We start from the raw sequence: 71,161 nt of genomic DNA, 5'->3' as shown, positions 1-71,161 counted from the left end.
GACATAATTTTTTTTGCCGAAGCAAGTGTAGAACAGGCCGAGGATATGCATTGTTGTTTGGAGCGATTTTGTCGAGCTTCGGGTCAAAAAGTAAGCCTTGCTAAATCGAGGGTTTATTTTTCAGCCAACGTTAATGAGGAATCACAAAATCAGATTAGTGCAGCGCTACAAATGCAAGCAACCCCGAACCTTGGTACATATCTTGGCATGCCTAATCTTACAAGCTGGGTCACCAAAGAAACCTTCAGCCACTTGGGTGAGAAAATTGATAGAAGGCTTTCTGGTTGGAAAACGAAATGCCTTTCGTTAGCAGGAAGGATAACTCTTTCCAAATCGATGCTCTCGACAATGGCCTTATATTCGCTGCAATTAGCAAAAATTCTTAGGTCAATTTTTGAAGAGATTGATAGGAGAACAAGAAGGTTTATATGGGGTGGTGATGAGGATAAGAGAAATGTTCACTTGTTGTCTTGGGAAGTCTTGCAACGACCAATAGAAAAAGGGGGAGTAGGAATTTTTTCTTCTAAACAAGCAAATGCGGCTTTCCTCTCTAAGCTAGGGTGGAGAATACTTTCGGAACCCAATGCTCTATGGTCAAGGGTTTTGAGAGAGAAGTATTGTAAGGGTCATTGCGATGTTGATATGTTTGAGCCAAAGGTAATGTGTGGAGTGGGATAACGGAAAACGCCAAAACTCTAAATGCGGGATTAAAGGTTGCGGTGGGCAATGGTGAAAAACGTTGTTTTAGGACCATAAGTGGGCAATAGACGAGACTCTCAGCAATTTGGTTATTCAGCCTCTTTCAATGGAAATTGCGGGTGTGACAGTAGGTGAAATGTGGGAAGAAGGAATTCGCTAGCGTTGGAACATCTTTGCACCTTTTTGGATCAAAGTGTTTTGAAGAAAATCCAGAGCTACGAGGTTAGACCCGACCCTTCGATTGGCGACCTTATGTATTCGAAGGATGGTGAGAAAGGAAGATTTACAATTAAATTTGTAGTGAGAATAATGAAGCATGAGACCGATGTTTTAGATGAAGATTGTTGGGATATTGTGTGGAATACCCCGGTGCAGTTGAGGATAAGGGCGTTCTTATGGTTAGCTTTCCATGATCGAGCCTTAGGTAATCTTAATCTCTTCAAAAGGCGCATGTCTGACGGTCCCAAGTGTTACATTTGTGGGGCTGCTGAAGAAAGCACACTTCATATTATTTGAGACAGCCCAGCAGTACGTATGGTATAGAGAAAGGTTGTAGATGACTCCATTGTGCACAAGTTTTTTGTGGGAATATCATGGAGTGGATTTCTGAAAATGCGAAGGAAGATGTGGTGGAGGGCAAAGAATCTTCGCCTACATTTTTTGGTGTAGCTGTTTGGTGGATATGGAGGTGGAGGAACTGCTTTGTCTATAATCGAAAAGATGAACTACCGATTGATTTTGTTGCGTTTCTATAGGTCAGATATGATGAAGCTAGAAGGGTTATTTGGGATGCTTTAGAGGATTCGAGTAATGAGAAAAGATACAAGATCCCAACAAACATCACTTGGCACGCACCTCCCTATGGATGGTACGCTTTAAATTGCGATGGGGCTGCCAAGGGGTGCCCTGGCACGGCTGGTGGAGGTGGAATTATTTGAGATTATGCAGGTAACATGGTGACTTCTTTTGCTGCTAGTTTCGGGTATAGCGCACAACTTTCAGGGCTGAAGTTCTTGCATTGGTCAGAGGATTGGAGTTAGCTCAAAATTTGCAAATTGATAAGATTGAATCCAACTTGATAATCTGGCTTGCGTGCAAGCATTACAAAAGTAAAAAGTGGCCTATGGTGAAAACATAAATGACATGGCAATGCCTGAAGCTAATCAATGATAAACATTGGCAAGTGAAAGTGGCGTATATCTTCCAAGAAAGCAATAGAGCGGCAGATTGGTTGGCCAACCACGGAGTTGTTTAGGACTCTCAATTAGTTTTCTATAATAATGCTCCGATGGAGCTTAGTCGTATCTTAGAGGAGGATATTAGGGGTGTTGCTTTGCCTCGCCTCATCCCTCCGTGAGTAGTGGTTTTAAGTTTGTAGTTTTTTGTGTGCTTGTTTGTCATTTTTAGTTCTTTTGTTTCTTTTTTCCTGGATGTACGCATCTTCATTTGAATCAAAAAAAAAAAAAAAAAAAAAAAAACATCATAGGGGACAACCATCAAGAAAATTTATCCTCTCTTCGACAACAAATTCTATTATTTTTTTCTTTATGATAAGTTAGGCTAAGATGGGCCTAATTTTAACATGAATGTGTGAAGCATATTCATATAAGAAAAGACATTTCCCTAAAAAAAAAAAAAAACAAAAAAAAAAGACATGTTTGATTTTACTCGTGCGATTTAAAAATTGAACAAACATAAAGGTGAGAAGCATATTCATGCAAGTCGTATCACTTATATGCATGACTTGAATGCTAACTAGCTAGTGCGTTTGTCAAAGTAAGGTACATGTGATGATCTAAGTTTACTGTTGTAGAATTATATAAATGCTCAATTTGGTGAATTTTTTTAAAATTCTAATACTTGTAAGGCTATGTATATAAATTAATACAAGTATAATTATTGTTAACTGAACCAAATTTTCAAAATGATCCTCACTAATTCAATAATTGATGAGAGTCAAATCAAAAGTAAATCATGGAATTAACTGTGAACCACCAAAACTAAAATCAATTATATCTAATATAAAGGGGCGGATCTCTTTTGCCGTGGGGTTTTATTGAATTTCCACTTCATTAGTCGTTGACGTGAATTGAAATAAGATGCTTAATCCTCTTTATTTCCTGTTTGATTAATTATGGGAGCCAGCTCTCTTACCTTTTTAAAGGTTTTTATAGTCATTATTTCACATTGCTTTTGCAGTGAACTACTATAGTATACGAGTTGCATTTCTTAAACCAGCATTATTAGAAAAACATTGTACACTTACTGGTCGCATAGTCTCAAATTCTCGTAATAGGTTATCGGTCGCATCGTCTCAAATCCTCGTAATACGAAAACTTCATATTTCTTCTGTTTCGTAATAATCGTAATAGTTTGATTTTTTACTATTCATATGTTTAATTTGACTATACTTATTTTATCAATATAAAATGCATATATATTTTCATGTAAAATAATTTTGAAAATTTTGTTAAGAATAATACCACCTTTCAACGATCTTCTAAAAAAGGAATGACTTTGGATTATTTCAAAATAATACGACATGTTGATACAAATCTACCGTAAATGGAACATGATATGTTGGTAACATAAGTTACTTGTGAAATGTGTCACATTTTCATTGGTCAATTATTTTTTACAATTTTTGTAAAAAAATATCTTTAAACTAAAAAAACCTTAAAAAAAAAAAAAAAAAAAAAAAAAAAAAAAAAAAAAACCTACCCATCCCCTCCTACATCGGACCACCTCTTCCCATCCACCCCAACCACCCCTTCTTCTGCATTGCCAGTCCCCTCTTCCTGCTGGCGCCGTCCCACCCCTTCCCGACCGGCGACCATACCCAACACCCCCTTGCCCCCTCAGACCCCCATCCTCCTCATTTCCTCACCCCTGACAGTTTTCGGCTTCCCTGTCTCCTTTTCACTACATCCCAGATTATTACTGCCCCGGTGCCCCCATCTTCCTCTTTTTCCCTTCTCCTTTTCGGTAGTTTAGGGTTTCGAGGGTGGGGCGGTGGTTTCGTGGTGGTAGAGAATGAGGGTGTTGGTTTTGAGGCGGTTTCGAGTGGTGGGTGCGAATATGTGTTTTGTTTCGAGTACGGGGGTCGGAGGGAGGGTGGTTTCAAGGGTGGTGTTAGGGAGGAGGGTTGTTTCCGGTGTGGTTGGGTTGGGGCGGGGTGGTTTTCGAGGAGTTGGTGGTGGAGGTGGAGGAGAGGGGTTCACGAGAAGAGGTTTTTTTTTTTTAAAAAAAAATTTCAGTTTTTTTAGAATTAAAATCATTATTATTAAAAAAAATGTTAAAATTAAAAAAAATTCTTAACAAATTACAACGCGACACATGTTAACTATAACCTGTAAAACAGATTAACGATTTTTTTGTTCCATTTATGAAAGATTTGTGTCAAATGTCATGTTATTTTGAGATAATCCAAAGGTTGTTCTATTTTTTAAAAGACCTCTGAAAGGTCGTATTATTCTTGACAAATTTTCCAATATTTTTGGATTAGTTTTTATATATGCTTTTATTATAATAACCTTTTATACTTCTTAGTAATATATAATTACAATTATTAATGGTCAGAGTTGTGCATTGACATGTGTGCTAGTTAAAGCGTTGCTATTATTATGAAACGGAGAGAGTATTAAGAGGCCGTTTGGTTGGGGTTAATAATCAAAAGGAAAGGGAACGAACAAACTTCATTCCCTTTGTTGTTGTTTGTTTGTCACTTTTTGTCATTCCTTTTACCTATTTATATTTTTGAGTTTACCTAAATCTATTCTACATTGATTCCCTACCCCCAGACTTTTCTGTTTCCTTTCTTTAGCCACCACTATACCATCACCCTCTTACCTACCCAGACTACCGGAAAACCCAGCCACCGCACCGCCGCTCTTTCCCAACCCTTCGCCGCATCTCCACTGCCCCTCACCACGCCTGTAAAGCTCTCCCTCCGCTATGGTTTCGAGGGTGGGGGAAGGTGCGGCCGGCGGTTTTACGAGGAGAGGGAGGATTTTTTAGAGTTTCTCGGGGCTGGGGAGAAGTTTTTCGGGGGAGGGGAAGCTTTGTGGGCGGCGGCGAAGGGCAAGGGAGGTGCGGCGAGTGGTGATTTGGTTGGGTGGTAACTGGAAAAGGTAGGAAGTGAAGGAAATAGGTGGTTGTGAGGCGGTGGTGGAATTGGTGGCTTGTTTCCCTTTGGTTTTTCAAAACAAACAACATAGCAAATTCAAGGGTTTTTCATTCCATTTTCTTGATTTTCCTTTATTCATTCCATTCCGTTTATCCCGTGCAAACCAAATGGCCCCTAATAATGATCCATTTAGGATTTTAGGTGGAGTAACGCATGAAACAGACCCTGGGTCAAGGCCCACGACATGGAGAGAGATGACTAATAATACATAAATTAGCGAGATTCTGTTCTAAATTAATTTTTCTAAATGTAATTATTCGTATTTATTTTGGAAAAAATAATAAATAAATAAATAAAATGGTTGCAATACTAGATTATAAAAGTATTTATTAGATTATGCAAGTATTAGCTAGTTCGTTGTCACCTTCATTAAGATTTTCACGTGCTCATGCAAATCATATAGACGTATATATAATGAAGTATTAGGAACAAATTAAAGTACATTGAAGTAATAGAACGTATTATTAAGAACAAAGTGCATTAAAGTAATAGAACTAATCATTGTATACACTATAAGAATATGATGTCCTTTTTTAGTTGAAATAGTGATCAATTGCCTCTGAACGAATTAATTAGCATCATACAGAAGATAAGGAATTGAAGAAAAGAGATTAGTAGTAAACGTAATTAATTAAAGATTAGACATGCCACTAGACACATTAACGACTAATTACCATCCAGCTAATATATCTTCCATTGATTTCAATTGTTGCAATGATTATTATACAATCAACCACTCAATTGAAGATATGAAACTGTACATTATATTGCTAGCTCAACTTACTTTGCCTATTTCCTCTTTTCTTTTCCTTTTTGTTGATCTGCCCTTTTATTTTGTGGGGGGCTTTTTTATACTTGACTTTTTGGATGAAATTCCTTCTTTATGTGTTAAAATTTTTAAAATCTATTTTTTTAATTGAAAAGAGAATCAGATGGACAACTCAAATTACATTTTAGGTGACATACAAATGCTTTGGGACATTGAAAATAATACAATAATAAAAGTCCTATTTTTTGGACTTATTTATCGGAATTTCAGTTGATTAATTCCGCTCAAATTAATTTAGTTAAGCTTCATTATATAAAGATAGTAATATATACATTATATATAAGTGTTGTTGGATTTACTTCAATTTTTTAAAAAAATATTTTAAAAAAATTATATATACTTATTAGTGACGTTTGGTAATATATAATACCGACAACGAAACACTTTTTAAAATATTCTAAAAATGGTACAACTATTGGAATATGGTTGTCAGTAAAATTCTTTTTTACTTTGCCTATTTTTTAAATAAAATAAAATTTTACCAATCACCAATTCTAATATTTAAAAAATATATATATATACCAATCACCAATTCTAATTTTTTTATAAAAAAAAAAAAAAAGTTTAATCGATCGTAAATAACCCCTAACCTTTATTCTCCTCAACTCAATAGCCATAAGCCCATAACCCTTCGCACCTCTTTCTCTCTCTCTCTCTCTCTCTTACATCTTCTATCTTCGTTCCATGTCTCTCTCTCTTTGTTTCTAACAATCACAAAGGGTGGAAAAGAAGGGTTTCCTACAAAGTACAAACCTTACAAAAAAAAGATTGAACAAAATATTATGTTTTGATTTTTAAACTTTTTACAAATAATAGTAGGACAACAAATTAACATAAATTAATCTTAGATATTGATTAAACAATTATACATTTTTTTCAATTTTTGTTTGATTGAAATAGAAATTATTGCTATTTTAAAGTAGGGATCTTATGTTGTTTAATTGATTAAATTATTTTATACATTTTTTTTTCAATTTTTGTTTGATTGAAATAGAAATTATTACTATTTGAAAGTACTATTAAAAAAAGGAATCTTATGTTCTTTGATAACAAAGTAATAAGATACTTATTGAAAGTTATAATTAAAAAAAAATATTATTGAAATATCTATTTTGAATTTCATTTATATAGTATCATGTGTATCATAATAAAATATTTAGTTGTTGATTTGTTGTAATATGAAGTGCTACACTCAGCAAAAATTTAAAATGTCAAATGTCACTGTCTCGTGACCTGGTTAATTGTTAAACATTATATATTAGTTTTATGATATGATATAGTACTATATATAAAGGTATTGATGTTACATTCTTAATTTGGAAATCATGTTATGAATAAACTACTCACTCTAATTTATTTCTTTTTATTCTTTACCTATGGTAATACGAAGTATATGTTAGGTGATTTGAGGAATAATTGGTGTAGGAATATATAGTTTTTATCTTTAATTTTAAAATGAGAAATTCTATTTCTATGGATGGTTTAATTAAATGGCAGCCTTGGATACAACAATAATATAAAATGAATAATGAATATTAAAAACTTAATTTTGATGAATATTAATTAAATTAATGACGAGCGCAATTCTTATTTTTATTTTAAAGTAGAGATAAATTGAAGTATTATGTATTTTATAAGAAACAACGTAAAGAATAAGGGGATCACAAATTAAAAAAAAAAAACGTAAGTAATAGAAAAGAAATTAAATGGAGGGATTTCCTTTAACAAGGTAGCGGAAGCAAGAGAGAAATGAACCACTAATATAATAATGGACTAATTAATGACCATTATTATCTAAAAAAAACTAGCATGTTTAATTTTATGTTTTTATATATCAAATGATAATTTTTGAAGCTTATTATAGGATCTACATATATCCAATCGAGTGATCAGATGATTTTGTTAAATGAACTAAAATCTCGACGTATGTTTATATTTGAAAAGTATAACAAACTAGTATATGTTAGTTTCTTTGACTAGTTGCTAGTTATTTGCTCCTTGTATTAATTGATTGACTATCTATTTATAATTAGTTGTTTAGTTGTCAAAGTGTATGTTTAATAAGTAGTTGTTACTTATTAGTTGTTTTAGCATATAAAACAATCTAAAATCTTAATCTCTTTCAAAAACCTATTACAAACAACACGTTACTACAGTAATAAACATCCCTGATAGCTTTTTAAAATGATAAAACAACTTATTTTTTAAAAAAGCCCCTAACCTTTTTAAAAGTGAATTCTAATGCTCTTAAATATCATAAATCAAACCTACAACAACACTTTGCAACGCTTTAACATGTTCAATTTCTAAGCTTTTACTTAAGAACTACTAACTAATAAAAAATCGAGAACTATAATATCATTACAAGGAAGATTTAGGAGAAAATTAACAGGAAAGTCGAATTCGAGAGAAGAGTAGAGTTGGGAATACCAAAACAGCTTTCAGTGCTGCTGTCGACAAGGAACAACAATTTCAATGGGGATTATTCATCGCTCTAGACATTGTCGGGTTACTCATTGATGGAGTCAGCGGATTTAATGGCGTTAGAGGTTTGATGGTCGTAACTTTTCAATTTTTTTCTCTTTCCTCTCTCCTTCTCAAATTGAAGTAGTTTAGTCTACAAATTGCAAATATTACACAAATGCCCTCGTGTACCTTGTATGAGCTAAACTAAATGAGGCACATTAATGTTTAGTTGTTCGTGGAGGTTTTAGTTTTAATCTTACATAGTGGCATGGTGCAACACTTGGTGAAACGTTCTCGTGAGGTGTGACCCGGTTAATCCAAATTACTTGAAGATTTGTCGATCTAGTCTAGGGTATAAATGTAACACCGAACGCTCCACCAAAACTCTTCTTCTGCTGCTACCACTTCTGGGCTTTAGCCTTAGCGTTGCTTGTTTTGGAGACAGCATTACAAGAAGAACTCTCTAGAACATCGTCTCGCACAACAGAGAGAGGTTAAACCGATGTCGTACAACGAACGATACGAGGGTATCGGCGAAGAAAACGGCTCGCCGGCGCGGCAACATAGCGGTGGTCATGGAGGTGCCGCCGATAACCACCACGACTCCAAATCACTGGTACCTTCTTTTCATTTACATAATTGTATTCTCTCTTATTCGAATTAGGGTTTTTTAAATTGATCTTCAGAAATTCTTAGGGTTTAGTGGTTTTTGTTCTCAGTTTGTTTGATGATTAAATTAAGGTGAATTATAAGCGTTACTGAATGAATTAAAACCTTCAATTTGTATTGCCGACTTTTCCAGATTCTGGTAATTGTTTTTTATTAGGGTTTAGAGTTTTTACATTAATTCGAAATGTTAGTGAAATTTATGAGAAGGAATTATGTTTTAGTGGAGACTGGAATTAGAATTAAGGATTCATGGACATTGAATGGAGCAAAAGAGGATGCTTTCTTTGTAATCTCGGGGTTTTACGCGTCGATTGAGAATAGAATGAGTTGTTCAGCCTTAGCAGAGTGTGGATTGCTGAAAAGGTAATTTGGCAGTTGAGTTTGAAGCTATTTGGTAAAACAAATTGCTCCCATTTTTGGAATATATAATGTCATCATGCATACTAAATTATTTTGGAATATTTGGAAAAAAACTATCATATTTCCTATATGAATGGGCTATGTGGTTAGACTATCAAACATAACCTTAGTTAAATAGATGGAGAGGGGATGGCTATGAGACCATTATTATAGCTTTATTATAGGTATCTTAGTGGAATTAGGGATAATCCCTTATGGGGTTGGAATGGTGTGACAATTCTAGATGGAGGGAGTATCAGTTTGAATTTTCGATTAAACTGCCTCAAGGATATTCTGCAAATTACCAACATGATGTCATCTGATTAGTTCTTATAGTATGATTTTCTCAGCAAAGATGGGTTGGAATTCCATATGCCTTTTGTATGTAAGGAGGAATTTTAGATTCTTTGCATTTCAATACTAAGATGAATTTTGCAAGATATTTTGGTTAGTAGATGCTTCACTAGTAATAGTGTATTGAGCTAGAGTATTCTTTTGATTTTGGTATTTCTCATGGTATACTGAAATCCACCTATTTTTATCTGAAATGGATGGCTTTCATGGTCTAATATTGTAGAATTTTTAAGGGCTGTTTGTTGCTTTGAATTTTTGTAGACATTCTTGTACTTTATGTATGTAATTTTCTAACAATAACATTTTTGTAGCATGACTCACAAAGTCACGAGGAGTCTACAAGAAGCAGAGAAATGGAAAGGGATAAAGATAGAGACAAAGAAAGAAAGAGGGACAGGGACAGAGACAGAGATAGAGATAGAGACAGAGATAGAGACAAAGATAGAGACCGAGGAAAGAGTAGGGATAGAGACAAAGATAAAGATAAAGACCGAGAAAAGAGTAGGGACAGAGATAGGGACAGAGGAGAGCGTGATCGCCATAGGGATCAACACAGAGAAAGGAGCGAGAGAAGGGGGCGGAGCAGGGATGTGGTAGATGAAGATTATCGCCACAGTAGTCGAGATCGTGATAGGTAAAAGCTTTATACTGTTAAGCCTAAGTGTGTGAATCTGAATATCAAGTTACCGGTTTCCTTCAAATTTCATTAGTAATGTTTTTTCCCTGTTAATTTATCTCATATAATCTGGATGCAATCATATTTGTAGACGAAGAGATTATGACGATGACCGAGAGGATAGGCATGGAAGAAGTTCTCGATCTCGTTCTAGGGCCAGATCTCATCATAAATCAAGGTCACGCTCTCGTTCAAGGTCAAGATCACGTTCATGTTCTAAGAGGTAATATTTAGAGTTGTGGCGTTTATTGTGTTCTGTACTGTTGTGGGTTTCAAGCTGATGTGTGCTGATATTTGTTAGCCTGCATTTTGATTAGCTATTACCGGTAGCTAGGTGCCTAAGGTGTCAATATTATTATTATTTGTGTGTGCGTGCTCGCTTGTGTGTGTGTTGGTTGGAAGGGTAGCTGTATCAGGTTACCTCAATGTGAAGCCAATCATCTCTTTTTATACTATTGGATGATGTTTTGTGCATGTCCTCGTGTATCTTTTTGGCTTTTTCATTATTAAAGTCAGTTAAGAGTTTGCATCTCTTATGTTAAGTAATTGGTTACACTAACCATTGACAATATGAGTTTGTAGGGCAGGCACATATTCAAAGCTTTTCACTTTGATCCCTTTTGCTTTAAGGAAGATGCTATTGTTTGGTTTGTGAATTTGTTTTCTGACTATATATGATTATTCTCCGTACTTTGAAGTTTTGCAGTCAAGTTTACAATTCTCATATGATCATTAGATTCTCATTTTTTATATGGAAAGAACTAGAATTCTATACTCTTGAGAATGATTGCAATTCATGAATAGTACTCTGCTGGTGACAGTATGAGTAAGCTTTATATCTGAGATATACATATGGATTCTAATTGGCTTTTGATGGTTGTAAGGAGTAGTCATAGTCTTGTTTTAGGATATGTATGATGTCATAATATGGTTTTGCTTTTGTGACCTCTGATGTCTTGACGAAGTTCTTAATTCTAATGCTCTTTATTGTCTTCTGCTATTTCTTCTACATTGATATGGTTAGAAGCTCTGCTTTTATGTATACAAATGGTCCCTTTTTTTATTTTTATTTATTTTATAAATTTTATTTTATGCACTTATGGATTTAAGTGTGTATATGATCTTGTTTTTAGGTTTTAGTATGTTGTAAAAATCCTTGTGAGCGTATTTATTTTGGCTGGTTAACTTAGTATCTCTAGTAGCATGATATCCATTACTGCCTTGTTACTGATGGACATGATGGTACATATATTGTTTTTCCTGATGGTATATCGTGTCTTCCTATTGACTGTTACTGTGTGCTAGCAGTAAAAGGATCAGCGGATTTGACATGGCACCACCAGCTGCGTTGATGACTGCTCCTGCTGTTGGAGGTCTGACTATCTACCTTTACTTTGAACATAGATTTGTGTTTATAACTGTTGCTTCTTTTTTGTTTGCTTTAGTGTGGAAAAATCGTATCAAATTACATGCTTTCATTGGGTAAGCTTATTCATCCACTTTTTATTTGCTATATTGAGCCTGGTGGTATGTTTGCAGATGGGCAGTAGTGAGTTTTTCATTCTTCACTTTTTATATATTTAGTTAAATAACTCTGGAACTGAAAGATGTTTTTTGTTTGTTCTTGTCTTTTGGTATTTGTTTCTTGTTTGTGTCTTTTGTTTTGTTGTAAGAAGGTAATGTTGGGCTACTTGCCCCACTGTGCTGACATTGGGTGTGAGCCGACTTCTGTAGCTTTAATGTACAAGGAAGAACCAATGCTCAGGTTGGGTTTTGTTAATCTTTAACTGGCGCCTTATGCGTGTTTCTGTAGTCTTTATTATTAATTCCTGCAAATAGATCTGCCTTCTGCAATTTCTACTTTTGTCAAATTTCTATAGAAAAGATAGCGAACATGTAACTAGGGAAGTTTTATATTTGAAAGAATGTCAATATCAACTTATGACAAATCAAATCGAATGTGTTTTTCTTTTTCTTTTTCTTTTTAATTTTTATCTTAACAAGTTGAAAAGGATATGGGTCTTTTATTTTGACTACCAATGTATCTTATTTATGGTGCCTCTATAGAAATATGACAGTTTTGTACCCAATACAGGCCCAGTCACGACAGCTTCTGTTCCTGGGGTATTTCCCAACATGTTTCCTTTAACATCAGGGCCGGTATGTGTTTTATGTGACAAGTTATATTAATGTGTAGTTTATCTACCCTTTTCCCCTCATTTTTTCTCTTGTTTTGTAGATGCAGCTTGGAACTCTCCCTATCATGCCTGTACAAGCAATGACTCAGCAGGTGCGTTGTGAATCTTGTGATGTTTTTGATTTCTTTTCATTAGCTCATGCATCATCGTTCGATACATCTTAAATTTGATGATTGGATTGAAATACGCAGGCTACTAGGCATGCTCGGCGAGTTTATGTTGGAGGGTTACCTCCAGAAGCTAATGAACAGGTTTTCTATCTTCATTATTGTCATCTTGTTCATCCTTTATCCCCATGCTACTATAGTTTGATTATAATCTTGTCTTATTTTTGTTCTGCTGCAGTCTGTGGCTATCTTTTTCAGCCATGTTATGGCCTCAATTGGAGGAAATACTGCAGGCCCAGGTAGGAAATCAATGAACAATGAAAGTTACTAGTATTCTGTCTCGATAGTTAGATTTTTAATTTTGAATGATACTAATCATATTATAACTTGTGCATATTCAGGCGATGCTGTGGTTAATGTCTATATTAATCATGAAAAGAAGTTTGCTTTTGTGGAGATGAGATCTGTGGAGGAAGCTAGTAACGCTATGGCGCTAGATGGTATTATATTCGAGGTAATTTATCTGCCTTTCTTGATTTACTATTATTGTACTGGTTCTGGTATCCATGTGGGACTCATTGTGTCTCTTTTATCACAAGAAGTGGGGCTCTTTATGAATGTCAGTTTGTGTGAGTGTTGGGTAGGGGAGAGGTGTTGTATATTGATTGTACTACTCGCTCTTGAGTACATTTTATGTTCTTGCTATTGCAGGGTACTCCGGTTAAGGTCAGGAGACCCAGTGACTACAACCCATCACTTGCTGCAGCACTCGGTCCAAGTCAGCCTAATCCAAACCTAAACCTGGCTGCTGTTGGTTTGACTCCAGGTTCTGCAGGGGGTCTTGAGGGTCCTGACAGGATCTTTGTGGGTGGACTTCCCTATTATTTTACTGAGGCTCAAGTGCGAGAGTTGTTGGAATCCTTTGGAGCACTCCGAGGATTTGATCTTGTCAAGGATAGAGAAACTGGAAATTCAAAAGGCTATGCATTTTGTGTGTACCAAGATCTGTCTGTTACAGATATTGTTTGTCAAGCACTTAATGGAATCAAAATGGGGGATAAAACCCTCACTGTCAGGCGTGCAAACCAGGGTACTCAACAGCCAAAGCCAGAGCAAGAGAGTGTATACATGCACGCGCAGCAGCAGATTGCACTGCAGGTTATTTTTATGGTCCATGTTTTATTTATCCTATTAATTCTCTAGTAGCTGTATTTGCGGCTGGGTTTAATCCGCCTGGATCTTGTAAAGTGAATTTTCTTTTGATATGAATAAATTACTGCTAGTTTCACCCTTATGTTGGCAAACGGACAACAGTGTCATTTGAAAGGCCATCTTATCCCGTGGCAATACTTCCATGTTGGTTGGTGCCACAATCTTTTGTCTGCTCGAGTTTGAACAGCAGTCTATAGCAGGATTATTTTATCTGACTAGTCTCTTTTACCTTTTCAGAAAATGATACTGCAACCTGGTGGTCTTCCCACCAAGGTTGTGTGCTTAACAAACTGTGTGAATCTGGATGAGCTTAGAGATGATGAGGAGTTTGAAGATATCTTTGAAGACATGAGACAAGAGGGAGAAAGATTTGGTACTAGTCTCAAACTGCTTGGATTCTTTTTTATTTTCTTTTTCTCGTCATCCACATAGTGTTAAATTTGTCTATGGTGTACGGAGTATATTGCCATATTCTACTATGAAGACTAGTGGCTATTAATCTGAAAGGTTTCATATATCTCTGTATCATTGTGTATTTCCCCTCCATTTTTGCAGGTTCTTTACTAAGCGTTGTCATCCCCAGGCCGCATCCAAATGGAGAGCCATCACCTGGGCTTGGAAAGGTTAGTTTAGTGTAATGTCACATTGACATTATGAATGATTTATGTTTGTGTTTAATCATTGTACTGTTGTCCCTCCATTTCTGTACAAGTGTGGCCTTTTAAGGTTAGGCAAACAACTTTAATGTGTTAGTTAATGTTACAATAAATAAACTGACAAGTAACAATTATTATAGTGATATTTTAATCATTTTATGTGAGTAATAATATGTAACAAGAAGAGCAAGGACACAAAATATTACCTTGCTTCCTCTAACAAAGCTCCTTCCTTATTTGATATAAACTTTGCAATGGAACATCTGATATGGCCTATAATAATGTAATGCTAAAAACGACCTAAAGTGTCGTCTGTCACAATGAAAGAATGATTTCATGTTTACGCTACCGAGGGTGTGAGTTTCATTTGTTTGCTGATTTTTTTCTAATATATATTTATTTATTTCTTTTTCCCTAGGTGTTTCTGGAGTATGCAGATATAGAGAGTTCTTCAAAGGCAAGAGCTGGAATGAATGGAAGAAAGTTTGGTGGCAAAGAAGTCGTGGCTACATTTTACCCGGAAAACAAATATGCGGAGGCACAATATGATGGCTGAAGATATGATAAGATTGACATCCTTTTATTTTTGGTTTCTGTTCAATTTAGCGGATGAATCACATGTAGATTTTCATTAGGCTACTGAGATTGTAGATGTTCCTATTCTTACCTTTTTGTACTTAATGGGGTTTATTTTGTACCTGCTAAATAGGACTGCTGCTTTTTACAGCCAGATGCTAGTGTATTTGATGTTATCCTCTTTTACCTTTAAAATGTAGATGAATGATTTTGCTTGTTATGCGAAGATTCTATAGTTACTCGGTCTCTGGAAATCTACAGAAATGTGTATGTTAGCCTGTTAGAACATATCTGAACAGGAAATTGGTTTGGATTCGGAGTGAAATGATTCTACTGTTTGGTTTATTGTTTTATACTGGAATTGGTTTTTGAGTTTGCTGCTCAAATTTTCTGCCATGTTTGTAACACATCTTTGAAGATGGTACAATTGGTATTGCATTGTAGAAGGGAGTTTAGTATACTTGGTGGTAACGTGCCCTTTCTTCTACCCAAGCCATAGCCATTCATTGCTTTATCCACCAAAGCTTCTTCGATGACTAAGACCCTGTTATTTTGAGCTTCTGGGCAAGGCAGGTTAGAGCAGAGCAGATTTCAGAATTATTATCACATTATTTTATTATCATCATTATTATTATTATTATTATTATTATTTGATTTTTTCTAGATTTTTTTACTCTTTTTATAACATTAAAAAATGTGTTAAATAATATAAAGTATTAATTATTATCATTAAATATTAGTTATTATTAACAATAATATTATATATTAATTTTTATTATTATTATAAAATATTAATTATTATTATTAAATATTAATCATTATTATTAAATATTAATTATTATTATCTATAAATATAGTTATTACTATTAAATATTAATAACTAGATGGAAGCCCGTGCTATGCACAGTTTTTTCATCTAAGATTTTTAATTATTTGATTTATTGTATCTAATAATTTCGGAAAGAATTACAAAAGTTTAATATTATTTTTTTTACTATAATTTATAATGAATTTATTAAATATAAATAATTGTATATATGATATTTTTTCCGTTATATAGAATCTTTAATATGAAATGATAAATTTTTAATAATTTAAATCCTAAATCACTAGATGGAAGCCCGTGCGATGCACGGTTTTTTCATCTAAGATTTTTTAATTATTTGATTTATTTTATTTAATAATTTCAGACGAAATTACAAAAGTTTAATATTTATTTTTTTTACTATAATTTATAATGAATTTATTAAATATAAATAAATTGTAAATATGATATTTTTTCCGTTATATAAAATCTTTAATATGAAATGATAAATTTTTAATAATTTGAATCCTAAATCACTAGATGGAAGCCCGTGCGATGCACAGTTTTTTCATCTAAGATTTTTTAATTATTTGATTTATTTTATTTAATAATTTCAGACAAAATTACAAAAGTTTAATATTTATTTTTTTTACTATAATTTATAATGAATTTATTAAATATAAATAAATTGTAAATATGATATTTTTTCCGTTATATAAAATCCTTTAAAGTGAAATGATAAATTTTTAATAATTTAAATCCTAAATTATTATTCATTGTTTTACCATATCTTTTATTTCGATAGAGTCACCAAACTCGTCCACAACCAACCTACTACATCAATGGATAAATTGAACCGTGAAATGTTAGCCAAACTGAAATTGATGATATAAATTAAATCCTTACATTTATATAAATAAATCAATATATTTACCAATAAATAAAAAATTGTTGCGATATAAAATCAAATCTATGCATTGGAATTTTTTCATCATCTCCAAAAATAACCAAAGCCATCCATATATTAAGTATACAACATCTAATCGTATGTCATTACATAAACAAATAATCGTTAAGTATCCTAAATAAATACAATGTAACTAATAATTACAAATATAAATTTAAAGATAAGATTTTAAAAATTACCCGGACATTGATGACCTAAAACTAACACAAAAGTACTAACACAAAATTCGCTTGATTGGGTTTTCTATTGATACGAAATTTTATTTGTGTCATATGATGTGTTAGATCTGCACGTAAAATAACATTTAGTAAATAAAACATAAACATATAATCGTTGAATATCCCAAAGTAATACAATGTAAGTAATAATTAGAAATACTAATTTAAACATAGGATTTTAAAAATTAAGCTAAAAATTAAATTACTAACACAAAATTCGCTTGATGGAGTTTTTTATTGATACGAAATTTTATTTGTGTCGTATGATGTATCAATTTATAATGGTAGGTATCACAAATTTTAATTTAATTATAATAACAAACAATTTGTATTTCTTATCATAAATACTATCAAAATTTATCTTATAATGATAGGTATCAAACTTTATTATAAGCGTTTATCATTTAATTTTTTTTAGTATATTTTTTTTGGATTTCTTATACTCGTACTATTGAATTAATAAATTTATTTTTTCCTATATTTTTTTACTTTATATTTTTTCATTAAACTAATTTAATTTGTGGATTATAATCTACGTGGCATTAAAATATTAGATATATCAAATCTAATTTGTTATTTTTATCTAGGTGGCGACATAATTTTTTAAATCAAAAATAAAATACAAATCTTTCTTCTTATTGGTCGATAAGTATATTTGTTACGTGGCGCTCCGAATGCCCTCCAAAAATGCCTACTTTATTTATATATATTAGATTTTTCATTGTTTTACCATATCTTTTATTTCGATAGAATCACCAACCTCGTCCACAACCAACCTACTACATCAATGGATAAATTGAACCGTGAAATGTTAGCTAAACTGAAATTGATATAAATTAAATCTTTACATTTATATAAAATAAATCAATATATTTACCAATAAATGAAAATTGTTGCGATATAGAATCAAATCTATGCATTGGAATTTTTTCATCATCTCCAAAAATAACCAAAGTCATTCATATATTAAGTATACAACATCTAATCGTATGCAATTACATAAACAAATAATCGTTAACTATCCTAAATAAATACAATGTAACTAATAAATATAAATTTAAACATAAGATTTTAAAAATTATCTGGACATTGATGACCTAAAACTAACACAAAATTCGTTTGATGGGGTTTTTTTTTATATGAATTTTTATTTGTGTCGTATGATGTTTTAGATCTGCACGTAAAAAAACATTTAGTGAATAAAACATAAACATATAATCGTTGAGTATCCCAAATTAATACAATGTAAATAATAATTACAAATATAAATCTAAACATAAGATTTTAAAAATTACCCGGACATAGATGACCTAAAACTAACATAAAATTACTAACACAAAATTCGCTTGATGGGGTTTTGTATTGATACGAAATTTTATTTATGTCGTATAATGTGTTAGATCTGCATGTAAAAAAACATTTAGTGAATAAAACACAAACATATAATCGTCGAGTATCACAAATTAATACAATGTAAATAATAATTACAAATATAAGTTTAAACATAAGATTTTAAAAATTACCCGGACATTGATGACCTAAAACTAACACAAAATTACTAACACAAAATTCGCATGATGTGGTTTTGTATCGATACGAAATTTTATTTGTGTCGTATGATGTGTTAGATCTGCATGTAAAAAACATTTAGAAAATAAAATATAAACATATAATCATTGAGTATCCCAAATTTTTACAATGTAAATAATAATTAGAAATACTAATTTAAACATAGGATTTTAAAAATTAAGCTAAAAATTACCCGGCCATTGATGACAAAAAAATAACAAAAAAATAACAAAAAATTACTAACACAAAATTCGCTTGATGGGGTTTTTTATATTGGTACGAAATTTTGTTTGTGTCGTATGATGTGTCAATTTATAATGGTAGGTATCACAAATTTTAATTTAATTATAATTAACGAACAATTTGTATTTCTTATCAAAAATAATATCAAAATTTATCTTATAATGATAGGTATCAAACTTTATTATAAGCGTTTATCATTTAAATATTTGTTAGTATATTTTTTTTTGGATTTCTTATACTCGTAGTATTGAATTAATAAATTTATCTTTTTCTATATTTTTACTTTATTTTTTTCTATTAAAATAATTTAATTCGTGGATTATAATCTACGTGGCATTAAAATTTTAGATATATCAAATCTAATTCGTTTCTTTTATCTAGGTGGCAACATAATTTATTAATTCAATAATAAAATACAAATCTTTCTTCTTATTGGTCGAAATAAGTATATTTCTTATGTGGCGCTCCGAATGCTCTCCAAAAATGCCTACTTTATTATATACTAGATGGAAGCCTGTGCGATGCACGGTTTTTTCATCTACGATTTTTAATTATTTGATTTATTGTATTTAATAATTTCAGACAAAATTACAAAAGTTTAATATTTTTTTTACTATAATTTATAATGAATTTATTAAATATAAATAAATTGTAAATTTTGATATTTTTTCCGTTATATAATATCTTTAATGTAAAATGATAAATTTTTAATAATTTAAATCCTAAATCATTATTCATTGTTTTACTATATCTTTTATTTCGATAGAATCACCAACCTTGTCCACAACCAACCTACTACATCAATGGATAAATTGAACCGTGTTGCGATATATAATCAAATCTATGCATTGGAATTTTTTCATCATCTCCAAAAGTAACCAAAGTCATCCATATATTAAGTACGCAACATCTAATCGTATGTCATTACATAAACAAATAATCGTTAAGTATCCTAAATAAATACAATGAAACTAATATTTACAAATATAAATTTAAACATAAGATTTTAAAAATTACCCTAGCATTGATGACCTAAAACTAACACAAAAGTACTAACACAAAATTCGCTAGATGGGGTTTTGTATTAATACGAAATTTTATTTGTGTCGTATGATGTATTAGAATTGCATGTAAAAAAACATTTAGTAAATAAAAAATAAACATATAATCGTTGAGTATCCCAAATAAATACAATGTAAGTAATAATTAGAAATACTAATTTAAACATAGGATTTTAAAAATTAAGCTAAAAATTACCTGGCCATTGATGACCAAATATTAACACAAAATTACTAACACAAAATTCACTTGATGAGTTTTTTTATTGATACGAAATTTTGTTTGTGGCGTATGATGTGTCAATTTATAATGGTAGGTGTCACAAATTTTAATTTAATTATAATTAACGAACAATTTGTATTTCTTATCATAAATACTATCAAAATTTATCTTATGATAATAAGTATCAAACTTTATTATAAGCGTTTATCATTTAAATATTTTTTAGTATATTTTTTTTGGATTTCTTATACTCGTAGTATTGAATTAATAAATTTATCTTTTCCTATATTTTTACTTTATTTTTTTTTTCATTAAAATAATTTAATTCGTGGATTATAATCTACGTGGCATTAAAATTTTAGATATATCAAATCTAATTCGTTACTTTTATCTAGGTGGCGACATAATTTTTTAATTTAAAAATAAAATACAAATCTTTCTTCTTATTGGTCGAAATAAGTATATTTCTTACGTGGCTTTTCGAATGCTCTAAAAAAATGTCTACTTTATTTATATATATTAGATTATTATTATTATTATTATTATTATTTATTAAATATTAATTATTAATTTTGTTATGATAACTTTTAATCAATTTTGAAGAAAATTGTAGAACAAAGTTGACTTTAATTGAGCCATGAACGTAATCACTCTGTAATTAAAAATAAAAAGTTAAGTTAATTTTATGACTTAATTAAGCTACCTAAATCACAAAAAAATTATTGTTTTAATCATAAAATTAACTGATTAAAACTAAAAGGTTTAATAAATGTAAACGATTTATAAGGATATAATACCTCCTCATCCAATAGGATTATCAGGCGAGAAACTCGTACTTTGATATTCCAAAGATTTTTGCTCGAATATAATTCTCTGATTAAATTAGACTTGCACGTAAAAATAAAATTCAGTAAACAAAACATAAACATATAATCATTAAGTATCCCAAATAAACACAATTTAAACAATAATCACAAATATATATTTAAACTTGGGTTTTAAAAATTAGGCTAAGAATTACCCAACCATTGATGACCTAATAATACTGACACAAAATTTGGTTGGTTTTGTTTTGTCGAAAATATATCTTTGCTTATGTGGCGTGCCGAATGCTCTCCAAAATGCCTACTTTATTTATATATATTAGATTAGATTATTATTATTATTATTATTATTTATTAAATATTAATTATTACTTTTAAGCAGGGCAGAGCAGAATAGAAGTACAAGGCCTAAGTCTCTCTCTCTATAATTAGTATTGATTGCGGAATCTACATATCTCTTATTTTCACTGTAGAATTAGTTTTAATTACCGGAAATCTTAAGTTGTTCAAAAAACCATGGTCTTCCCTAAATGTATGAATTTGTTAAATTCAAAAAACCGTAAGTAATACAATTATAGTTTTGACCCAACTCACGCGTAATACAACTAGTTTACAACAGGTTGTATTGCTAGTTTGATCGTTGGTTAACTTGATATTATGCAATGTTTGTTGCTCTTCCATTATTGACAAATAGAGGTCCAATTTGATTAATGAAACATTTTATATGTATTGATTATAGCTCAATTAGAAGATAAAATGTCCATTCTATGCCTAGATGTCAAATTATTACTCTTACATGTTACATCTATCTTTAAATGCGATTTCCTCATGAAGTCATAAAATTTCTTCAACTTAAAAAATACGTAGTAAGTCTCTCGACTCCTTGTTTTGACACCATTAGGCCTTAAACCCTAAACCCTCCTCTTTCTCTTTCTTCACCTCTCCATCCCTCCTAAAAACCCTCCATTGTTGCAGAAAAAACTCTCACTCCAACAAAAATGTCATTCTCTCGCTCCATTCGACTCGTTCGTCAGCTCTCAACCACCACCACTACCAACCCCACCTCTTCAATTTCAATCTCCAAAGCAAAATTCAAGCTCAGAGCAGAACACGACCCAGATAAAGCCCTACAAATCTACTCCTCTGTTTCCGACCATTACACTTCCCCTGTTTCTTCTCGTTATGCCCAGGAACTCACTGTTCAACGTCTCGCCAAAGCTCGCCGCTTTTCCGACATTGAAGCTCTCATTGAATCCCACAAAAAAACCCCCCAAATTACCCAAGAACCGTTTTTGTGTTCTTTGATTCGATGTTATGGGAAAGCAGGTATGTTTGATCATGCCCTTAATACTTTTAATCAAATGGATGAACTGGGTACTCCTAGAACTACGCTTTCTTTTAATGCTTTGCTTGCTGCTTGTAATCATTCTAAGTTGTATGATAATGTACCCCAACTGTTCGATGAAATGCCTAAGAGACATGGGTTTGTTCCTAATGAGGTTTCTTATGGTATTTTGATTAGGAGTTTTTGTAGGAAGGGTGATCCTGAATTGGCTTTGAAAACTTTGGAGGAAATGGAGGAGAAGGGTGTTGAGGTTACTGCTGTTGCTTTTACTACTATTTATGATGCATTTTGTAAGAAAGGGATGAGTGACGAGGCCGAGCGCATTTGGAATGAGATGGTGAATAAGGGTTGTTTGGTTGATGCTGCGGCGTATAATGTAAGGATCGGTAATGCTTATGGCGGCAAGCCTGAGGATGTGATGCGATTGATTGAAGACATGGCTGCTGCGGGGTTGAAACCGGATGCTATTAGTTACAATTATTTATCGACTTGTTATTGTAGAAATGGGAGGATGGATGAGGCTATGAAACTTTATCTAGAGTTGGATGCTAGTGGGTTCAAACCGAAAGCTGCAACGTTCAGGACTTTGATTCATTATCTGTGTAAGAATGAAGAGTTTGGGAAAGGTTATGATGTGTTTAAGCGTAGTGTATTTCATAACAAGATCCCGGATTTTGCAACTTTGAAGGTTTTGGTGGAAGGGTTGGTGGCCAAGAACAACAAGAAGGACGCGAAGGGATTGATTAGGACTGTTAAGAAGAAGTTCCCGCCCAATGTTTTGAATGCTTGGAAGAAAATTGAGGTAGAACTTGGTTTGGTATCACAAGAATCTGCTGCTACTATGCCTGAAGTGAAAGAGGCTGCAAAATAGTGGTCCTCTGGAGACGTTAAGGGTTAGAATTAGTGTGGCTAGTGCAAATACAAAATTCATGTGACCTTAATTGAGGAAGGGTACATGAAATTGGATACAGCCCATACAGGGTATGATTGCGACAATGATCAAACAACTGTGCAGATTACTCATTTATGATTTCTGGAGAAGGTCTTTGATTTTGAAGTAGACCACAGTCCACAGCTATGATTTTTGACCCAAGTTATGTATTTACTTCCCCTTTCTCTTTGACAGAACAGGACTTGAATGGTTCCTTTTACCTCAATTTTGCATGATTTTGAAGCTTCAGATTTTCTGAAGTCCATTGTAAGGCATAATGATCAATATCATGTCATTTTTTAGCAGGCAATGCAATAATTTTTATAGTTATCTTTTCCCATCTTGCTCCATTTCTATTTTGAACATCATTTAAGCTTACTTTATTTGGCGATTCTCAGTTCCCAACGCTACTAAATGTTGTTTTACTACACTTGTGCTTTTATAAATGTATCTTGAAACACAGGATTATGGTTTGTTTCTCGTGAAGATTAACTGATTCTATCTTTGGTTATGGATTTACGACTACTAAGCTAACAATTCTCAGTCTTTTTAACTTATCTCAATCCTAATATTTGGCTTCTGTGGAGTTGCCTGTTGGTATCAGTAGAAATTGCTTTAGATAGTTTCTGGCTGAGTTGCCGGCCATAGCTGGATAGCTTCCTTTTGGTGGGTTCTATGTCAACTTTAATGCAATATACACCTAATTTAGACGACTCAAATGCTTGTAGTGATTTTCAAAGTTTACTGCTCTATCTGAAGAGATCATTAGGTGTGCGCCAGGAGATGGTTACCTTCCATTTTCACAAATTGATGTAGCTTAGACACAGGTTCTACTGATACATCAAAAACTATTCAAGCTAATGATTTTGCAAGTCTGGTTGAACTAGCGATGCTTTGATATTTTAAGGTATAATTTTCGGGCACCTGAGTCTATGTCCTGGCGTTGGTTTCTTTGAATCTCCTTGTATTAAGGTGCCTTTGGGTTGAGTTTTGCATCAGTTCTGTAGATTTTACAAAGCATGACTGTGATTTATTGCATCAGTCAGTATGCAGTAGGTGATTTCTATACAAGGATATCTAATTGAGATTTGGACTGTTATGAATGGAAAGCTAATTCGGAGGTAAACACATCTTCTGTCCATCCTTAGGAAACAATATACCAGGACATTTCAATATTCTTTCTCATCCTACGTATTTCCTAGAACTTCCTCAGAGCCTTAATTTTCCTGTGCTTGAAAATGAATTAGATCTGCGAGAGCAGTCCAGATCTCAGTCTTTAGTGTTTATGCAGGTGAATTTGATCCTCAGGTTCACTATTGCTTCCCATTCTAAGCTTGTTTTCTCTAATTATTTGCTACCCTAATCATTCATCGTTACATCCCTATATCATCAATTGAAGTGAACATTATCCTAAACACCTACATACCTATATTTTTTGCATGATTATGCTAAATCTCATTGAGTTGACTGTCAATTTGTCACCACCAAGCTGGTAAATGAGCAGGTATAGTATGGAAAGTTCGGTTCATGTTATCATTTCGAACGGGAAGGATGCATTCTGCTTCAGTTATCTTTCCCTGGTCTGTATGTTGTTGCTTCTCCTTTTGGATTCAAGATTTTCTCTCTGTCTCGTTCCTATAAACAAAATGCCATTCGAGTGTTCGTTCTGTTGTTTCACTAACAAAAAATGCCTTTGAGCAAATTCGGTGAGGGCGTACCCATTAAGTTTGACAAAAAACACAAAAATTGTTTATCTATGGGCAAAATCGCTACTTTTTTTTTTCTCCTCACTATTCAAGGCAAAACCGCTACTATCAGGAGATGTTTACCTTCCATTTTCACAAAAAAAAACACGTATTAACAATATTGCCACTAGGTAAACAATTAGATAATCAATTTTTGTTAATTACGAAGATGAAGATCACCTTGTATTTTCTCAAAAATGGTGAAAGAGAGAAACAAGCCCCGAAACAAGAAAGCAAACAAACACGACAAAAGAAAAAGAAAAAAAAAATGAAAAAAAATAGACAAAGTCAAAGACCCGCCAAGCTCAACATTAGGCACCCATCTAGATTGTAGAACGAACCACACTACTTAAACCGTCCAATAAAACAATAAGAAGATTCGACATGACCGCTTAAAAATTGTCACCTTTTGAGTAGGGATGTCAGTGGAGACGGGGCGGGGATGGGTATTGGTTTGGCGGGTGATGGGGCGGGGGTGGATTTTAGGTTGTACTCGCCCCATCCTCGCCTCGCCCCGCCCCACCCACCCCACCTCCACATCCATATATTTTTAAAAACAAAATTATATACTTTTTATACTATTTTTTTTAAAAAATTATGTAAAATAAAATAGTAAATATAATATTTTGTAATACACTTATATTATAAACAAAAAAATATGTAATATTAACAATAATTTTTTCTTTTTGCAATCTTTATTAATTAGGAAGGATTGTGTATTTGGGAGACGGGTCTTAGGTGGGGATCAGGTGGGGGTGGATATCCAAGTGAGAGGTGGGGCGGGGATGGTTTTGGAGTTGTACCCGCCGAGACGGGGATAGAGATGACGCCGCGGGGATGAGGATGGGGATGGGGATGAGGATGGGTATGAAAATTTTAGATGGGGATGGGGATGAGAAGGCCAACATCAGCCCCGCCCCATTGACATCCCTACTTTTGAGTTTAATAAACCCAAAGCTAGTTAAACAATCAACGACTTGACTAACTTATCTCAACGACTTATTATAATTTTTCATATGTACCACTGAAATTTATTACACTGAGATGAAACGACATGAACTGAATTTTTTTAGAGAAGTCTAAAAGAACAAGGCATTACACTTTTTTTTTTTTTTTTTTCGTTTTTATTATTACCAACAAAATTATGACTAATAATAATTGTGATATTAAACCGCCATATAGTGTTAAAAAGTATTTATATCATGGAAAATTAAAAATATCAATTGGGTTAAAAAGCTTAAACCCTCAATCAAAAAATCTCTTTTCATTCTCCCTCCCAAAGTTTCCCCGGTAACCGGTGAATCCTTCCGGAAGCGTCGAATTTGAGGAGAGAGAAACTGAAAAATGACGACGAGAATAGCTCCGGGAGTAGGAGCCAATCTTCTCGGTCAACATTCTGCTGAGAGAAATCAAGATGCCACCGCTTACGTCGGTAACCTTGATGCCCAGGTTCTTCTCTTTCTAGGGTTTTTTTTTTTTTTTTTTTTTATTATTTATTTATTTTTTATTTGATTATTTTTTATGAACAGATTTTTTCTTCCATTTTTACTACTTTGATAGTTTCTAACTAGGTCATATTTCAATTCGTTTATTAAATATTATAATTATTATAATCTTGTGAGTGAGCTTAATCGAGTAATTATTATGTAATTTCCCACTTAGTTTATTGTAATTGTGAACAATTTTAGAGTTACTGAGTTCATGGGGATGCTAAAAAGAGATTTACATTTGATACGGAGTAATTTTTTGTGTTTCTTGTTGTTATTGTGATTTTGATTTGGTCTAAAGTCCATAGTTTGTTAAAAACCTTATTGTTTCTGCTTGGGAGGGGTGGATGGGAGTTTAAATTTGTTTAATTTTTGAATTATTGCAACTTTGAAACATATGATAATGTGCTACAATGCTGGCGAAATTCGGAAATACGATTTGTGTAATTCATTTTAAGGGTTTGGGAAAATGTTGTATCATAAGCTCAATTACAATAAGGAGAAGAATGGCTACCGCAATCACTTGATAGTGATCCTCTATTTAACTTAGAATTTAGATTAAATTTAGGGTATATTAAGAGAGGAAGAATTCACCGGAAAATTGTAAGCTAGGTAGCTAAGCTTTGCGATTGTAAGTGATTGGGAAAAGTGAGTGAAAAGAGATCTGAGAAAGAACCCAGTTAACCCTCTAGTAAGGCTGTAAAAGGTATATGACTTAAAAATAGACGAATGGTTACAAGTAATATGCAACCGACTTCCCCTCCATATTAGGAATTTGCAGTGACCATTGACTCAATTGGCCCCTATTGTTCTGAACCGGTTTGCTCTGTAAGGATTTTTAGGGATTGCTTTATACCTTTTCCTTTGAGCTGCCTCTGCATTTGATACGAAGTTGGGGGTTTATCTTTTGTTGGATAGTGTGGATATGGGAATTAATAGCTTACTATAAGTGAACTACAAAGTATGGAGGAAATAACAATTTTTCCGAGAGTAACATTGTGTTGTATGGAGTACTTGATTGAATTATCCTGCAAAATACTATGCACTGATCATCCTTGGCTGTTATGCTGCAGGTATCTGAAGAATTGCTGTGGGAATTGTTTGTTCAAGCAGGCCCTGTTGGTAAATTTTGTACAAGATTTTTTTTTTTTGGTTTTCTGATGATTGAATCTTGTATGAATAACTATATTTTAATCTTCTCTGCAGTGAATGTTTACGTGCCAAAAGACAGAGTAACAAACCTCCATCAGGGCTATGGGTTCGTAGAATTCCGAAGCGAAGAAGATGCTGACTATGTATGCCCTTTTTTTTCCTTAGTAGCTTTTCTTATCACCTCTGATGTGTTTGACAATGATTTAAGTTGTATTTAGTTAATCATATTTGTGATCCTGCCCTAATTTCTTCCTCTATAATGCAGGCAATCAAAGTTCTTAATATGATCAAGCTTTATGGGAAACCTATACGTGTAAATAAGGTATCCAGATTCTGGACCTTTTTTTTCATTGCATGTCATAGTTAATGGGGGTTTTTTTTTTTTTTTTTTTTTATTTTTTATTTTTATCCGCGTAAGGATATCCATGATTCTATGTTAGAGTATTCAGATCTGCGAAGTGCAAATGTTTAACCCTATATGATTTTTCCACTATGACCTGTTACAGGCTTCTCAAGACAAAAAGAGCTTGGATGTTGGAGCAAATCTCTTTGTTGGGAATCTGGACCCTGTAAGACCTATTGTTACTTTGCTTTTCAATACTCTTAACTTGCTGTCTTTGCTGCTATAATCATATGTATTGTGACACAAATAATTTCTGTCACCTCCGTCTATCTTTATCATGTGACATTAAGATATTTTTTTCCCTCTTTTTGTAGGATGTGGATGAGAAACTTCTTTATGATACTTTCAGTGCGTTTGGAGTTATTGTTACAAATCCAAAGGTAATACTTCATTCTGCCTTTGTGGTTTACCCTGTCGTGCTGCTCATCAACTGTAGCTTTTGGCAACTTGCAATTTCATCTGTGAAAATTTTGTATTAGAATCTGTTCTTCATGGACTTCATGATTGATTCTAGCTTCCTAAGTTTTGTCCTGTATGTACCAATTTCTTTTGTGATCAACATAGAAGTCTGCATTTGTCTTAATTCTCTGGTACTAACATAGAAATTGGATATACTCATGCTAGATTAGCTCTTGCTGCCTTCGTCATTCTCTGTGCTTGGCTATCTGTCATCAGCCTTGTAGCTTTAGAAATTTCTTTAAACTATACTAACTTATATTTTCTATATTCACGAGCACTTCTGATGCTTGAGACTATTTTCTGGAACAACTTCCTTGATCTGCTTCTTTAATGAAAAAAGAGGGATGCTCATTGCCCAAACCCCTTATGTGTTTATTACTTTAGTATAGTCTTCTGCAATTTTTCTTATGATCCTGCTTATCTAGCAATAGCCAAATATAATAATTTTACTTGCAATCCTCTACAACATACCATACAAGATCGTACTATAGCCTCTCTCATGAGGTTCCCACCTTTAGAAGTTATCATCTTTATTCATTTTATTTAGTGTTAGATATATTTTTCTTGGAGTTGGAACTTGCAAAGAGGTGATTGTGGTATCTACTAGATTTTTGATTGTAAAGGCTGTTATTTGACCTCTGTTTCAACATTAACATAGTATTGGAGAAAGCAGTGAATACAAATCCTTAGATGACCATTTATTCAGGGAGTGCTTGCCTCAGTAAGAATTGTAATTCTCTCACACAGCTTGCAGAAAATTTGTATTTTTTACTGTAAAATTAGAAACAGAGGTAAGTGATGTAGCTAACCACATTTGAAATAGAGCTTTTGGGTGGTTCTAATGTTATATACTACCTCCGTTAATGGTTATCTGCAACTTTTACAAAAAATGGACGCTAAAAATTATATGCAACATTTCCAAATCTTTCCATATTTAGTAAAAAAAAAAAATTAACAAAATTACAAAAATACCCTTACTTAAAAATTTATAACATCAATTACATTCTTAAAAACATAATTAACTAATTACTAATCTAGCCTAATTAATCAAAATACTCCTATCAAATTTAATTCATCTCCCCCAATAACTCATTGAAATCAACCAAACTAGTTCAAAATCATCCAATTTCTCCACATTCATACCCTAATTTTTCACCTTCATCTTCCCCATTACCTTTCTCTCTCCTCCTTCAACCTCATTCCAGTTCTGGTACGACAACGAAGAAGACGACGAAGAAGAACACGATGTAGGCTGTTGTCAGTGGGTTGGATGGGTATTCGGTGGGTGTGGCGCTTTCTTAGGTGGTTTTGGGTCGAATTGGGGTGGGTCGTGGTTCTGGGTTTGAGTTGGGGGTTTAGTTTCTGGTTGGTTGGTTTTCGTGGGTTGTCGTTTTCGGTGGGTTGGTTTTCGTGGTTCTGTCGATGGGTTTTGGTGGGTGGTCGTGGATCTGGGTTTTGGTGTGTGGGTTTTGGTGGGTGGTCGTGGATCTGGGTTCCGGTGGGTGGGTTGTGGTGGTTCCGTCGGTGGATGTTGGTGGGTGGTTGTCAACCTGGGTTTTGGTGTGTTCGTGGAGGTGGTGGTTCCATCGGTGGGTTTCGGTGGCTGGGACGCTGGATGGTTCTATCATTTTTTTTTTTTAAGATTTGGATTGATTAATTATTAATGACATACCCTTACTTTTTGTGAAGTATCATTAAGAAATTTTGCATTGGAGTCCGTTCCTCTCCTAAGTTGCAGATAACCATTAACGGAGGGTCGGAGGTAGTATATACTGTTTATAATCTTTTTTGTGGAGTCTAGAAAAAAATGGAGAAATTTGAGTTAAGGCTAGAGATGACTCAATCTTGACAGGTGGCTTTCACATGCTATGAATATTGATTCTTGTTAGCTTTTGTTTGCAGATTATGAGAGATCCAGAAACAGGAAATTCCCGTGGCTTTGGATTCATTAGTTATGATTCTTTTGAGGCATCTGATGCAGCTATTGAGGTATGTTCTGCTTTTTATGCTCAACCACCCCCGCCCCTTCCCCCCCCCCCCCCCCCCCCCCCCCCAACCACCACCATCACCTATAGAACTTTGTTCATATATCATTCTAAGTGATTGGATATGTGGCGGCTTCTCTTTTTTTTTCTATGGCATTAGTTTATGTTTGGGCTTTAACTTGACAACTGTTTTGAAATTGCAGGCAATGAATGGTCAGTATCTTTGTAATCGTCAAATTACAGTATCTTATGCATACAAGAAAGATACGAAGGGGGAGAGGCATGGCACTCCTGCAGGTCAGGTTTCATTGCTCAATTAATCACGTCCATAGTAATTTATAATACACCAGATATTTAACATGTTCTTTCTTTTGATAAATTACAGAGAGAGTTCTTGCTGCAAGCAATCCAGGTACTCAGAAAAGCAGACCTCACACCCTGTTTGCAAGTGGTCCCCCAACCCTTCCTCAAGCCAATGGTGCTGTACCTACTCCTACCGCTCCACGGACTCTTGCAAATGGTGCAGTCCCACCAAGTCCCATGCCCCAATTCCGTCCTCCACCACCCCCACTTGTAGGATCATTCCCCCCTCCACCAATGCAGATGGCCAACACATGGCAGGGGCAGCCCCAACAGCAAGGTCAAGGGCCTCCCTCGATGCCCCCGCCACCACCACAATACAGGCCTGCACCGCCTCCAAACATGATGCCGCCCCCTCCCCCTCAGGCAGGTCAAGGGTATGCAAGGCCACCTCCCCCAATGTCAATGGGGGGTCCACCTGTTTGGAGGCCACCACCTCCACCTCAGCAAATGGCTGGCAGGTCGCCTTACCAGCAACAATATTCAATGCCGCCTCCACCACCTCCATCAGGTTAATATGTTGACATGTTAAAATTTGGATACCTAAAATTTTTGTCCTTGCTGACTTGCTGTATAACATTAGGTACAAATTTATTGTTATGATGAAGTTCACATTTAATAGATTAAGAAACTTACTTTTCTAGTGATATATTTTCTGGATTATTTCATGCAACGCAAGAAAAACAGTAAGTTTCAAATTTCTATCTTGTACTCCACAGTATCTCTTTGGCTCAAGACACTTCAAGAGCCACCCTAATCGCTTGTTTACTGAGATATTAGAAGTGAGAAAAAAAAAAAAAAAACCATGTTAATAAAGGAAGTATACTTGTAATTCATGCTATCCGCTTATTCCTTAGATTTATGATTTTATGTAGTCCATTAAGATAATCTTACTATATAATGCAAATGTTTATCAATTTAACAGTATCACCTTGGTCTGCATGAGGAAACCTATGTTGCTAACCTTGATTATCAAGGGGTAAACTTGTCATTTTCAGTATAAAGTGAAGGTAATTCTTGTCATTTATTCTCCTCCACCTTCCTTAGATTTTTCATCTCCTCCACCTTCATGTTTCTTCTTACTCCCTCTATCCTCACCTAATCTCCACCAACATTACCATTTCCAACATTTTGGACGCGGCTATTTCCAACACCGACAACTTTATCTTCTTCGTCTCTACTAACGATGACACCACCATTTCTGGCGGTGGTTTTACCGTTGAATCAAACGAAAAATCTAGGAAAAAGGGAGAAATAGTGGGTATGGTTAACCCAAAGAGTGAGTATTTCTATTTCTCCTCCATTGAAGCCGAGTCTTCCCTTCTTGAATTGCTTGTCAGCTATCTCCATTAATGGTGAAGCAAGAAAGTCCATTAACAGACTTATTTTAAGTGATATGCTAGATAGACATGATTTTTTAATGTATGTATGCAAATATTAATGCAAGTTATACAAAGTTGCCATTTGATAAACAATTCAACGTTATTATTGCATTTTCTCGGTCTAAATTACTGCAATACAACTTTTTGGCAATTGTAAAAAAATGGTCACTAATTACAAATATTAGAGGCTCATGCTTATTAATTGGTAGTTTTGCACAGGATACATCTGGATGGGTTATTTCTAATGAAACTGTTAACAAGTCAAACTTAATGTCAAATGATTAAGCAAATATCCATGCATGATTGTTTGTTTGGTATTGACATTACCTGTTAATCCAATTACATATCAGAACCAGCAGAGCTCAGGCCAAAGGGCAGAGGCTGTAGCACATGAGCAAAAAGAGAGGTGAAAAAAAAAATTGCCCTAGAGGCTTAGAGCTACCAAAACTTCGAGTTGAACATGAACCACGTTTAACACTAAGCAGTAAGCATTTAAAAGCTGTACTGCAAGACCACAGATCTTGCGCTGGAGAAAATACCCAGTATCTTTGGGGAAATATAAGTAAACAGATAAGCTAACTACAGAAATCACATATCAAAATCCCAAGTACTCTCAGCACTCAATTTTGGTATTTTTGCTTCCTCGGCCAAATTCAGAGACGCTGAAACCTGAAATAATAGTTCATGTATGCTTAGATAAAGTATACAATTACTGCAAACATAGAACAGTTTTTAAACGTTCTGAAAAATAAATCATGGATGGCAAATAGCAATGCAGAACAGATAATGTAAACAACAGAAAGGTAGTGATTAAAATCATTATAAAGGAAATCAAGGAATTGAAGAAGTCTCAAAAGCATATAGAATTATAGAAACAATAACAAGTTGACAACAATGGCATCAAAAGAGGGAAGTAAAATCAGCCACCTTTGGATAAACTGAAAGCAGATTACGCTTATAATACTGGTGGAACATCAAACAACAGATTTTCCAAAACCGATATACAATGAACATTAAACGAATATGTGCACATTAAAAGCAAAGACATGTAATATCAATTAGGTAAGCTAATGTAACAGGATGTATGAGCATGATTGCCTAACATGTAGAGAAATATAGCACTTACAGTGTTCAGAAATAGACATAATATACATGAACTACATCATACATTGAGTTTTGAGTATGCATCGACTAGTTTATTGTTCGGATGGATCTTTTTCAATACTCGCGCATAATGCTCAACTAGAAACACCATTTGAAAAACAGAGACATATAATCAACACCACAAAACATCTCACCATTGTACCAAATAGCTAACATCAAGAAACAATTCAATAAACCTTCTTTAATACAAATTCATCAAACAAAATGATTATGCACTTATATATGCTGCCAATATAACAGTAGCATGATCAACTTCCAAAGTTTAAACCATTTAATTAACTAAAGTCGTCTACATTTATCTATCACATTACTGGTTCAAATTACACTATATTCGACGCCACAAACGAAAACAACAAAACACGAAAACAACCACACATTTGAAAGTTACTCAGAACGTACCTTGAAAGAACCACTGAAAGGCGAAGCTCGAGACCATTCCAACCCCAAAATCTTAGTAGAAGTCTGGTAAGAACCCTTAACAACATCATCCCCAGTAATCCTCTGCGAAACCGCGAAATCCCAGGAATTCTTGGCAACATCATAACAAGGCTCAAAAGTTCTGGCACCTCCAGCCTGACTATAACAATACTTGAATTTCCGAATCCCAGAATCAAAATTACATGTCGCAGTAACCTTATTCGAAGAATCAATCACCATAGTTCCATCAACCCACAAATTCTTCTCTGCCCTAGAAAGCGTGTATGTCATCTTCAATTGCTTATCTAAAACCCTAATTGAATTCATAAACTGAAACCTCAAATCCTGCCACCCAAAAAGAAAATCGAAAAACTGGGGCTAATTTTCAAAATTGAACCAAATTTTACGAAGAGAGAGAAAGTAGAGAAGGAATTACTTGTTTAGGGACATTGTAGTCGACGATGAAAGACCCAGGTTTTTCGAGTGAAAGAGAGAGGTTTCTGAAGATTGGACCAGCGTCGAAGATGGCTTCGGAAATGGCGGCTTTAAGCTTGACTTCGCCGGCGTTAATGGAGACTGTGGCGGCGCCGGTGCTGCTGTCGGCGGCGCATTGGCCGTTTACCGACGCTTTCCACATTGTCGGAGGAGAGAGAAAATGGAGTGGATAAGAGTAGAGAAGAAAGCAGAGAGGTAATGGAATTTTCGAGGGAATGTTTTGTAGGTGGTGGAATAGAGGGTTGTGATTGGTTGATGTGTGAGGGTGTAGGGGAGTTAGGGTGTGCTCAATTGTAGGGGATTTGTGGTTTGTATTTTGGGCTTAGAGAGAATTTTATGTTTTGAACATTGGATTATTTTTGGAACAAAAAGTGATCCATGATCCACATGATTTTGGAAATTGTACTTGAGGGAATGTAGTTTTTACTCTTCTTAATTTATTTTTTTGTAGAAAAAAAATACACGATTACAATTAGGCCTATCTTATCTTAAGACCAATACCTACTCTATCTTAATTATTAGAATAGGAAAATTTATTGTCTAAGAAAGGTTCTATTTGCTGATGATTGTCCGTTTTCGTGTCCTAGCAAAGCAACGTTATTCAGCAACCATGTTAGCTTTATTGTAGACATGTCTTTACCGAAAGGACTTAAATTGTTGGAGTATGGTTTTAACTTCATCTATAAGCAAATGAATCTTCCATAGACAAGAAGATTTACCCTACAAAATATTTATAACAGTAAGGTTGCCTGCTTCAATTCAAATATGGTTGATTGTTTAAAGATTTCGCAAGGAGGAGCCCATTTTGGAATGCTTTAACCTCAGCCATGAAAGGCGAGTAGGATCCCGGAAAGTAAGTTTCATTGGGTATAAGCAATACATTGTGAGCTATGATGACAACTCTCGTGGAAGCACAATTATCAAAATGTATTGTACCGTATATACAATAAATATTGATGCGTTGTTTAGCTGGAACTTATTGAACTTGATTGTAAGAGTGCAAACTAAAGAGAGTAAAATTGTCAATGAATTGTATGCCCTTTTAGAAAATGACTTTGGACAAAGACATGATATGACCCAATACGAAAATAGTCCAGTACAATACTTTGTATAAAATATTTCAAACCTTATCATTATCATAAACTATGTGTGAAACTTTTCAAGCATTATTCTTATCATAGGATTCTGATTAATCTAAAAATTTTCACTAACAAGAATAACTTTTTTTTTTCTTAATTTGATCCTCTCAAATGACCCCTTGAGACACCCCTAGTAAAATTCTTATCTTAATCCAATGCAAAATAAGAAATGTAACAAAATCAAGAATTACATTATAGTTATAGGGTGTCAAAAACTGATCCTATCTAATCCGAATAAAACCCAATTTAAAGATCAACTTGTATGGAGTATGGACTAATTTATTAACATACTCGCCACACCCAATTCAGTTATCCGAATTGAGCCATCTATTTTAAATTTAGAGGTGGCCGGGTGCAGTGACACTACCAAGTACCAACAAAATGTTCAAACATCCAAAAGCTCCAAACAATGTGGTGGGATGGAAAGTAATCTAATGAAAGGACATATCCATTCATAGATAGATTGATAGATGATCACTAGATTTATGAGTATATTTTGGGAACTGAGCTACTAATTAAAATTAGTCACACAAAAGACAAGTCAAGGATGGAGATTGGAGCCTGTTAATTTTATATCAGTAGGAAGGGGTAACTGATTCTCTGATGCCGTGTGTTCCAAACTTCTCTGAAATATTACCTGATGATTTATTTTAGCAACAGGCTACATGACACTAACCATTCCCACGACGGTGCCCTGTCGTACTGTACCCTAAAAAGAATCACAGCTTTACAAAAGCTCTACTTTGGCGTGCTTCTTTTGACGAATTAACTCCCTTGTTTTAGTGTTACGGAAAACACATGTGACAAAAATTTACGAAATGAACAGGTGAGACCACGATAAATTAACTACTCGTATGTTCATAAATAATAGTTTTTATTCTTGATGATAATGTAAATTAATGAATATTATAAATGGGATAACAAATTCAAGACATATTCTATTTCTAACAATAAGATTATCTCGATTATATTTTAGTTTATTATTCTTAATTTTTTTTTTTATTTTTTTTTTATTTTTTATTTTTACCTTATATGATAGGAAAAAAAAAATTATATCACTCAATATAACTTACTAACATAAGTGTAAAGATTGAATAACCAATCCTTCTAATAACAAAGGAAGTATTTGATTTTGCTACTCCTCTTCAAAGGTAATGAGTGATGAGACGGGTGACTAATTACACCACCCGTCCCTTTATGTTTGATGTATATGGAATATGAATCTAATTACACCACCCGTCCCTTACTGTTTGTCTTGATTTATTTTTTTGTTAAATTTATCATTTAATGTTTGTCCCATGTTAAAAACATTTATGAAATAGTATCATTTTTGTTTTCACTCGTTTAATGTTATTACATTTTGTCGTATTAATTTTACCTCTTGTCAATTCCGCTTCACAAAAACTTAAAAATTTAACAAAACTACTCCATTAAACCAAACAAAATGGCATGACAAAATTAATAACCCAAGCAAGATTCAATTGCCAATAAAAATATTCTGTAGTAGTCCATTTAAATTACGGAGTATAAGCTACTCCGTAGAAGTTTTTTTTTTACTATTTTTTTATTTTTTATTTTTTTATGGGTCTAATTTTGATGTGGGACAAAAACTTACACTTACACTTTAACATCAATATTGTTGCTAGATCATTAGTAGCTGGCAAGGTAGTGTCAGTGAATCAGAGATTAGTAGCTAATGAATTTCTCTTTACTTTTTCTTTTTTTAAGAAAAAGTGGATTCAAGCATCAAGGGACCCATATCTTGTCATTCTAAGCTAGATAATCTCAAGTTTCAACTATCGTTAAATTATTAATTTCATACAACAGAGCTACAAAAAATACATTCTTAAATAAAGTAAATCAATTGACAAATTTGTTTCGTTTAGCAAATGAGCCGAATTAAGATATTAGTAATTAGTGGTACTATCATTAGTATATAATTTACACAGGAGCTCATAATGGTATGCAGTATAGTTGATTTTCGGCTATTACCCATATGAACATATATGAATTCATTGTCACATCTATAATACTTAACTTATAAAGTTATGGATAAGATGTCCATCCTATATACACACACGCACATTATGACTTAGCTTAAAGTCACTACCAAAATTTCAAATTCACATAATATACACATCATGAACATGTGAACTTTTAAATACGGAAATGCATAATAAATTTTCAAATTCACATGTTACACAAACATCACGAAAACGTGAACATTTTAATACGAATATGATTATACGTACTTTATACACTTGATAAATTAAGGATGCAAACCGGGTAATATTGCATGTAAACTCATTGTAAAGGTTGAGGCATGCGGGGTACGATTTTATTTGTATTTAGTTAATTAGGGATGGTTGTGCATGCATGCAAGGAACTTTGGAAGGTCATATCATACAATAGTTGGAAATTTACAATGAATGGTACAAAATGCAACACTATAGTTCTATATTAGAGTACTATCATGTTCAAGGGCTCAAGACCATGCTCCTATAACTTTCACCGTTACTATAAATATCCTATTAATTCAATGATGCATATAATTTTTACTCTTATTTACTCATAATAAAGACGCACGTATAAACCAAAAGAGATTTTAATTGATAATGTAGGAGCATTTTTTTAAGTTTTTGGGCCTATCCACATGCCATAGTTCATGTCGTTTCATAAGTTAAGTTACATTAGGGTTTTTAATTTGGCGGTAGCAATTAAGAAATGGTGCACGTAATCTCATTTATTATGAATTGATTCTATGAGCAACATTGATCACATTAAATTCCTTTGAATCTTTGATGGGAACATAAATATACATGTTGGATAGTTTAGATATCTTCTTGTTTAAAAGCATATGGAAATTGATAATTTTATTCTTGTAATACTGAAAAAATATTGCGGGATAGATTTGTTACATTTTTTGAATGTGTATATTCAAATATCAAGTTTGAATGCAAAGTACTTTTTTAATTAGAAAAGTAATTTGTAAGTTAAAATAAACAGATGGGAGGGATAATATCTATTCTCTAGTTGTTTGTGTAGTCCAAATTTCAGAATAATAATGAGTACATTTTTTCTAATTATCTGCCTTTGCCTTTCATGGCCCTACCCTTCTTTTTGCTTGAAATTGTTCTTCGAACACAATATTACAATAGTAAATTGGTTAACTAATAATTGCACAACAAAATTAGTTAGGTCCAGTCACGTAACAAAAGACTAAAAACCCCGATTATACAATAGCAAAACATCAACAATGTTAATAATTACTCCGTGTTACAATTTACATTTTCATTTTTTCTCACAACTACTATATTCAAATACCACGATCATGTACAAAGTTCTAGTATACAGACGCCAACATTATTGTTGCATGTAACAACCTTCAACTCGAAAGGTTAAGCTACTAATGAATCGGCTACATACGTACTCTTAAGTCCTAAGCTTGAAGAAATGATAATTCAATTCATTGAATGATTAAGCTGCAAATTAATTTGAATATTCTATGCACGCCTCAATCAATTACAAATTAAAAAACAACCCAATAAACACAATGATACTGCATGTTTCTTCATTCTACTTGTACATTTATACATGAATCATCCTGTGCCAACCATATATTGCTATTTGCGTTACTACTACACATACGATCATTGTATTTCTTGCTGCTTCCTTCATCAATCCATCAAAAGTGTTTGGACAAGGTGGGCCCTTTTCTTTTTCTATAATTTGATCATGTTTCTTTGCAAACTGCGTCAATTGCGGAACTTGTACTCCATCAGAATTCTATGTTTACTTCTACATATCATTTCTCTGCTGCTTTGTCTTAACTCTTGTACTACTACTACTACTCTTCATTGGCTTGTTTTTATTAGTCCACTATTTTTGGGAGCTTCTTTTACATAGAAAACAATTTAGGGTTTTGGTTAGACTAACTGTTGTTGATAAAAGCAAGTAAATAATTCTATGCATACTGAAAAGTAATTGATGTTTATTATCGACTTAAATATAATAATTGATTTCATATAAATTTTAATAATAAGTCAATAACAATTATAAAATTTAAGATATGAAACGAGTACGAATCTAAGTAAATTTTATTATTGATAAACACGAGTACTTTACAAGTGATTTACCGTTAAAGCTATACATCAAACGACTCAGACATTACATACAAAGTATTTAGAAACAACAAGATTACTAAAAATAACAAAACGACATTTCTACCCTCGATTCCGCCATAATCTCATAGAGCACCGCCATACATAATATATAGTCAACCTCTAGAACTAAGCAACCACCATTATGTAACTCAATAAATCGGGATCATACAATTAAGAATATTCTAACCATCTATTTAACCTCAAGATCTAAATCCCTTAATTAATTAATTAATTATCACAGTCAAATTAGCTTTCTCTTAGCACATGAAATACAATTCATACTAAAACTAGCAATTAATAAACTAACTGGTTTAATTACTCTGATGACTGACAAAATAGGCCATCCCAAATCTCAGTAAAAGCTCGTACAATAGCTTCATGATGACGTTCTGAATTAAGAGACAGAAAACAACGTAAAAGCTCCTCCAATTCTTTTTCCTCGAACATCTGTTTTTCCACTACCATTTCTATCATTGATCTCTTGAAATCATCCAATGGATCTTCTGATCTCTTTACGATTGCAAAACTCTCTCTTACTTTACCGTCAACCACCGCCTTACACGGTGTCATTTTTCTCATAAACGCCGATAATCTCGCCGGCGCCGGTAACTCGAACGACGATCTCGGGTTTTTCTTGCTTTCTCTCTCCTTTGACTTTTTGTTGACTTTAGGGCTAGTAGAATCGGTGGAGACGAGGGTTTCTGTTTCTCTCTCTTGATTATCGTCGCTGAAGATTCCGCTGTCGGAGGAGGTACTGATTCGAACCTTCTGGAAGTTTCGTCTTCGTCGTCGGTTTTTTCTTCCGGGTCGGGTTTTGGTTTTGGGAGGGAGGAATACGACGTCGTTTTCGTGATCAGTGTCGGATGCGGCGGAGTTGTAGATTTTACGACGAGGAGGGGTAGAATCGTAATTATGATATTCTTGGGGGAGTTTAGTGATGAAGTGCCAATGATGGGAGGGTAGTTTAAGTTTTGGAGATGATTCAGTGTGGGAGGGTTCAGGGGAAGGGTGTGATCTTAAACAACCGCGACGAGCCGACGAAATGGCGGATGACACGTGGCGTTTTGTGGAGGAGCGTGATGAAGACGGAGTAGTAGGGAGGTTTATTTGTTTGTTAAGGGTTGTTGCGGTGGCGGCGGTGGAGGTGGAAGAAGAGTGGTGGAGGAATGAAGGGACAGGATTTGATGGGAGGGTTGAAGGGTGTTTAGAACGGCATGAATGGAAGGTGGGGATTACTCGGGATACTCGGAATTTCATGAAGTTTTTTCTCATTTTACTCTCTAAGCTTTAACTATGGTAGCTAAGGGAGAATGTGAATATTTGAGGTATAGTTTTTATAAGAGTAGTGTGATCTTTATATCATTATATATGGATCATGCAAAATTGCAAATGAGCTTTATGTTGAGTAACGAATATAATAATCCATAGTCAATAGTGTGTGTTTGTGTGTATTCTAAGGATAAGACTGTAATTATACTTTTGAGTTTTTTGTTGTGTAAAATCATAGGGAGTCATTGATTTGACCACTCCTCAATCATAAAATTTGTTCATTATCATTGTCGTTAATTACATAAAAGTAGAGAATGGTACAAAACTCATAAAGAATATACTGCTGTATAATTTATATGAAATACGGAGTATGATTTTACAGATATATTCCCTCCGTCCCATAATACATGAGATATTAGACTTTTTTTTTTTTTTTTTTTTTTTTTTTTTTTTACTATTCATGCATTAGGGTTGATCATAATTTTTTACTAATTAATAAAAATATATTTTATCATAAAATATGTTGTTAGATAGGTTTTTAATATAAAGTTTCATGATATAATTTTAAAAATTATTTTCATTAATATTTAATTATATAAAACTAAAGTCAAGTTAGTGCATTGGCATGTATCCAATGTTTGACTGCGTCATGTAATATAGGACAGAGGAAGTATAAATGAAGGAGTCATCTCATATAGCAGGTTTTTTCATGCGGAAAAAGTCATATGTTTGTTATATCTTATATTATTTGAAAACTTCATTTTACTTCTAGTAATCTTGTTGGATCCTAAACTCTAATTTAACATGATGGACAGGACAATTGATCATGAAATTTTTTCGTAAAATAACTCATTCGAAAACCTAACACTACCTATCATGGGGACACGATCTAGCTAGTATTTGAGTACGAGTAACATAAGTTACAAAAGTATTATTCCTTCTCTTGAAAGTAATCAAGCATGCAAAACTAGCCCTATGGTAAACAATCTTCGAAATCCTTATATTAGACGGAATTATCTTTTCAACACCATATATATATATAAGAACCAATCAGTTTTAGGGGAGGAATCCAATAAGAATCCTTCCTTATATAAGAACACTTATGTAGGAACCCCTTATGTTCTACATTTTTTTTTCTTATGTTCTTTTTTTTTTTTTTTTTTTTTTTTTTTTTTTTTTTGCTTATGTTCTAATGTTTTTCTTATGGTCCAAATTTTTTTTTTCTTATGTTAAAAATGTTTTTCAGCTTATGTTTTAAATTTTTCCTATGTTATAAATTTTTTTTTTCTGCTTATGTTCTAAATTAACTGTTTTTCCTATGTTCTAAATTTTTTTCGAGCTTATGTTCTAAAGTTTTTCCTATATTCTAAATTTTTTCCTTTATTCTATATTTTTTTTCTGCCTATGTTCTAAACTTTTTCCTATGTTCTAAATTTTTTTTTGCTTATGTTCTAAATTTTTGTCCTATGTTCTAAATTTTTTTCCCTATGTTCTAAAATTTTCCCAATGTTCTAAATTTTTTTTTTCCCTATATTCTAAAATTTTCTGTTTATGTTCAGTATATTCCATATGTTCTAAACTCTTATGCAAACTCTTGTCTCCAATTCTCCACATTACACAAATAATGAACTTACATGGGATTCGAACCAACATCTTTTGTGCATTTGCACATTGCTCTACCCGTTGAGCTAATAGGCTAATGTATATAAAATATACGAAAGAATATAAAACTCGAATTTACCTACTATATGAAATATAAACACATAAAATTAGTTCCCATAAGATTGTCATATGTTGAACCCCAAAGGAATTACAATACGCACACGAAACACATAACATACATCAGTTAGTGGTACAAGCATCTATTGAATACCAAAGTAAATAATATATATCAAGTGCAGGTAAAAAGAGATGAAATCAAAATTCCCCCATCTTAAGCTCTGTTTCGGTTGAAAACAATGGGACCTTGCCGAAGGTCCACTAAAATGGAGAAGACTGGATTCGATCCAAGCTGTGTTGGGCCGAAGGTTTCCTGCACAGTTAACACACGTAAACTAGCCTCGGGGGTGTTTCCGAGGAAGGCCCCTCCGATGCTAAAGTCAGTACAATGTGTAAAAAGGAAGACACTATGCAAGAGAGTTTGTAGCTTGAGGCTTTTGTGGAGTATTTCTCAATGCAAGAATGAGCATATGAATTGCAATAATCGGTGTATGAGATAATGCAAGTGACAATGTGTCTGATCTCGTATGCGATGTTATGAGATGTCTTATGTAAGAATATGACTCTCTCCTTGAATGTGTTAATATGAGGGCTTTTATACCTCATCATATTTGGAGAGGTTGGGCTTTAGCCCAATTGGCTTACTTTGTGGGCTGACTTTTGACTTTTGAGCAATTGGAGAGTTGAACCTTGACCTTGGGCTTTTAATTGGATCATTTAGTGCTCAGGCCCAATTTTGACTAAATTGGACCCAAACAACTTGCCCCCCAGACCCGATTCGGAAGAATGACGGGTCGGGTTTGATTTAACTCAGAAAAGGAGGGAAGTAAATGATTTAATTGATCCAAAAATTTGAATTTAAACCGTAATTAATGAGATAACAACGGTTAATGATTTGCGGAAGTTGGACGGATAATGGGCGGTTTAATCACAAGACATGTGTTTAATGGTTACTTAGTGGGTACTTAAGAGAAATTAAAGCACAGACTCTTCGTATCCCGTACCTGGAGATATAAACAGAGGCGCGTCATTCTCCTCACTGATTCACCAACACAAACCCAGAATTCTTCGAGAGAGAATCCAAGAATCCGTATCAAAACTTCGCAAATTCCCCCGAGCATTGAGCTTAGAAGCTGAGACTTGCCACTACGAACTCGTAAATCGGCAACTTTCGCTTCAGATTAGGTAAATTCCTTTGATTTCAGTTTATTTTTCTTCGAATTCAAACTCCTTCCCCTCTTCTTTCGACTTTTCTCTTCGAAATAGTCCATGGCAAGAGGAGTTAGAGGTAGAGCCCGTGCTCCAAGAAGAGCAAGGCCGATTCCCGATCCTAGGAATAGGATTGGGACCTGGAATGGTCGAAGGCCGGAGTCTGACCCTGCTGATGGGATTAGGGCGACTCCCCTTTCCTCGGCTCCTCCTCAAAGAACGGATGAGCCGAGTGCTTCTGGACGGGACGATGAAATTCCCGCTGTCCTTTGGGATATCCTCCCTGGGTTTTCAGAGTGGGAGAATGCCGAAGTCGCTTCGGCCATGATAAAGAACCGCCCCTACTCATGGTGGGTAGAGAACGCCGATCAATATCGATTTGCTGAGCAAATTGAGTTGCACTACGGCATTTTTGAAGCTGATGGATATTGGTGCCGAATGCCCTCAGCATCCGATAGAATCCATCGTCCACCCCCGGGGTATGTGGGGGTGTACACGAGACAGCTTCAGTATGGGCTGAGGTTCCCTTTGGACGTTTTCGTCCGAGACTTGCTGATCCATTACAACATTTCCCTATGTCAGCTAACCCCCACCAGCATCCGAAGGGTGATGACATACTTATGGGTCTGCAAGTTCTTCAGATACGTGCCGAACCTGCACTGCTTCAGAAAGCTCCATCGGCTAGTGCCAAATATTCAGAGTGGGCACGGAAGCCATGGTTCTGGGTGGTATCGGATTGAGTCCCGGCCCCAATATTTGACCATGTGGCCAAATGACTCTTCAGACAAGGACTGGAGAGGTCAATGGATTTGGGTTAGGGCACCCATAGATCCGGGCCACCCTTGTGTCTTCAGCGCTCCCCGGTACTTAGCTGAGCCTGATCCCGAAATGGGAAGTCTAGGTCCCCCCGCAGATAACGGGGCGGATCCGAACCTGGATCAGCAACATATCTTCGGCAAGCTGCCGAACCCGGGGGGGAGTGGTCGAATGCAGCATATCCCGGAGACTTGGCTCCCCGATACGCATTACGTTTTCCAAGAGAATATGCTAGCAGCTGTTGGCCTCAGCCGAAAGTTTAAGGATGGTAAGCTTCTTCGGCTGGGGCCGAGGCTTTTTAACTACCTCTTTTTCTTCTCTCGCTTTGCTTTTTTATGCTGTGCCAACATATCTGAGCTAAACTTTTTCCCTTTCCTTTTTTCAGAGCGAGACGAGACCAACGTTGGTATTAACTACGCTCGTCTTGGTGTTAACCGAGAGCGAGTTGTAACTGAACGGGCCCCGTCTATCACTGAGCCGAGGCATAGGGAAGTTCATCTGGACTCTTCCCACTTCCAAATTGAGGCTGTCGCTCTGTATCAGAGGCAGAAGCCTTGGTGGAAGAAGAGAGACCCTTGGTTTCAGCTGCTGAACGAAGAAGCTGAAGCTGCCCGCACAGCCGAAGAGGTTGCACGGGTACTTGAGGCTTGTGAAGGAGGAGAAGGGTCCTCCAGAGCTGCTGAAGCCGAAGCTGCAGCTAGAGCAGCTGAAGAAGACGAGGCTTTGCTGAAGACCTCGGTGAGCTTTCAGACAACTTTTTTCTTTTCTTCTTCTTTTTTTTTTTTTTTTTTTTTTTTTTTACTCACACTCTTCTTCCCCCCTGTCTGTTACAGTCTGAAGAGAGTAACAGACACAGAGAAGGCAAAGCTCCTGTTCGTCCCGAAGATCAAATACAAGAGTCTTCAGACTCAGATATGGACGAGCAGCCCCTTCTGAAAAGGCGCCGAAGGATGGCCATCATCGGCCCTCATGACTTTCAGCAGAGGCCGATGACCATCGGCGTCGCAATAAGGGAACCTGAGGAAGGCAATGGATCGCCGAGGGTTCCCCAGCCAACACCCCAATCTCCTCAAAAGACCCCTCCGCCACCTCCTGAGATGGAGGTGGATCAGAGGACTCCCGAACCTAAGGGAGGGGTCCAAGAAGAAATCAAGGAGAGTGCTGCTGAGCACGGAAATAAAGATGCCGTGATGTCAAGTGCTGAAGGCTTCACGGCAGATATCGCAAGAGAGGTTGAGGCTTTCGTCCTCACCCCTGAAGAAGAGGAGGTCATAGTACTTGACTCCTCTGAGAAGGACGATGCTGAGACAACCAAAGCTAATCAAGCTCCATCGTCGTCCTTCCCTTCTTTCCAGACTCTGCATTCTGGAGAAATGGGTTTCTCGGCCCCCCGAATTCCAATCCCAGATCACATCTGGGACCTCATATGGGGTCAAAACCGAGAAGGAGCTGAAGCCTACTTCGGCAGTTTTGCTGGCATGTCCGAAGTAGACAGGGCAAGGATCTGGTCGCTGAAGGCCACTGCTGGGATGGGCGAATCCAGTAGATCAGTTCCTGACCCAGCCAGGTCTAACCAACTGCTGATGATGCAGGTAATTTTCCTTCATTCCCTCCGAAATTCAGCTCTATTTTTTTTTATTACTTATTTTTATATTTTTTTTTTTTTTTTTTTTGTCTTCCTGTTTTCAGTTCGTGCACAATCAGACTCTCACTGTAGAGCTGATTGATACCCTACAAGATAGGGTAGACGCTGCTGTGCACGAAAGGAAGGTGGCTGAAGAGGAAGTTAAGCTTGCTAAGCTGAAGCAAGCAGCAGCTGAAGAGAAGCAGCAGGAGGTTGAGGAGTACGGTAAAAAAGCTGCCGAAGCTCTGAAAACCTTCTGCGATGCTATGGAGATGGAGGTTTTTCCCCCACTGATGGAAGGGGAAAAATTCCTCCAGGAGCATATGGGAGTGGACGTCTCCAAATTCAAGGCTGCTATTGAGAGCCGAATTCAAGAAGGAACTGCTGCACAAGCTGAAGTGCAGCAGCGTCTAGAGGCTCTTGAAGCCAGCCGAATGGCTGCTGAAGAGTTGCTCTTGGCCAAAGACGTCCAACTCTCAGAGGCTGCTGCTGCTGCTGAAGCTCAAAGAGCTAAATTCCAAGAGGCTGAGGATCAACTGCTGATCCAGAAAGTTGAAGTGGCCCAAGCTCAGACAAAGGCTTTCCAAATTCAGCAAGAGCTGAATGAGCTGAAGGGTTCCTCCTCCAAAGTCGCTGAACAGCTGAAGAAATCCAAGGAAGACTTGGAGGAGACCCAGAAGAAGCTGGCTGATGCTGAGGCTTCACTCAAGGTCCGTGTTTATACCCAAGAGGAATATGAGATGGGTTTCAGAAACGGATTCCGAGTATGCCGAAGACTCTGCCTTCATGCTGAGCCGAAGCTGGACTGGTCTAAATGTGCTGAGTGGGTCCAGAATCCCGAAGACCCTCACATGAAGTATGCAACTCCAGCTGAAGCTGAAATTCTTAAGGCTGAGGAAGCCGAAGAGGAAGCTGAAAGACTGGAGTTGGAAGCTGAGCAGAGGGAAAGGGAGGCTCGGCAAAGTGCAAAGCCCGCCTCTTCTGCTGCTGGGGCTGAGGCCACCATGGGACTCAACGCTGATCAGTCTGATCCTCCGGCTGAAGCATAGGAACTCGGGCAGTCGTCTTCAGAATCTTGCGGTTCATCATGTGCTTAACTTTAGACTTGCCGCTTTCTGAGTTTTTTGCCTTGTTTTTTGCTTCAGCTTGCCTTGTCGTACAGCAGTTTTATTTTTTTGCTTATGTACGTATTTCGGCAGCTGTTATTTTCCGCTTGTGGGCGGCTGCCGATACTGTATTATTGAACTTGTAGCTCAAAAATTTTTTCTTCAGTTGCTTTATTTTTGAATGCTTTACTGTTTCTTTTCTTCAACTCTGCCGAACATAGCTGCACTGCGTGCTTCTTGCCCCCACAGAAATTGAAGTATGACTTTAGTTGAATAAGCAATTTCTGAACTTCTTCAAAATAGATATCCGAAACACAGGGCCAACTTAAGGCAATGCTTCTGGGATACAAGTCTTACTGAAGATTGACTGTCTGAAAGTTGGATATCCGAAACACAGGGCCAACTGAAGGCAATGCTTCTGGGATACAAGTCTTACTGAAGATTGTCTGAAAGTTGGATATCCGAAACACAGGGCCAACTGAAGGCAATGCTTGGGATATTAGCTTTCTGGGACTAACCTCTTTAGAACAAGTCTTACTGAAATTTGACTTCAGCTGAAAGACCAGCGTTCTTAAAGAAGACGTATATCCGAAACACAGGGCCAACTTAAGGCAATGTTTCGGATAATGGCTCTCTGGGATACAAGGCTCAGTTAAGGCAATATCCCAGGATTGTCCATGGACTCATGTCTTTGGAGAACAGGTCTTACTGATGTTTGATTTCAGCTGAAAGACCAGTGTTCTTTAAAAAGACTGAGTTTTGTAAGCCATCTGAAACCCAGTTACCCGAAGGCGAAGGTTTCAGACGAGGCTGATTTAAAAAGGTTGTTATCCTTGATTTTCTGTCTATCTTTGAAAAATGGATACCCGAAACACAGGGCCAACTTAAGGCAATGTTTCGGATAATGGCTCTCTGGGATACAAGGCTCAGTTAAGGCAATATCCCAGAATTGTCCATGGACTCATGTCTTTGGAGAACAAGTCTTACTGAAGTTTGACTTCAGCTGAAAGACCAGTGTTCTTTAAAAAGACTGAGTTTTGTAAGCCATCTGAAACCCAGTTACCCGAAGGCGAAGGTTTCAGACGAGGCTGATTTAAAAATTTTCAACTGTTGCTGTTATCCTTGATTTTCTGGCTATCTTTGAAAAATGGATACCCGAAACACAGGGCCAACTTAAGGCAATGTTTCGGATAATGGCTCTCTGGGATACAAGGCTCAGTTAAGGCAATATCCCAGAATTGTCCATGGACTCATGTCTTTGGAGAACAAGTCTTACTGAAGTTTGACTTCAGCTGAAAGACCGGTGTTCTTTAAAAAGACAGGTTTTGTCAGCAATCTGAAACCCAGTTACCCGAAGGCGAAGGCTTCAGACGAGGCTGAATAAAAAACCCTCAAAGAGTAGATAGAACAAAGAAAATTTTGAAAGGATAAACAGTTGTAAATTTTATATAAATGGCGGCTCCAAGGCCTGTCATTAGTTCAAAATGTACTTACAAAGATTGTTCTGCCCCGAAGGGTTTACACATGGTATTTTTTCAGTACATCAGCATTCCAGTGATTCTTCAACTCAGTTCCATCCAACTGCCGAAGTCGGTATGTCCCTGGCTGAAGCTCATCATAAATTTCATAAGGTCCCTCCCATGTAGCTGAGAGCTTCCCATGGATTCGGCCTTTCTGAACTGCAGCAGCATTCCGAAGGACAAGATCCCCAATTTTGAGAGGCCTTGCATGGACCCTTCAGTTATGGGAGATGAGGTCTGAACTTATCCCGGGCATATCAGCTGCCGAGAAAGCAAACACATCTCTGTTATCCCGCAGGAGCTGAATAAGTTCACAACGGGTGTTAGGATCAAGGTCCATCCCGATTGTTACACATTTCTCAGCATCTCCTTCGGCCAACTCTGCTGTTTCAGTCTGTTGGTCCATGTCCATTGCTGATGGACTGGACTCTTCAGAATCTGGTCTGCTGCCAATGTCAGCAGGTGTCCCAGTCTTTGTGTTCTTCGGCTGGCTCTCTGAGTCTTTCGGCTCAGATGAAGAGTCAACCTTTTCCCTTTCGGGACCTTTTTCTCTGGGCACTGATCCTTGGGCCGAAGCACTTAGGCCTTTCGGCTTTTTTGTGCTTGGCTCTCTTTCTTTTTCTTTCTCCTCCTCATCCTTGTCGTTATCTGGGCGACTACTGGATGGCTTGAGGTAGTTGCACCTTCGGGCGTCCTTCTGGTTGCCCTGTATCCTTTCGGGGAAGCCGGCGTCTGAGACATAAATCATCAGCTGATGATAAGTTGAGACGACCCCTTGGATCTCGTGAATTATGGGTCTCCCCAAAATCACGTTGTACACTGAAGGAGCGTCGATGACCAAAAACTCAATCATGACGTTCCGGGCTGCCTCATCGCAACCGATGGTGACAGGAAGTGTCACCTTCCCATCTGGATAAGTTGAAGCCCCATTGAACCCGGATACCGGATAGGGTACCGGCGTAAGGTGCTTGGGCTTCAGCTTAATTTGGTTGTAGGCCTTTCGGAACAGAATGTTTGCTCCGCTGCCACCGTCAACAAGGACCTTACTGACGTCGTGGTTGGCCACCGTGGCGATGATCACCAACGGATCCTCGTGAGGGAACGTAATCCCCCGGCAGTCGGCGGCTGTGAACGTCATGTTCGGCACCGGCGACTGGGGAGATTGAATGTCAGCGTTGTTCACCTGGTGAGTCAAAGCTCTAAGGTGACGCTTGTGCTCCCTCCGAGAGTATATTCCTCCCGAGATAACATTGATCGGAGGGAATTTCCCCTCCGGTTTTTTACTGTTTTTCCGGGGGAAATCAAGGTCCTGCCGAGAGTCCTTTGCTAACCTCTCGGATTCTTTTTTCTCGCGGTGATCCGCGATGTATTTTTTCAAGTATCCCTTCCGGACCATGTCTTCTATCTGGTCCTTCAGCTGGATACACTCTTCAGTGTTGTGGCCCGAAGACTCGTGGAACTCACACCACTGATTTTTATTTTTTTGCTGATACCACTCTGGGAGTGGTTTCGGCTTTCGGTAACTCTGCTCCTCCTTCGTCACACTGTAAATTTTGGCGCGTGGAAGAGAGAGCGGAGTGTAGGACTCGTATCTGCCTGTGTATGAGGCAAACCTGTCCTTCTTTAGGTCGCTGGCCGAAGATGGTTCCGAGGCCTTTGATTTTCCCTTTGCCTTATGGCCTCGGCCTTCAGACAAGGGTATTTGCCTCTGTTTCCCTCCCCCGGATTGAGGTTGGGTTTTTGCTTTATTCCATTCTTCGGCTCGGATGAACTTATCCGAAGCACTAAGAGCTTCCTCCAAGGTCTGCGGGGTTTGCATGACCATGAAGTCTAGGAATTTTCCTGGCTGAAGGCCATTCTGCATTGCAAAAACAGCTAGCCCCTGGTCCAGCTGAGAGACGCTTGATGACTCGTTACTGAAACGGGTCAGGTAGTCTCGGAGGCTTTCGGTTTCCCCCTGTTGCAGACCCATGAGCTCTGCGGTAGTCTTTTCTCGGCGGTTTGCCGTGGAAAACTTGCTCCTGAACTTGGAGGACAGATCATCCCAACCTGTTATGGAGCCTTGCCTTACTCCCTTGGAGATCCACGCTTGCGCGACCCCCTTGAGAGTGGTTGGGAAATATTTGCACCAAGTTGCCTCGGATCTGGGGCAAAGATGCATATGAGCCTCATACGAGGCCACGTGGTCCTTCGGATCCGTGGTCCCGTCATATGTGATATGCGACGGTATTTTAACCGTGGGTACGCGCTCTTCTAGTATCCATTGCTCGAATGGTGAACTAGCGGGAAGCATAATGGCCTTGCCCTTGTTCCTGGCCGAAGGGACCGCGCTCCGCCCTCTCAGAGAGGTAGGAGTGGTTTTCGTCCCTGGCTGGGAAGTCTGGGCCTCGGCTGCAGGGAACGTGAGGCGACTACGCACGCTCGGTTCCTGGCCGCCGAGTCGGTCAAGGACGCTTCTGCGAGCAGTCTCAGGTTCCCGGCGAGTAGATTCTGGCCGAGAAGCTGAGCTGCTGCTCTTATGCGCTGCTGGTCTTGAGGATGAGGATCCTTTAAATAATTGAGAGTTCTTCTTCCTCTGTTTTTCATTTTTCCAAGAATCCTCCTCCCACTCTTCCAGTTCCCGGAAGGAAGGAAGCTTCCCACCGTCATGGTCTAACTTCCTCCGCTGATGCCGGGTATGCGGAGGAGTTCGATCACGAGGCGGTGGCATATTCTGTGCCCTCATTGCCTCCATGAGTACTGCCAGCGCTCTTGCCACCTCTTCCGAACTGGGCCCCGTCAAAGGGGTCTCCGGCCGAGTGTGGGCATGAGGCCGTGCAGCCGATGGTTGGCTTCGGGACACTGAATATGTCCTATGATCAGACTGACCCCTGCTAGACCGAGAGTGGTCCGGCCTATATTGAGAGTCATGCATTATAGGAGATAGGGAATCCTCCTTGTGTGATCCTCCCCCCGAGCCGGCACCCTTGGGAGAGTTCCGGTCCGGCGAGGGCGATGGTGTAGGGGTTTTAGGCTTTTCGCCCGCTCCTTGACGGAGGCTTTTGCTCTTGCGGTTCTTAGCCATGGCTGCTAAGACAATTGCAAGATGATCTTGGTTAGGAATTTGGCTTAAAGATTTTTGAAAGTCTTCCCCACAGACGGCGCCAAATTGTTTCGGTTGAAAACAATGGGACCTTGCCGAAGGTCCACTAAAATGGAGAAGACTGGATTCGATCCAAGCTGTGTTGGGCCGAAGGTTTCCTGCACAGTTAACACACGTAAACTAGCCTCGGGGGTGTTTCCGAGGAAGGCCCCTCCGATGCTAAAGTCAGTACAATGTGTAAAAAGGAAGACACTATGCAAGAGAGTTTGTAGCTTGAGGCTTTTGTGGAGTATTTCTCAATGCAAGAATGAGCATATGAATTGCAATAATCGGTGTATGAGATAATGCAAGTGACAATGTGTCTGATCTCGTATGCGATGTTATGAGATGTCTTATGTAAGAATATGACTCTCTCCTTGAATGTGTTAATATGAGGGCTTTTATACCTCATCATATTTGGAGAGGTTGGGCTTTAGCCCAATTGGCTTACTTTGTGGGCTGACTTTTGACTTTTGAGCAATTGGAGAGTTGAACCTTGACCTTGGGCTTTTAATTGGATCATTTAGTGCTCAGGCCCAATTTTGACTAAATTGGACCCAAACAAGCTCTAAATATACTTCAGACTATCATGCATCTCTTGTTTCCATTCCAAACTCATAGTAAGGTTATATTATTAAACTTGATCAAATAGCAATCAAAATCGCAATTGTAATCGCAAGAATTATAGAACACCAATAAATAGCTAATAATTTGACAAGTTTTAATTTGATGAATATGTGTTTCCTTGATTTACATTCCAGTAAAACATGTATATATATACAACCTAACTGAAGGTAAAGCCCACGCATATGTGCAGCCCACAAAAGCTAAATATACAATTAAATCTAATACAATATAATGTTCTTATATATAATGGGTTCTTATATATATATATTAAGAATTAAGAAGTGTATACTTCATGTGCTCACCACTTTTGATTGCAACAGTCTAATTAAAATTGTCAGATTTTTTGAGTCAAAATGTTACAATCAGGGGTGGAGCTAGTTCGGGACAAGGGGGACAGCTGTTCCCCCACTTAAAAGATAAAAAAATCAGTTGAATAATAGATAAATAATATTTCAGGCTGATCATATTATGTATATCAATTTAACTAATTATGTGTTCAAGTATTGGTTTTTTTTCGAATATTTTTTGTCAAACTATGCGGTGTTCATTTGTCCTCCTAATTTGAAATTTCTGGCTCTGTCATTGATTACAGCTAAAAGTCAATGAAAGAAGCACTACATACAAAGTAACACACAAAGTATGTTATCCTAATGTTATTTGTGTCAAATCGAGTACATCAATGATCATGAAGTCATGAACTTATCTTAAAACTATAGGACTCTCCTACATAATGGAGATATCGTGTTGCCAAGAAAAATGGTTTATAAGTAGAGCATGCAGGAACATGGTAAAAAAAACTAACGGTTTGTTTGGATTGAAGGAAATGGAGGGACAGGAGGGAAGGAAAATGGAGAGATGTTTTTTTTTTTTCATTTGGATAACAAATGAGGAAACAAGGGAATTGGAGGGGAGAGAAATGGAGGGATTAAATTGTAGGAAAATGATCCCTCCAACAATGGAGAGATTTGAAAGGAAAACTCGCCATTCTTCCCTCCCCTCCTCTTATCCTCCCTCCCCTTCTTTTCCTTCCTCTTTCTTTATCCAAACACAGTGTAACTGTAGTAAGTCTAGTAACACTTGGCTGACGAAGCATGCATGTCAAAACCTAATCAAAGATGAAAGGAGCACAAGACTTTGACAAATACTCCGTATTTTTTTTCTTTTGTCTCGTGAGATCGATCAATATATTGCGCATATAATTGTCAATTGCAGAGTGCTCGAGGTGTCTACATGTATTTTTACTGGCTCCAACTAAAAACATTAGGCATCCGGCATAGTCCGTCCAAAATTAAGAACGGTCCGATACTGTTGGAGGTGGGGTGGCAATCTAGTCCGAATTCGCCCCTGGTCCGATTTGATCCGAAGAAAAAAAATCCGAACCGAATCCGACAAATAATAATCTGAATCCAACTTCGTTTAAAAAATCCGACTTCGAGTCGGAAGAGGGTCAGAGTTGGAGTCTACTTAGAATCCGACTTATCTGATCCGACTTCGACTTTTCTATGTACTTATATATATATTTTATTATTCAATTCATGTATTCATAGGTCTTTGAAGTTGATTATATATGGGTTGCTATTGCTAATTGGGTCAAAATTAAATTTAAAGTCGGAGTCAGATCGGGTTGGAGTCGGAGGTTGGAAATTTAGGTTGGATCGGAGTCGGATTCTCAGAGTCGGAGGCGGAGGCAGATTAAAAATCCGACATCTTGTAGGGTCGGAGTCTGATTTTGCATAATCCGATCCGAATCCGACCTATTGCCATCCCTAGTTGGAGGCAAATTGGCGTAGACAAGTAAACCACCTTTTGGGATTTAACATAATTTTAATCCACTAAATTAAGTACTACTTGGTGTAATAATATTAATTTTTTAAACAAAATGTGCTCTATTAGACCAAAATCATCCACATGTTAATCTAATCCGAATTCACATGCAAGACTCTTTGGGAACTAGACCAAAATCTCCCATTAATCAACCTAATTTGAGTTCACAGACAAGACATTCTGAAAACGAATAAGAAAAGGGTAAAATAATCTCCACTCCTAAGTTGCTCGTAATAGAAATTGATCCTTTAACAATGAATCATTCTTACATTAAGGTTCCTTACATACTTGCACTTCATATTAGTTATAAACTACATATTTCCTCCGTTCTTTTTTACTTGACCCGCTTTGACTTTTACACTATTTACCGCCCCTTTTTTGACCATCTTTTGTGAATAATATGTAAGGAAAAATATATTCATGTGAGATCTTTTTTAAATTCGTTTCAATAAGTGCTATCATAATATATAATTTTACATTTTTTACTTTTGGAGAACTAAAGTTATTAATCGTCAAAATTTTACTTTGGCAAGCGTGATAAAAGAAACAGGTCAAGTAAAAAATAAACAAAGAAATTACAAAGTTTATAAGATTAAAAGTCAAATACGGCAATAATCTTGGGACAAATAAGGTTTCTTTATTATATGGTTCTTGACTTTTTCACATCATCTTATTATAATCGAATTAATTGCCAAAAATAAATGATTTTTCGAGTCCATAGTACTGTATATAGGAGGGCAACCCGAGACATAAAATAACCTGGAACTCTTTTTCACTACTTTAGTCTTTAGGCATCCTATTTTTTTGATTAAAACATTTAAAAGTTGTTTATTCTATCCTACCTAATTAATAAGACTTAAAGAGTGGTTCCAAAGTTTCATTGGGAAAACCATTAGTGCAACTGAGCAATCAAATGATGCCTACCAAAGATTATTTATCTTGAACCTAACTATTACGTCCAATACAACATATACAAACATAATCCTGCAGCTAACAAAGTACTTAAAACTACTGAAGTATTAATAATGATCGATGAAAATTTTCTAAAAGTAGACTTCTGAAATACAAACAAAATCTGCTGCTAAGTGGAATCTGAAAGCTTTCACAGCAGCTTCTGAAACGAACAGACCAGAAGAGATGTTTTCAGTACTGCACCATCTGCTAGCTCTCGAACTGAAGCTTTTAAGAATGACTAGTCTTCAGGATACCTTTACAAAAAAAAAACCGTGTTTCACTCACCTTCCACAAAATCTACCAGTCTTCCACAAACCCACTTTTTTGTCACTGTTTTTTCAGGAACAGGAGGTACCTGATCTTCATGATTTTGCAACTTCGCTCCATGGTGATGCGAAGAGCTCCCATTCAATTTGGTAGCACCATTTAGTTCATGCCCATGCTGTTGATCAATGAGCTCCCTTAACTCTGATTTCCCTATAAAACTCCCTATATCGAGCTCAGAAAATCCATACCCACCGAGTTGTCTAGGAAATTGGTGATTCGTGTCCATTTCTTCCAGTATAGGCATCTTATAGACACCAATATCTGGATTTTGACCATCAATATTTTGCATAAACCCAGTGTCGGTGCCATTTACTCCTCCATGGTGTCCTTGATCATCGTCTTCTGTGAAAGGGTTTTCATCCTTCTCAACATTATTCTGTGTCCCCGAACTTGGATCATCTTCAGATTTAGGCTCTTGTTTCTCTATTGATTCAATAGATCGGGTAGCTTCAGCAATAAGCTTTCTTGCCTCAATAAGGGAAGCTCGAGCAACAGGGCTTCTCGTTGCAGCAATCTCAAGGGACTTTGCAGCTTTCTCTGCTTCTGCTACTAGGAGCCTGTTTTAACAATATAACTCATTAAATATAAGAACACAGGGGTAATACACACATTTACCAACAAGGGACATGCAAACTTAAAAGGTGCAAGACTCACTTTGCTTGTTCTAAGGCTTCGTTTTTCTTTGCCTCAGATGCCATCCTCTGTGCCCTGATGTTCTTCAACATTTCCAGCTTGGAATTCGCTAAAGGGTCTTTGTACTTTGGAGCAGCCCTCTTCTTCAACTTGGGCTTTTGAATCTTTACCTTTGATTCTGCTGTGGCAGAGCTTTCTGCACCGCTGAGCTTTTTCTTAGGAGTTCTCGGGGACTGTGATTCATCACTTGATTTTCTCCTTACCTTTCTCTCTGCCCCCTCTGGTATATTATGATATTTAGCCAAGCCTGAAGTCACCCTTGAACGATATTCCTTTAAAGAAGGTAATAAAAAAAATTAAAAAATTAAAAAAAATTATTAGCCAAGGATTAAAGAATGCAGGCAAAACAGAAAGGAAATAACTCAACAAGTGATCATCACTACCACACAACTTGGTCTCATTGGAAATTAATGATCAGGTTACCGAGGCCACAATCAGATATTGAACGTTGATAAAAATTAAGAGCTTGAGCCTGGACATTAATAAGCTCTTAGGTTACATGTAGATCACACCAGTCTTGTTATTTGGAAAACTTTTGCCTTTTGGTAATCTCAATGCACCTACTTAGTGATTGAAGTTATAGTAATTGGAAAAAAAAAAAAATAATAAAAAAAAAAAAAACAGTAAAAGTCTGGTAACCATCTGAGGGTTTTTCAGAAAATATCTACTAATTTGGCAACAACCCCATCTATTCAACAACACAAATCCAACACAAACAAGCTAATAGATCCCTTTTCCCAACTGCATGAGTAAAGCTGCATACATCTGATTAACTGTACACTACCCAAGGGCCAAGGCTAGAGTCTCATAAGTAGCACCGAGGGTGATGGAATGATATGATTACAGCACCTGAGATAAAGGTTCAAAATACCTCTACAATGTAAAAAGATATTTTTCTAGGAGAATGCATATATAGCGTGGAGCCGTGGAATAGATCAATTATCAAAAATGTAACTTCCTTTGTTTTGTAAGGGAAAATGTTTTCCATCATTGAGAGTGAAATGTTCACATTTGGGAAAATTGTTTTCCACCCCTTCACAAACCAAACAAAGTAAAACGGGGGAAAAATGGGAGAATCAAAGTAAAACATTTTACATCAAACCAAACACACCCTTAAAAGGACAGGGAAAAAAAAAATGAAATCATATAACTCTCCCATATACAAAGCCCCTGATCCCCACTCCCATTTTCATCCTCCGCATTGCAATCCCTCCATCAATGAATCTACGATGCAGTCGTCAACCCATCCACTGATTCTGCCTTCCTACTTGGACATGAACAATAATCCGAAACAAAGCAAATATAAAGGATCACAAAAATATGCTCAGACTATGTATACAAGAACTAGTGGCATATAAATCAATAACCAATAACCAATTTTAATAGTCAAGGGACCTTAGAGAGCCTCATAAACAAATGCTGATTCAATCTTTGCCACTAAACAGGACCAACAACCTTGACTAAAACTTATTTTACCAGCAACTTATTGCTTCAATCTTCTAGAAAGCTATATTACTCAACACTCATTCACTTCACCTAAGACCCAACGGGCCCCCATAACTCAGAACTTCAGGACAAGGAAGCAACGGTTATACAAAAACTACATAATTTAAACAAGAACTACATTCCATACTTGTAAACATGACAATAAAAGAGCCACATATTTTTGTTTGAAAAAATTGAGTAAAAAAGTGATTTTATAGCTTTATGTATTAGGATTAAATCTTACAGGATCAGCCCATAAAGCAGCAATGGCCTCAGCAATTTTTCTCCGCTGATCGAGAGATTTGGGTGCTCTCCTGCTACCCTTGGGTCTAGGTGCTTTCTTCCTTTGCTGAATGCTATCCAACCATTCCTGCTGCAATTGCTCATTCATGATCTTGTAGGAATCCCACTGCAACTCCTCCTGATCCAGCAAACCATGTCTAGCAGCTTCAGCAATCAAGTTCTGCCAATCAAAAAGGCAAGTTTCTTGAAGCAGCAGCTTAGCACGGCGCTTTTGCCAGCCCATTCGCACTCCAACCCCAATTTTTTCCCTTGTCTCTGGACTGCAATAAGTGCATTCACATTACAGAGGAAACTGGGAAAAAAAAATGACAAAAAGAAGAACAATACTAGTTCCAGACCCACCTTTGAGCATGACCAATATTTGCCAACTTCATTTTTACCTGAACAAAAAATCTCATCAGAATGAATCTCATAGTATTCAAGTAAGTTGATTTCCTACATGAGAGTTAAACTAAGGAGATAAGGAGAATGATGAACTATCATAGGTGGAGACGCTCTTAATGGAATTCATTAACAAGGGAGGGGGCTAAGCTGCTAAGGAGAAGGATGACAGCATATAAAAAGGTTGCTAAACATCAAAAGTTAACAAAAACAAACGGAAATGGAAATGATTAAGTTTATTTGACTATTCTTGTGTGGCAGGATATCAAAAACCTAACTATATTTTACAAAGTGGAGAAAATGGAGATTACTATAGCAAGCAGCCAAGCCAAGCAAGGGAAGAAAAACAGAGAATTGGCAGTCACTTAATTTATATTTGTAAACGAACGAATTATACAAGGACTACGATGCCATTTAACACCATAGATAATCAATCAATACCAAGACAAACTTCTACTCAACAAAAAGATGGAGTTACAAAGTACAACAATGAGACACAACAAATTACATTGTCTGAGACAGATTGTCTGATATAGGATTCTTATCAATCAAGATTGAACTCAAATGAGGCTCCATTCTATTCCTAGCTTCACCCTAAATAAATGTATAATCAATATAATTCTTACATGACTTCACCTTAGGGTTCTGCATAGCAAGTCTGGTCCTCTCCCTTATACGTTGAAGAGTTTCTGTACATCATCAAAGTGATCAGCATTTGATCTCCAAATTACAAAAGCCAGAAGGCTGATAGTGTACAAGTAATTTACCAGGACTGTGCTTTCTGCCTTTGTTCCATGGTGTGTTTCCTTTATTTGCTTTAGAAATCCGTATGCGTCTTAACTTTTCTCTCTCATCAACTTCTTCTTCTTCATGTGGTTTACTAGTAAATGGCAAAATTTGGCTATGCTTCTCTTCATCTTTACTTTGAATTGAACACTTTGGCTCAAGAGTAGCAACAGCTTTAACCAAGAACTTACGACATGACTTCTTATTAAAATGACTTAAATTAAATTTCAAGCTTTCTGTACTCTGTAAGGACTTTCGAAATGCCCATCTGTCCTCATATTGTAACAGGCAATAGCTGGGTATTTTACCAATGATAAACGACCGCACTCCTGAACAACCCAAATAGTTTTGGAAGGAAGACTGTGCAATAGCTATATCTGCCATAATATATCATGATAAAGACATGATCAGTGCTGAATTGATTTAAAGACCAAACTAAGACAAAATATCAACAATACGGAAACCATCACATCAGAACTCAAGTGAGAAGCAACTCTAAGCTTCTTGGTGAAAATATGTTTAATTTTGGAAGATAAATATACTAGGGAATAGCGCAAAGGCAGTTCAAACAAAAGGCCTATGAAAACTAATCTATAGTTAACAAATTCCAACTTCAACTCTATAAGTAACTAAATAGTTCTTCATTCTGCAATCGTCACATTGTCTCAAAATCCTCCATAGTTATAATTTTATAAATAAACCATGCTTCACTAAATGGTTGTCATCTATTCATCCCATCTTCACAACTCCATTCAAGTGGGGGTATGACTGGCAATCTAAGAATAAGATATCTTTCTTTTCTAGACATCTAAACAAGTACATTTTATTATTATAATGGGACAAAGGGAGTAGAAGTATTGTCAATAAATGATATTTCGTGCATTTTAATGTCTTGTAACATTCTGTTTAGTTGTATTCCTCCAATAAAAACGGCCAAGCTCAGCTCTCACTGAATTATCTACAACACAATTACTTTGTTTTTACTTCAATCCTAATCTAGACACAATTTTCTCCAAGAATTTTACCACGTTGGATATTCAAGTGATACTGCATATAACAACTATAATCCTGAATTGGTTAGACCTTTTAAGTCCTTAATTAATTTTGAGTAATTCCTACTTTGAGAAGCCAAAAACAAGCAAGAAATTAAATAAAAAATGGAAACAAAGAAAAGAAAAGAAAAGGTATAATTAAGCAAGAAATTGAAGTAGCTACAATTTCATGAATTCAGAACCCCAAGTGTATTTTACTTCAAGAAAATCACAAAAAATTAGAACTACAAAGGTGGAAAAGCAACCTTTTGCAACTTCCAACAACCCTAATATATATGCTGGCAATTCATTTATAGGTAAATAATTCCAGAGCATCAACTTATTTCTACCCTTTAACTCAAAACTGGAAATTTAAATCTTCAACAAAAAAAATTAATATAAAAAAAGGAATGTTATATCCATTTGCCCAATAATTGATATAAAAGGAAGTCCAATAATTCGACCATTAATAAATATACTAATTCACTAAACATTCCCTGAAATACCCATTTGCCCATTTTACTATTAGTACTTCTAAGATATGTTATATCAATTACTCAAAAGCATACTAATTTAAATTCAATGGGTCATAAAATTCTGAAACTGTATTGTAAAATTATCAACAGGAACACCAAAGAAAACAAGAAATTACAAAAATAAATGAATAAATTGAGAAAGAGAGAGTGAACCTAATAAAGGCATGGGGAGGTCATTCAGTCGAAACTCCAGAAAACCCAGAAACAGGAGAAAGCGATGATTGTCAAATTTCCATTAAAATTGTGGTTCTTCAGTGTAAAGTGAGCGGGGAGGAGAGAGAAAAGGAAGAGTGAAGATGAAGGCAGATAGAAGTTTGTGTGTTTATAGTTTGTATGGTGCCGAAGATAACCATGTGGTAGCTTCTGTGTTTTTTTCTATACCCAAAGGCCAAAGACCATTAATTAATGGATATGAATACGAAAAAAATTAAGATGGGTCAAAAGCTAATCCGATTAGAAACAATTAACTCTCACGTATACGTCCATAATAATTTAGTGTAACTTAAATTCAAAATGATTCAATTTATTGTGGAGTATATATTAAGGTATTGTTCTCTTCACCAAATTTCACTTTATATTAAGTTCATATTTCTTTCTTCAATAAAAAGTTCATATATTATTTCCTCGTTTCACTTTATATTAAGTTCATATTTCTTTCTTCAATAATCATCCAATTCGCTCCACTCTAAGGTTGCGCATGATTATTATAAGAATTGACTCATTTAATTTGTTATTTTGTAAACAATTTCATGTAATTTGTTACTTGATTTGAGTTTAGAGTTTATGACACCTCTCAATTCAAGAAGGTTTATAAATTATGTCATACATTAAGGCTTACTATTTTATTGTAATATAATTTGAGCTATAAAATCTTGAAATTCAATATTTAGAAGTTAGAGTTATAACATTTGCTAAAGAACGTGAGAGTGATTATTAAAAGAAATAAATAAATAAATTCATGATAACTTACTAGATGAATCCCATACGATATATGGTTTGTTTGTATTTTTTAAAATAAAATATTTTGTTAAATACATATTTATCTGATAAACTTTGTGAATTCGCTTAATACTACTTGAATTTTTTTATTATATATTAATTTTGTTTCTTATATTTAGATAAAATTCCTAATATAAAATGATAATATTTTATTTCACAAAGTTTCATATGTGGCTGGTCATACCGTATGGTCGGGATTACTTGGTCAGGGGTTACTCAGTTGATCATAGAGTTTGTTATATACACCTGGGTGCACTGTACACACAACCAAGGTTGTCAGGATCGGGATCCTACTTTGGATCGGTAAGAAGAGTAGGATCGAATCGGTAAAATCGGATCGTAAAATCGTAATATCCTACAAAATTGAAAAAAGGAGTAATAGAAAGGTTTCTACATAACTAGATACATTTTTTAAGCCATAAAATTGCTAAAATTTATAGTTTTAGTAGTTAGATAGTAATTTTCTTAGCTTAGAGAAAAGTTTGATTGCTTTAGGCTCATTTGAAAAAGTAAAAAGTAGGATCGTACGATCATGACCGATCCTACCTGATTCTGACCGATCCCACACGATTCTGTCCGATCCTGTACAATCCAACAATAATTAAAGTGAAAAACAGGATCGTCCGATCCCACCCGATTCTGTACGATCCTACTCGATCCTGACCGATCCTACAACGATCCTGCTTGCTCTGCGATTCTGCATTCGATCTGAATCGTTTGGCTAATTTAGGATCGTAAGATCGCACGATCCTACGATCCGGATCGTGATTTTGACAACAATGCACCCAACTAACCTAAGGTTAGTTTTTGCTCTTAATTTAATGATTAAATGAAAAACAATCATCAAAATGAAAACAAAATACTCACGGGTGTACGATATACCTGAATGTATATAACAATCTCTCGGTTGGTCAAGGGTTACTCGATCGATCAGGGGTTACTCGGACGGACAGGGGTTACCCGGTCGGCGTTTTGGTGTGTCTCAGCCGGCCACACGATATGGTAAGCCACACAGAAAACACGCTTATTTTATTTTTATAATTAATATAAAATTTCAGATCGAAAATAAATTGCAATTCTTTTTTTCATTGGCTTAATATAACATTTTTTTATGTGACGCTCTAAAATATCTTGAAAAACCTTCCTTTATGTAATTTTTGTAAAAATTTATCATAATATTGGTTCCATTAATCATCCAAACAAATCATTTAGTTTTATTCATGATAAATTTTTTTTTAATAATAATCTTATGTGTCGCTCTGATAATTTTTTATTTTTATTGTAATCCTACGTAGCACTTTATAAAAAACTAATCTTACGTGGCACAATCCTATTGTAGTGTTTTACAAAATTTAATTATACATGGCGATTTTTTTATTATAATCCTATGTAGCACTTTAAAAAAACTAATCTTACGTGGCATAATTGTATTGTAGCGTTTTAAAAATATTAATCCTACATGGTACTCTAATAACTTCTTAAAAATTAAAATCCTATGTGGCGCTAGCCCGGATTGTTGATAAAATTTTAGGATAAATTTTTTTGCTTGAATATTTATTAATACGGTAATGTAATCCCCTTTGATAATGCAGGATATTTAGACATACGACATCCTATCGCTTATTTATAAATTAGTATACTTTTTGTAATTTTGTTTGTATATAGATATCTATGTTATTATAGACTTGAAATTATTGTTATTGAACTTAAATTATTTTTATTGAACTGAAAGTACTTTTACCAAACCAAAATTATTTTTACTGGTTAAAACTTATTTTTGTTGATTCTCTATTATTTTTATACTAAATTCAATATATTATAAATGGATCTTATTTTAAAGAACTTTTTGAAATGAATTTTATGATGGAAATAAAATCGAGTTATAGGATATTTATTAAAAGTTATGATTAATTTTGTATATATGAAATATTAGAAGTATAGTGATAATAAAACTATATACAACATTTTTATCTTAAAAAATCTATTTAAAAATCGCTTATTTAGCATCATACGTGTCACAATAATATCTATTTGTCGCTTATGTGGCGTGACACTTGGCGTAAAATTAAAATACCAAGTGTTGCTTGTTTTGTGGCCTGACTGCGATACCGGCTTTATTTATTAGGGATATATGATATGATATATTAGATTAGATTTAGCATATAATGATAATAAAGAGATTTCTCTTTTTAGGTATGATAGCTAGTTTCATATATTATTATTAAATCATATATGAATGTGTAGTCCTGTATTTAAGCAGTTCAGGTGATGATTTAAAAAAGAAAGTCAAACAATTATAAATCGAAAACGAAGAAAGTCAAACAATCATAAATCGAACAACCAAAACCAGATTGGGTCAACCAACTAGAAAAAGTCGAAGAATATGTACGTCAGAACTAGAGGTGATCATTGGGCAGACCAGACCGGGCCAGGTCGAAGCTAAAAAAATTATGCCTACTTCTTGGGTCGGATCGAGCCAAGCTTCGGGCTGGAATTTTTGTGCCTAAACCCATCCAAAATGGTCGAGTCGTGCGGGCTTTTCAGGTCATTTTTGGGCCGGGCTTAAAAAACTAGCATAAAAACGCATTCTCAAACCCAAGAATTTGAGCCGGGCCCAACCCGATTTCGGGCCAAAAAATTCTGCCCAAAATCGGGCCGGGCTAACTTTGCTCACCTCTAGTCAGAACTAGACTTATATGCATTCAACATATCAAAATACGTTTTAGAAAAAGACCATCCTAAGCCAGTTGATGTTTGTTGTTGTTTCATACACTTCAGGTTTGATATTTGTTGTTGTTCATACATTTTGAGTTTGATGTTTGCTGTTGTGTCATATAAGTTCGACGTTTGTAGTTGTGTCATACACTTATTTCTTATTTATCTATCTTTGTATATGATATTACGAAATTTCTACACTTCTTAAGAAAAGACTAAGACTAATAAGAACAATGTCACGTCGAGGGGAAACTAAACCAGTTTAAAACTGGGTGTTACAACATTTGAGTAGTTTAAGTATTCTCAATTTTTGAATCTTTTAAAAATTCAGAATAACACCCCATTTTCTACCACTCAAATGCATATGATGTGTAAACTAAAATTTGTTTGTGTTGAATGATGTTTGCATTCTATCCATCCAAGTAAAGTTTTTTTGCTCTCGAAATATATACTCTAAAAATAAAGAAGCGAAAAGATTTTTCTTACTTAGTATCTAAGATTTCAAAGTAGTTGTTTTGTCAGATCACATCTTATTTGGTTTTTATCTTAGTGTAGTTTAAGTTTAGGGTTTTTAAATAGAGAAACTCTCATTTTATAGACAGAGAAAGTAAAACTTGTTGAAAGATTGGAATATGAAGAAAAGAGACTTGAAGATGTGAATAACAACATTATCAATTAAAATTTCTTATTAGTTGTTAATAATTCCTTTAGTTTTGCCATTTATTATGATTTGTGAGTAGTTCTTTTACTTGGGATGGTTGCTTGAATCCATTGATGAATCCATAATAAATACTTGTTTGCATATGTTGATTTAGCTAATGTGGGATGTTAATTAGTTGAGCTTAAGTAGTTTCATTGTTAGTTCTTGTGAGTGGTCATTGCTAGAACTATTTATTTAAGCTTTCTCAACCAAGGATCGAAAGATGAATTGAGTTAGCTCTCTTATGCTTAATTGACTTAAAATTATCCAAGAATAAGAATCTTTAGTCAAGGGAATGTTTATGTCATCTGATTATGTTTTAACATTTATTTCCATGCTTTGTAACTACAAGAGTAGGTAACATTAATGACTCAAATAATCCCACTAGCTCGAAATAGTAGTTGGGTGTTGATTAGGGTGTTTTCCCCCGCCCAATCAGTGTACGCCATGTGGACCAATCAGGTCCTGCCAAGTGTCCTCCATTTGGACCACTCAGGGCCTGCCATGTGGCAGGTGGCCATTTGTCCACCATGGACCATTCAAGCCATGCCATGTGGCCTATTGATAGCCAGCTTGGAAGGAGGCCACCTAAGCCCACTTCCTAGGAGAAGCCCAGTCAGATCTAGGGTTTACCAAAAACCCTAGAATTAGGCACGCTTCCCAAGGCTATAAATACATTAATTAATCCTCATTAAAGGGAATTCAGCAATTAATTACTCTCACCTAGAGAAGCCAAAACACATTGATCACTCCTCACCTTGAGGGACCAGATCTCCTACCTTTACTTTTCCGCACTTATTACTCCTCAAAACAAGTACTAACTTGACCGTCGGAGGCGGAGCTCCCACCACAAGGAGTCTCCGTTGTTTTGCAGGTACAGGCACAAGGATACTAGTCCCGGAATTGTAACTCTCCCGTAGGACATCAAAAAACCCCAAAACAACGAGATGGCATTACAGTCTGTACTGAATCAAAGCGAGAAGCGTCCTATGGACGACCCTCAGGTCTATAGTGACCAGGATACTGACAATGAGGTCGAGGTCGAGACTCACATGGCCCTAGACGGGACCTTAAGAGCTCGACGGACTCGTTCCTCCAAAAGGAAGGAACGACAGGATTGCCTGGCTAGATTTAGTAAACCTGCCGGCCAGCCGCTTGATCACCAGGCGGCCGAGGGATCTACCCCATTACTAGAAGTGAACTCATGACTTTCATGAAAAATTTCAAAGGGGAGATCCAGGAACTCATCAATAAGAAGACGCCTGCTCCATCCAAGGAGCAGTGGGCCAGAAGACCCTCCCAGTCTAGGAGGAAGAAGCTTGTAAAACATCGTGAGGCGACCACTTACCCAAAGCTTGGGGCAAGACAACCGCCAGTGATCGACCTAACAAAGTATCACTTTCCCTCACCAGGAAAGAGAAAGCCCATCCGTTATATTTAACTGGACAGGTCAAAGAGAACATACTCTGATGCTCGAACGTTGTTAGAGCAGAAGAAGAGTGATCGACTCTCAAAGTCGGCCTCAACGTCTGATTTTCAAGACAGTTTACACAATACCTCCTTGAGGTATTCAAACTCAAACTATGAGAGCCAGACAGGCGGTACCACCCACCGGACCGGCTCCCAGAAAAACCAGGCGGCACCGCATGTGCCACCCCAGCCGTACGTGCCGCAACCTCAATATTTCATGCAGCCTAATCTGTTTGGAGGACAGGCGGCAAGAAACGTCCAACCTTTGGACTGGCAACTTAGGTTGCTTAGACTTGGAGAACAGCCGTCCGCCTTCTCCCAGGAAAAAATTGAGGCCGCCCAGCCGGCCAAAGTGAAGAATGTGTTGGTAGGAGCCTATGATGGCACTACAAACCCAGAAGATCATCTGATGGCATTCACCAACCTTATGTACCTTCAAGGGTTGGATGATCCCACATGGTGCAAGTGCTTCCCAGCCACATTAAAGGGCATTGCTCAACAATGGTTCGGTAACCTGCCGACTAGTTGCGTTAACAATTTCAAGACCCTGGCCTACCTATTTACCTCCAATTTTGCGATGAACATTCCTGCTAAGAAGACGACCCTTAACCTGGGGACAATACAACAGGGAGAGAAGGAGGGACTCCGTTCCTACATCAGGCGGTTTAACCTGATGAGGATTCAGATACAAGGGCTGTCGGATGAGGTAGCCTATACTGATTTTTTCAAAGGACTTAAGGATGGGTCGACCTTCAAATTTGACCTTGTCAGAAAAAGGGTGACCACCCTCCAAGAGGCCATGATGGAGGTCGATGCCTATATTCAGGCAACTGACCTCTGTAATACTAGGAAGCAGTCGGATAGCAAGAGGCTCGACAAAAGAGAAAACCGACAAAAGCAGTCGGCAAACAAAGAAGAGAAAAAGAGAAAAGAAATATGGGCGGCCGAATCCTCTGAACAGCCGTCCCAGAAAAAGAAGAAAGAATATAAACCATACTCTCCCAAGTATGAGTTCAACAAGGATAGCCACACTATCCTCAATGAAATCAAGGGCCGGATCTCAATTTAGAAGCCGGCCTCCATGAAAGGTTCGATTAGCAACCAGAACCAAAGCAAATTCTGCCATTTTCATGAAGACATTGGTCATGAAACCGATGAGTGTATAAGCCAGAAGCGTTTTCTGGACCGCCTGGCAGAAAAAGGTGATCTTGACTCCTATGTCAAGAAGTCCAAGGGGAATGCTCCTCCCAAACAGAAACAGGCGGCAAAGAAGAAGCACAGGTCGGCTGACAGTTCTGACACTGACAACGCCGTCGTCTATACTATAGCAGGCGGCTTCGCAGGAGGCGGACCCACAATCAGGGGCAATAAAGACAACATCAGGCGCTTAGATGTTAATTTCGTCAACCAAGGACGGACCTCCAAGAGTTCATTCCCAGAAATTGTCATCACAGAGGAAGAGTTGGGAGGCGTTAGGGGGCCGCATGACGACCCCATTGTTATTGAATGTAAAGTGGCCAACCAAAGAGTTGGACGGATCCTCATAGACACCAGTAGTTCCTATGATCTAATCAAAAACAAGTGCTTGGCAAAGCTCAAGTACAAATCTGACTGCATACATCCAGTATCTCACCCTTTAGTGGGGTTTGGAGGAAGCATTGTACACCCAGTGGGACGAGTGGATCTACCCATCCGTCTGGGTGAGAAAGGGGAGGGCCGTCACATGGTGGTCCGATTCTTAGTTGTTGAAGAGCTCTCAGCCTATAACATGATCTTAGGGCGACCCACCCTGAACAATTCCAAAGCTGTCATCATTCCATCTCTTATGCTGCTCAAGTTTGAGAAGGATGATGGGACAGTCGGCTCCCTAAGGGGAGACCAGAAAATGGCACGAGAGTGTTACCTCTCGGACATTAAACCCACTGTGGCGACTGCTGGCCCAAGTGGAGAGAAAACGGACCTTGAGCAAATCAAGGAGGATGCGCCTGCCCAACTGGGGACCGAAAGAAAGGAAAAGCGATAGCAATCATTGGCCGAGGAGCGGTCAGACGAGTTCCGCTCTCAGCCGGCCGGTGAACATGCGGATGTCGTCCTGGACGACTCACGCCCTGACCGAACAGTTAAGGTTGGGACGACTGCTCTTGTGGCACTTGGAGATGATTTTCGCCAACTCTTGAAGGAATTCAAGGATATTTTTGCATTTGAGGTACATGAGATGCCAGGTATCGGTCCAGATTTGGCAGTGCATAAGTTAGTTGTGGATCCGAAAAAGAAGCCGGTCAGGCAAAAGAAACGGAACCATGGTGAAGAAAGAAGTCAGGCAGCTGCCGCCGAGGTTAAAAAACTACTTGATGTAGGGTTCATTCGGCAGTGTTATTTCCCTGACTGGGTTGTAAACGTTGTACTCGTGAAAAAGCCGAATGGTACCTGGCGCATGTGTGTGGACTACACAGACTTGAATAAGGCGTGCCCCAAAGATAGTTATCCATTGCCCAAGATCGACAGTCTAGTCGACGCTACAGCCGGCCACGCCTTAATGAGTTTTATGGACGCCTACTCTGGTTTCCATCAGATTCCTCTATGGAAGAAAGACCAAGAGAAGACGTCCTTTGTCACATATCAGGGCCTATATTGTTACACGGTCATACCGTTTGGTCTAAAGAACGCCCCGGCCACCTTCCAGAGAATGATAAACACGGTGTTCTTTGATCAAATTGGAAGGAACGTCGAGGTATACATAGATGATATGATAGTAAAGTCTAAACTCAAGGCGGATCATTTGGGCGACCTCCGAGAAACATTCACCACACTTAGGCGGTACCAAGTCATGCTCAATCCTAAGAAGTGTGTTTTTGGAGTTGAGTCTGGAAAGTTCCTCGGATTTCTTATCAATCAAAGGGGCATAGAGGCTAACCCCGAAAAAGTGCAGGCGGTCATAGACATGCAGTCGCCCCGCACAGTCCGAGAGGTCCAGAAATTAACAAGTTGTCTGGCGGCCCTGGGAAGATTTCTCAGTCGATCAGGCGACAAATGCCTTTATTTCTTTCAAGCAATTAAAAAGAAAGCTATGTTTGAATGGGGGCCAGATGCTGAAGCGGCCTTCCAAAAGCTGAAAGAACATTTGCACTCTTTACCAAGGCTGGTCAGCCCTTTGCCCAAAGAAGTGCTCTATATGTATCTAGCAGTGCCTGACCATGCTCTAAGTGCCGTCCTCCTTGCTGAGAGGGACGGCTGCCAGCTCCCGGTCTATTTTGTTAGTCACGTGTTGAAGAATGCCGAGTTAAGATACCCCCTAGTGGAAAAATTTAGTCTTGCTCTCTTCATGGCAGTTAGAAAATTGAAGCCTTACTTCTTGGCACATTCGGTAGTGGTATACACAGATCAGCCAATCAAGCGGCCATTGACAACCATGGAGTCGTCAGGCCGAATGATCAAATGGGCAATAGAAATTCAGAGCCTTGAAATTACGTTCGAGCCAAGGAAAGCCGTGAAGGGACAAGCATTTGCAGACTTTATAGTAGAGATGACTCGGCCCTCTGATTCTCAAATTCCAGACCAAGTCTGGAAGGTTTATGTGGACGGGAGCTCCACTGCAAATGGTTGTGGTGCAGGCGTCATATGTCGGTCGCCAGAAGGCGACAGGTACGAATATGCTCTACGTTTTAACTTCCAAGCCTCGAACAACGAGGCGGAATATGAAGCTTTATTGGCCTGTATCCGCATGTGCAAGGCGGCGGGGGCAAGAAAAATAGACGCCTGCTCTGACTCACAGTTGATAGTAAGCCAGTACAACGGTGAATTCGAACAACCCATCCGGCCATGATTAAATATTTGCAGGCGGTACGACAAGCGGCCGGGTCACTTGAAGAGTTTTATTTATCTCAAGTACCTAGGTCCGAGAATAACCAGGCGGATGCTCTCTCAAAGCTGGCATCTTCGGCCTCCTATGACACGCCAAGGATTGTCTTCTGGGAAGTTATGGAGAAACGAAGTATTGAGGAAAAGCGTATTGGAATTCTGGATAGAAGTTCAATCTGGATGGACCCAATCAAAGCCTATTTAACAGTCAGCACCTTGCCGAGTGATCAATACCAGGCGACCTTACTAAAAAAACGGGCGTCCAACTTTGAAATGCGTAAAGGGGAACTTTTCAAGAAAGGGCATCTTCAGCCCCTCCTGAAATGCATTACCCCAGAAAAAGGACAAGAGGTCTTAGAGGATCTACATTCAGGGTATTGCGCTTCTCACGTAGGCGGCAAGTCGCTTGCTCAAAGAACCATGCGGCTAGGTTACTTCTGGCCTACATTGGAAGCTGATGCCATGGAAATGGTTAAAAAATATGACAAGTGCCAAAGGTTTGCCAAGTTAATTCATCGTCCGGCCAC

General features: G+C 36.6%; 6 protein-coding genes across 11 annotated transcripts; 3 read left to right on the top strand and 3 right to left on the bottom strand.

Moving 5' to 3' along the window:
• The first annotated feature begins 8,456 nt into the window (after positions 1-8,456).
• LOC110686195 (splicing factor U2af large subunit A-like) lies at positions 8,457-15,281 on the top strand. Of its 6 annotated transcripts, XR_002504161.1 has the most exons (14): positions 8,457-8,796; positions 9,914-10,236; positions 10,370-10,501; positions 11,587-11,651; positions 12,374-12,438; positions 12,518-12,568; positions 12,668-12,727; positions 12,822-12,882; positions 12,985-13,097; positions 13,295-13,741; positions 13,867-13,943; positions 14,033-14,168; positions 14,351-14,418; positions 14,870-14,997. XR_002504161.1 is itself a non-coding variant. In XM_021862790.1 (13 exons), exons 1-13 carry the CDS (start codon positions 8,683-8,685, stop codon positions 15,005-15,007), a joined length of 1,767 nt encoding a protein of 588 aa, XP_021718482.1. In that variant the 5' UTR covers positions 8,463-8,682. The 6 variants fall into 6 exon arrangements, 5 of the variants coding, with proteins under 5 accessions (XP_021718482.1, XP_021718481.1, XP_021718483.1 ...); XM_021862790.1 differs by lacking the exon at positions 13,867-13,943 and having other exon boundaries at positions 8,463-8,796; positions 12,524-12,568; positions 14,870-15,007; XM_021862789.1 differs by lacking the exon at positions 13,867-13,943 and having other exon boundaries at positions 8,683-8,796; positions 14,870-15,281.
• Positions 15,282-21,724: 6,443 nt separating this feature from the next.
• LOC110686194 (pentatricopeptide repeat-containing protein At4g36680, mitochondrial-like) lies at positions 21,725-23,548 on the top strand. Its single transcript, XM_021862788.1, has one exon. It carries the CDS (start codon positions 21,933-21,935, stop codon positions 23,148-23,150), a length of 1,218 nt encoding a protein of 405 aa, XP_021718480.1. The 5' UTR covers positions 21,725-21,932; the 3' UTR covers positions 23,151-23,548.
• Positions 23,549-26,166: 2,618 nt separating this feature from the next.
• Positions 26,167-31,503, top strand: LOC110686193 (splicing factor 3B subunit 4-like). Its single transcript, XM_021862787.1, has 9 exons — positions 26,167-26,404; positions 27,516-27,564; positions 27,649-27,737; positions 27,860-27,916; positions 28,101-28,163; positions 28,312-28,377; positions 30,359-30,445; positions 30,645-30,738; positions 30,827-31,503. Exons 1-9 carry the CDS (start codon positions 26,300-26,302, stop codon positions 31,315-31,317), a joined length of 1,101 nt encoding a protein of 366 aa, XP_021718479.1. The 5' UTR covers positions 26,167-26,299; the 3' UTR covers positions 31,318-31,503.
• Positions 31,504-32,450: 947 nt separating this feature from the next.
• LOC110686192 (outer envelope pore protein 24, chloroplastic-like) lies at positions 32,451-34,701 on the bottom strand. Its single transcript, XM_021862785.1, has 3 exons — positions 34,201-34,701; positions 33,747-34,109; positions 32,451-32,852 (listed from the first exon to the last, which is right to left on the bottom strand). Exons 1-3 carry the CDS (start codon positions 34,399-34,401, stop codon positions 32,772-32,774), a joined length of 645 nt encoding a protein of 214 aa, XP_021718477.1. The 5' UTR covers positions 34,402-34,701; the 3' UTR covers positions 32,451-32,771.
• Positions 34,702-39,471: 4,770 nt separating this feature from the next.
• LOC110686191 (transcription repressor OFP7-like) lies at positions 39,472-41,234 on the bottom strand. The gene has a single exon (XM_021862784.1). It carries the CDS (start codon positions 40,831-40,833, stop codon positions 39,877-39,879), a length of 957 nt encoding a protein of 318 aa, XP_021718476.1. The 5' UTR covers positions 40,834-41,234; the 3' UTR covers positions 39,472-39,876.
• Positions 41,235-55,278: 14,044 nt separating this feature from the next.
• On the bottom strand, positions 55,279-61,288 carry LOC110686190. The gene is made up of 7 exons (XM_021862783.1): positions 61,046-61,288; positions 59,307-59,702; positions 59,176-59,228; positions 58,501-58,538; positions 58,100-58,418; positions 56,332-56,642; positions 55,279-56,234 (listed from the first exon to the last, which is right to left on the bottom strand). Exons 1-7 carry the CDS (start codon positions 61,056-61,058, stop codon positions 55,628-55,630), a joined length of 1,737 nt encoding a protein of 578 aa, XP_021718475.1. The 5' UTR covers positions 61,059-61,288; the 3' UTR covers positions 55,279-55,627.
• Between the last annotated feature and the right edge of the window lie 9,873 nt (positions 61,289-71,161).

This window comes from Chenopodium quinoa, unplaced genomic scaffold (genome assembly GCF_001683475.1).
Source record: "Chenopodium quinoa cultivar QQ74 unplaced genomic scaffold, ASM168347v1, whole genome shotgun sequence".
NCBI lineage: Eukaryota > Viridiplantae > Streptophyta > Magnoliopsida > Caryophyllales > Amaranthaceae > Chenopodium > Chenopodium quinoa.
The sequence above is the reverse complement of the archived record's forward strand: the minus strand, read 5'-3'. Positions and strand labels throughout refer to the sequence as shown.

What these genes read in the sequence shown, in the direction of transcription:
- LOC110686195 (XM_021862789.1), top strand. Translation starts at nt 8,683, where the DNA reads ATGTCGTACAACGAACGATACGAGGGTATCGGCGAAGAAAACGGCTCG. An exon ending in CTCCAGAAGCTAATGAACAG is followed by an intron (nt 12,728 to 12,821) that starts GTTTTCTATCTT and finishes GTTCTGCTGCAG; the next exon opens with TCTGTGGCTATCTTTTTCAG. An exon ending in ACAAGAGGGAGAAAGATTTG is followed by an intron (nt 14,169 to 14,350) that starts GTACTAGTCTCA and finishes CCATTTTTGCAG; the next exon opens with GTTCTTTACTAAGCGTTGTC.
- LOC110686194 (XM_021862788.1), top strand. Translation starts at nt 21,933, where the DNA reads ATGTCATTCTCTCGCTCCATTCGACTCGTTCGTCAGCTCTCAACCACC.
- LOC110686193 (XM_021862787.1), top strand. Translation starts at nt 26,300, where the DNA reads ATGACGACGAGAATAGCTCCGGGAGTAGGAGCCAATCTTCTCGGTCAA. An exon ending in TGTTCAAGCAGGCCCTGTTG is followed by an intron (nt 27,565 to 27,648) that starts GTAAATTTTGTA and finishes TCTTCTCTGCAG; the next exon opens with TGAATGTTTACGTGCCAAAA. An exon ending in GAGGCATGGCACTCCTGCAG is followed by an intron (nt 30,739 to 30,826) that starts GTCAGGTTTCAT and finishes GATAAATTACAG; the next exon opens with AGAGAGTTCTTGCTGCAAGC.
- LOC110686192 (XM_021862785.1), bottom strand. Translation starts at nt 34,401, where the DNA reads ATGTGGAAAGCGTCGGTAAACGGCCAATGCGCCGCCGACAGCAGCACC. An exon ending in ACTACAATGTCCCTAAACAA is followed by an intron (nt 34,110 to 34,200) that starts GTAATTCCTTCT and finishes TTTGGGTGGCAG; the next exon opens with GATTTGAGGTTTCAGTTTAT. An exon ending in CTTTCAGTGGTTCTTTCAAG is followed by an intron (nt 32,853 to 33,746) that starts GTACGTTCTGAG and finishes CTATTATTTCAG; the next exon opens with GTTTCAGCGTCTCTGAATTT.
- LOC110686191 (XM_021862784.1), bottom strand. Translation starts at nt 40,833, where the DNA reads ATGAGAAAAAACTTCATGAAATTCCGAGTATCCCGAGTAATCCCCACC.
- LOC110686190 (XM_021862783.1), bottom strand. An exon ending in AGGCAGAAAGCACAGTCCTG is followed by an intron (nt 59,229 to 59,306) that starts GTAAATTACTTG and finishes GATGATGTACAG; the next exon opens with AAACTCTTCAACGTATAAGG. An exon ending in AATATTGGTCATGCTCAAAG is followed by an intron (nt 58,419 to 58,500) that starts GTGGGTCTGGAA and finishes CACTTATTGCAG; the next exon opens with TCCAGAGACAAGGGAAAAAA.